Source organism: Vigna unguiculata, chromosome 3 (assembly GCF_004118075.2).
Source record: "Vigna unguiculata cultivar IT97K-499-35 chromosome 3, ASM411807v1, whole genome shotgun sequence".
Taxonomy (NCBI): domain Eukaryota; kingdom Viridiplantae; phylum Streptophyta; class Magnoliopsida; order Fabales; family Fabaceae; genus Vigna; species Vigna unguiculata.
In genome coordinates, this window is record NC_040281.1 from 11,493,165 (window position 1) to 11,558,092 (window position 64,928).

Consider the following 64,928-nt stretch of genomic DNA (forward strand, 5'->3'; position numbering starts at 1 on the left):
AATCTTCTATTATTTAATATAGTTTATATTTAAAATAAGGCTTAAATAGTCATTTGGTCCTAGTTTTGGTCAATTTTTTTTTACTTTGGTTCTACTTTTGAAATTGTTTTCAATTTGGTCCTATCTTTCGTTAAATGTTTTCAATTAACTTCTTTTCCTTAACTCTGTCTAAATTGTTAACAGAACAGTGGTTAGCGTGATTCTTTTGTGTGACGCGGATTGTTGTTCAGTGACATGTCTGTTTCCACTATATGCATAAACTAGATGTTATAATTGAAAGTTAGGGTTTGTGTGATTTTGAATTGTGGTTGTCTTCCATCCATCTTCAGCTGAAAAGGAATGTCTCGTGGAGCATTTTCCTCTTCTTGCAATAGTTGGGTTCACCAAACTTGCAATTCATGCCATGGTGGTTCTAGGGTTTCAGGCTCACCCCCAATTTGCGATTGCGAAGACATTGCAGTGGTGTGCACAACTAGAACTACAAAGAACTTGGGTAAACAATTTTGGGGTTGTGCGAACTTTAAGGTTTGTTTCTTAGTGTTTCACTTTCAGTGTTTCACTTTCATCTTGTTTTTCTGTTTTGTAGAGACTTGGTGAAGATGTGTTGGGCTGTAACTTTTTCAAATGGTGTTACGAGAGGGTGTTGATGAGCAAGATGCCATTATCGTTAGGCAAAGGCAGAAGATCGCTTATATGGAAAATTCATTGAGTGTTTGGAAGAAACGAATGCAATTGTCATTAGCTGTGATAGGTTTTCTAGTTGTAATGAATGTAGTGGTTTTGATGGGTTGTAATTGTCATTGGCTAGCTTGAATAATTGCATCGCTTATATGAATGAATGATATTCTTTTTTGTATAATTACATCTTCTCAACTGTTTAAAGTTGTTATTTATGTTTTGTGTAATTTTAATGAAATGAAGAACGAACAATTTGAAAATGAAGAAGGCGGACTAAATTCTGAAAATTGCAAAGTTGTTGCATTTCTAATTAAGGCTTTTAAGCCTTCCATCAAAATATCACAGTGTTCAAAATCCAGAAATTGAAATTCATAACACATCCTTATTTCCCAATTAGCACATTCATTTCCTCCAAAAAAAAGTATAACTACAAAATAAAATATTCCCCTCCCTCCAAAATACATTCAGTAGTCTCATCATGGACGTGGTGGCCTTCGTATTTGATTTTTGGCATCATCTTTCTAATGCCATAAGATGGTTGGCTAGGCTGTTGTACCGCAATGTTTGGTGGTGGTGGTGTTGCTGGTGGAGTGGGTTCTGCAGGTGGAGTGATATATGTCAATATGCTCGTCTGGATTTTGGGTCCTATCATATCTATCAATTGTCATCCCTTTCCAATTGCTTGGTAAAGGCACCTCAATGATCTCATCTATAAAGGATGTCTCCTTATGGGCTAGTGAAGGTTGTATTAGCAATGTTGTTTATCTTGGGTGGTGATCCTTTTGTGCTTTCTTGCACCATTTGGGGAGATCTCAGGACACTAGTGTAAGATCCGCGAAATTTAATTAATTAAATAATTAATTAATTAATAAATGCGGGATGGTAGTGCATTTATGACATTAAATTATGTTATGTATGACATGGAAAAGTATTAGCTTAAGTGGTTGAGAGTACTTTAATTATGTGAGAGGACTTGGGTTCAAGTCCTATGTATGCCAAGTGTGTGTGTTTTTGTTATTATTGTTTTAATGATATGTTGGGCCACATTTTTGTATGAGATAATGCTTGAATTGTGTATGTTAGCAAGAAACATAAGTTGGCCTGGTGGTTTAACTTTGGCTTGGCATTAGGAAGGTCATAGGTTCAAACCTTGGTGAGTCAAATTTAACTCTTTTTGCTTAAACTTTAGTTGTGGGCTGAATATGAAAAGGTGGAGAAACCTAGCAATAAAACCCAAATTTAATCATATTCTCGTTTTTTTCATTAACCAATTAGTGTAAGACCTATAAAAGGCAAAATTTGAGGAGAATAGGGTTTTGGAAGTCTGTTTTCTGAGAGCCTCAAAGGGAGAGCGAAAATTGGGAGTGAATTAGAGAGGAGAAAACTGAAGTGGTGATAAGGTTAGCCAATTGAGATCAAAGGAACCTCCCGAATTCAAGTGTAAGCAAGGAAATTTCAGGTTAGGGGAGCTGAACCCGAAATTGTATGCCTTTGACTATATTGCATGGTTTTTATGACTACATGCTATGGATTCTGCCTTGTATCTGTGATGAATTTGGGGGTTTGGGTGAATTGGTATTGTTTGATTGAATTCTGGTCTAAAAGCATGAAAATAATGGGGTTATACACTGCCTATTCTGTGATTGTGCAAAAAATGGGGTTGTTGGGGCATATTTTTGTGTTCCATTATGCTAATATGTCTATCAAAGTTATGTTGAATGAATTGGTATGGTTGGGTTGTGTTTTGGGTCGTTGGTGCAATGTGTTTGTGCGTGAATCAGTGTCAGACCCTGCAATTCTCGCTCAGGCGAGCTAGGTTCGCCTAGGTGAGACATGTAGGGACGCGTATCCTCTATTTTGCTCATGCATCTCGCCCAGGTGGTGTGAATTGGTCGTGGGCGACAGGTCATCTCGCTTGGGCGAGTATACCTCGCCCAAGCGAGAATTCGTGGGTGTTTTGGGTGGTTTGATTGGACATCTCGCGTAGGCGGGATCGATTTTGTATTGAGTGGAATGGCGTCTCGCTCAGGCGAGCACCTCTCGCCTAAGCGAGATCTCGAGGGAAGGTTTGTGGTTGTTGTTGAACTCGTCGCCTAGATGAAGTATATTAAATTTGGGCGAGTGGGAGTCTCGCCCAAGCGAGAATGATCTCGCTTAAGCGAGACTTCATATGATGCAGAGGTGATGTGGGCTCGTCCAAGCTAGTGGGTCTTGCTTAAGCGAGATAGGCTGGACAAGTTAAACAAAGGAGTTTAGTTTAAATGAGCGAGGGTGTCGGGAAACTTTCAAAGCATGTATTATTGCTATATTAATGGGATGAGGTGGAAATTGTAAAGCATGGTCTAAAAGGCTTCAAAGAATATTTCGATGGTGGGCTTGCTGGTGTTCCAAGGGTTGTGGCCCGGAACGTATCTTTGAGTTGTGACTCAGGATAGGGGTTAAGCACGTGGCATTCTATGGGTTGTGGCCCGGAATGACTTCCCTTGAGTTATGGCTCGGGATAGCGGATGCACACGAGGAACCTTGAGTTGTGGCTCGGGTTGGCGAGTGTGCCAGTGTGAGTGTGTTGGTTGTGGCCAGTACGGATGGGTCCAGATGGATTGCCCTCCTTAGTGGTCGCTGACGAGTTTGGTAGTCCTAGGACGTTACGAACTATGTTCGTACTTGGGAACTCCACCTGGCGTTACGGTGTGTGATCCGTAGCATGGTTTTCGCACGTGCTCTATCAGTTGTGGCCGATAGGTGTGGCAGCAAGGCACCTTGAGATACTTAATAGAAGATGTAGAACCCTGCTAACATGGTTGTGGCCATGTGAAAGAACTGGAACGAGATTCCCTGATGTACTTAATATACATGGTGGTGGCCATGTGGAGGGAAGGTAACGAGTCTTCCACTAGGTGCATCGGTGTACATGGTGGTGGCCATGTGATGGAAATGGAGTAAGGTTCTGTGGGAAAAGAAAGAATATTTTATATGGTTGTGGCCATGCAGTATAAAGAAAGAGTTTGTGTTATTGTTATATTATTTGTATTGGTTATACATGTATATGTATGTTTGGTATGTTTTTGTGTGTTTCAACTGTTAGCTCACCCTATCTGCTTGTGGTTGGCGATGATCGTGTACGCGGTACACGTGAGCAGGTGATGATGCAAGTGGAGCTGGTGAGGTTTAGCTGCGGAGAGAGGATGACCATGTGATCTTTTTCTTAATGTTTTCTTTACTTTATTTGAAATGGATTGTAAAGACTCATGGAATATTTTGATTACACTTGCAGTTTTGTATTTATGGACTTCTTAGTAAAATAATAAAGATTTAAATTTCCCGTGTTTTTGGAAAATGAAGTATTATTAAATGTAATGTACTTATTTACTTTATTTTATTTTATTAAATTTGTAATATCCAGACGGGATGTTACAACTAGTCCTTGATGTCTCCGTGTACGGGCAATTGGTACTCTCTTGCCCGACTTCCTCCAACTTCATTTTCATGTTAGCATTTTCTTCTTTCAATGCGGTCATTTCTTTGCGTTCTTCCTTTTCATTTCAGTTAACTCCTTTTGTAGTTCTCTATACAACCATTTCTCATCAACTGTTTGCTGGTATCTCTTCCTCACATGGTTTCCCATTGTTAGTCATGTTGCGAGTAAACACTAAGTGTTTACAGAAATTCACCTTGGCTCCATAGTGGGTGCTAGAATGTTCTTATAAGAACTAAGATGTACTTGAAATCTTCTAAGGTGTCTACCACACTCCTTCTTGGCAATTCGACATGCCTTTGGGTCTTTTTGCCTTTGAGTTCTTTTCCGATCTAATCATTGAGGTCCTTGACCGAGGAGCCTACAAATATATTTTGATGCTCAAGTCAGTGATATGTCACAGGTAATAAATGTTGTAATAATTAGAATCTACTAACATACCTCATGAACAATAATTATTTATAGTATTGTGTGGGCCCTTTCTTTCTTGGACCTAAGATCCATAGGCTTATCCCATTTTAGAATTTCTTGACCTGATTAGTTATCCTTAATAATTTTTATTTAGTATATGGTTATATTTAAAATAATGTTTATTATTCAACAACTAGAATCAACCTTCCTGACAATATATATCACCTAAACAATCAATATCAAGATCTCGATTAAAGTTATAAACATGTCATCATGATCATAGAGCAACAAAGAGTCATTAAGAGCAACCTTGAGTCACATATATTGTCCCAAAGTTCACATACAACTTAAGAGTTAAACATTTTAAAGGGATAAAACAAGAATTTACTTTGTTAAAGTCTTTGATAAGAAGGTTTCTTCCTCAACTGGAATAATTCTAATTTTATGATTTCTGATGATTGAAATATTAGGATCATAATTGAAAAGAGATGACAGAAAATCTAAAATAGGTTAGAGAAATGATAATTTATAAGAATGATTTTTTTCTGTTAAGAATCTATTTATATAATGTTCTATTCATTTAAAATTATGGTTACTTTTAAATCTTTTTATAGGTTCTCACGTCATATTATACCATAAAACAAATTATGGTCCATTTTAAAATACAAGTTAATAACGAACAATATTTTTTATTTTTTAACCTACCCCAAATGATCGGATTGGACTCAACTATCCATTTTGAAAACACATTCATTTTTGTTTTAAAACTAGAAAATCAATATGCATTTTTTTTAAATCTTTAATTTCTAATATTTTTACTTTATCAAAAATATAAATATAGATCTTTATTAAAAGGATGATGTAAATGTTATTTAGGAATGTATAAGGAGTACAAAAACTGTCTCCTATTTTTTTTATATCTTTCGAGAGTACAAAAATACAAAATTATATATCTTACATCTTTAATGATAAATTAAAATTTTTTATTTCTTTAAATATCAGGATTAAAGAAAACAAAATTATAAAATCACCAAAACTGAGCATGCTGTGTCATGTTTTCATAAACTCAGTTTTTATCTCTTTGTCATCTTATACCAACGATAATAAAACAATCTCTTCATTAGTTATTTATTTGGTTTATTTATAAGTAAATTTATTAAATCTATTTCTTTAAATTTATGAATGTATAATGATTTTTTTATTATTTTTCAAAATTGAATGAATCTTCCTAAGTTAACCAATTTTATTTTACGGATTCTTAAATTTATTTCTTTTAAAAATTTCAAATTTCAAATTTGCTTACAAATCTTATTTTATGAATATAATTTATACATTTGTTTCTTAGTTTAAAAATATTATTTTTACACATGAATTCAATATCTATACATAAATAATTGTCAAGAAATTAATTGACTTTTTATTTTATAGATCAAAATTTTTAGATAACTTTCTTAAAAAGAAAGATAAATTAATAATCTTTATATCCAATTTATTATAATTTTTAAATAAAATTTATGAATACCTTATATGAAACATTAAAGTTGTGGACATGTGAGAGACACATATGGGAACAAAAGTGTAGCAATCAGTCATTTATTGACAATTAAGATAACTTTGGATCCCAACTCTCCTTGTCCAACTACTGATATGCACAATCAATTTCATGTGCCCATAGGATAGATAATGTTATAACGTGTATTTATTTATATATTTAACGCGGATAAAATATCAATATTAGTTTATTCAAAGTTAAATTGTTATAAATGAATATGTTGTAATGTATGTATTTAAAAACAGTTTTATTATGAATTTTAATATTAAAATACATATATTCGATATGACACGTATCAGATACGATCATACACTTATCTTAAAAATAATATGACACAATATATAATATATACATATTGAAAATATACAACTTTTTTAAAAAAAATGATAATTATATAATTATTTTTATTGAATCAAAATTAAAATAAAATGTATTAAACATTTTTAACATAAAATTTTATAAATTATTGTGTTATAAAAGTAATTGATTTACATATTATATATGTATCTCAGATACGAATATGTACTTGACACTAATACTTGAAATATATTGAAGTATAAATGCATCTTAATATTTATATCTTCTATGTCATCTTTCTCTATATATATATATAATAAATTTAACCATTTTTTTAAAATTTAATTATTAAATTAAATAAATAAAAAATCATCTAAGAATCTAAGAAATAAATAAAAAAACTATAATGCAATTGTAAAAATTATTCATATTTATTTTTATAATCATAATTTTATTATGTTATAGAAAAAGTGAATACATGTGTGTTTCACTAATGTGTGTTTCACGAGTATAAATAAAATAGATTTATCTTTTTGCGGTCTACATTTGTTTTCAAGTTTGTTTTTTAAATTTGTTTTCTTTTTTAAATTAAAATAATTATTTTATTAATTTTTATCTTTTTAAGTAAATTTAAGTGTTTTTTAAATTTAAACTATTTTTTTTATTTGAGCATTTTTTTAAATTTAACTATTTTTTTATTTAAAAGCCATCTCCAAAATAAATAAAAATTATTTATAGTAATAATAGTAATAATAATTTTTTTATATTTTTTATTGTATAAAAAAGTGAACACTAATATAGACATAATATAAAACAGATTCATAAAAAAATAGTAATAAAAAAAGTGAAACAAACATGAAAAATCTACCTAATACGAAAAGGAAAAATTATGTTATTAGTTAATATAAAGAATTCACTTTGAAAATATGATTACAAAATACTTACTCTCATTTATAAATATTTTTCTTTATAGAACACATCAATTATTCTTTACATGGTTTTTCATGACCTTAATTTTCTATAAAATATCTGTCAGGTTTTACAGAGGGGGTTTCACTGGAGAGAACAACACCAATGAGATCTGAGCTTAACCACATAAGACAATGACACCCAATGGGTTTATGGGCCTTGATCCTTATATAGTGCTCTACTTTCTCCCCCTCCAGCGGAAGCTGCCCAACCACGAGTACTCCTTTTCTGCCCTTTTCTGTACCGCCGTTATTCTTAACGGGACACGTTTTACCTGGAACCCTTACCTGGGACCTTTGCCAGGAAGACTATCGATACTAGGACCATACTGCACTCGTCTGAGCCGATATTAACCATCGACTCTGATACCACTTGTCAGGTTTTATAGAGGGGGTTTCACTAGGGAGAATAACACCAATGAGATCTGAGCTTAACCACATAAGACATTGACACCACTCTCAACCCAAAACCTTAAGGCAATGGGTTTATGGGTCTTTATTCTTATATAGTGCTCTACTTTCTCATTTCTGGTCAATGTGGGACTTAGACTCACACTTGGATTCTTAACAATCTTCTCCTCAAGGGTGAGTCCCTTCAACCACATTGGTACACTCCCCCTCCAGTGGAAGCTGCCCAACCATGAGTACTTTTTTTCTGTCTTTTTCTGTACCGCTGTTCTTCTTAACGCGACACGCTTACCTGGAACCCTTACCTGGGATTCTTGCCAGGAAGACTTTCGATACTAGGACCATACTGCACTCGTCTGAGCCGATGGTTAATATCGGCTCAGACGAGTGCAGTATGGTCCTAGTATCAAAAGTCTTCCTGGCAAGAGTCCCAGGTAAGGGTTCCAGGTAAGCGTGTCCCGTTAAGAAGAACGGCGGTACAGAAAAGGGCAGAAAAAGAGTACTCGTGGTTGGGCAGCCTCCACTGGAGGGGGAGTGTCCTGTGGTTGAAGGGACTCACCCTTGAGGGGGAGATTGTTAAGAATCCAAGTGTGAGTCTAAGTCCCACATTGACCAAAATTGAGAAAGTAGAGCACTATATAAGAATCAAGACCCATAAACCCATTGTCTTAAGGTTTTGGGTTGAAAGTGATGTCAATGTCTTATGTGGTTAAGCTCAGATCTCATTGGTGTTATTCTCCCTAGTGAAACCCCCTCTGTAAAACTTGACAATATCAAACCTAAGACTATCCTTAGAGAGGATGTCTTCAGTACAATTAAGAAAATCTCTTTGAAATTTATGGTTTTCTTCTTGTTACAACCCTTTAGTGTAATTTTGAACTTTCTTTCTCCTTGTTTGAATTTTAACTTGTATACTCACTTTTTCTTTAACGAACATCTTTTTTGGATAACTCCATAAACTCATACATTTGATTGTCATGCAACTAGGTCATCTTCTCATCCATAACTTAAATCCAATCTTCTTTATCTATTATCTTTGTAGTCTAATCAAAGTTTGTAATTCATTATCAGCAACGAATGTAACATATTATATATTAAGTGTCTACTAAAGGACATTTTTCTCTTGAACATAGTCTCGATACCGATTGTACCTAATATTTTTTATTAATAAGTGCTATTATTTATCTATTCTTTTAAGATTCATTTAAGACTTTGACAATTCAAAATTTATTTGAGCAATAACAAATTAACTTTGAGGATTCTTTCCTCTTAAAATTGTGCTTGCAAGATGATTTAACACGTCAACATTGCTTGTGCCTTTCTTACTCTCTCAATACTCATATTAAAAGTAAATGGTTAAAATTATTTCATAGTGTACCATTAAATGTGTCATAAAATTAGATAATGTAATTGAAACCTACCAAAATAATTAGCTTCATTTTTCTTTCTTTTTTTTAAATCGGGTATAATTTATTTAACAAAATAACTTTAATACCCTTTTTGATTTTGTATATCATGTTAGCTTCCTTATCTTAGAAACTTCTTCATCTCAAAGTTGTTAAATGTAATTTTCTTTCACCATATATTTATCACAATCTTCTATTTTACCACAAAAATAAATATTATGACTATAATTAGAGATAATAATAAATTACATTGTAATTAATATTTTATATTAATTAATATCAATTTTTATTAAGGGTGACAATGTAGGATGAATCGATCCACAATTAAAAACATAGGATGAATTACAATTTTGAACCTATTGATCCACACAAATTTGACTCGCATAATCCGTAGTCCGTGCGGGTCTGGGATGGGACAAACTAGTTTGTTAACCTGTAAGCTAAAAAAAATTCAAAATATAAATTTTATTTTCCTAAACTTAAACGCATCACAACATATCCTCCTCCTGTTTTATTACTTAGGTGTGTTTGGAGATGAAGGTGGTAGGTGAGTTAGAAGAATAATAAAAAGTGAGGAGGTGGTGTATCAGAGAAACAGTGGTAGAGGAGAACTGTGGAGAAGAAGAAAATTGGAGGAGGTGGAAGACAAAACATGCCACATCATTAAAATCAAAATGAGTAAATTTGTCCACTCTATTTTTAATGATTCAAGTTAATTAAAAAAAGATTAAACTGAATAAAATTAAGAAAAATTAGAACTTGATGAAAAGCACACATAAAAGATGAAGTGAGGGAGAACTGAGTATATTAAAAGTGTTGGGAAGATCTCAGAAAAAATAATAGGTTTAAACTAAACGTGGAAGCAAAATCCAGATCAAATCTTTCATAAATAAATAATATGTAAAATAATAAAAGACATAAAATAGAGAAGAGAGAAACCAAAAAATATCAAAACTTTTAACATGTAAAACTTCAATATGGAGAAAAAATCCACGGGACCTTGTACAGTAAAAACTTCCACTAATAAAAATTAATGGATACAGCACAAGTTCTCTAGGAGATTCCAATGATTAATAGAGCACTATTCTCTTCATTAACAAGGTGAATAACAAACCCCAATAAATACTTTAAATAAACAATATAATGAACCTCAATATATGAGTAGAGAAATAAAACATTTTCTCTAAGGTAGTTTCTTTGCACAAACTTGCACATGATAAGATAAATTGGTTGATATTTTCATCTTCACTCTCTCTTTTCTCTAAGAGGCACTCACAACTTCTTTCTCTCTGTCTCACTCTATTTTTCTCTCATCTCAAATCTGATTCAAGAATTGCATATTTAAATTGCATAATTGGACGGGAGCAATAAAAAAATATCTCCTTTTATTTTTCTTAATTAAACCAGTGTGGACCCAATAAATTAGTAAGTCACTTGACAAAAAGTATGTTGTAAAAAAGTTAAGATAAACAAAGAAATGATACTTTGATAAAAAAAAAATTGACAAACTTTGACTAACAATATTTTTGATAAAAAAAAAAAACTTAAAACTTTATTACTTTATTTTCTTAACTTCCATTAAAAAATAAAAAATTACTCTATCTAATAACTTTGTCAATAAAATTATTTTTCAAAAAATTATTTTTCAGATGAATAATATCTTACAGACAAGATTGGAAAACATAACTCGATCCTTGAATACTATAATAATAGTAAATGGAGTGACCACTAACACCTAATGTACGGAATAGAAAGTGCGTGGGGCGAAATCTATGTTGGAAGGATGCACTTCTCATATTTTACACTTTTTACGAAAGCAAGATCCTAGTGGACCACTTACATTTGCTTTTCTAGGCTATTCAGTTACTCAACCACTCTCCCATTGCAACTTCCATCAAATCTTGTTTCATATTATATATACTGTTCTACCCAAATATTCAGAAAGCTTAATTTTTAATTAATTAATATGTGTTGTTTATAGTAATGGTCTAGAGAGATATCTAACGATATAGAAATAATTAAAATATCTCTTAAATACCTTTTGAGTTCTCATTTTTGTAGTGTTTATTGTGGATGATTCTTATTTTGACAAAATATTTAAAATGGTATTCATTTGACCGAATGTTTAAAATAGTCCTGCAATTCATGTTTTATTTGGTCCTTTTTTGTTACGTCGTTTAAATCATTAATGGAACATTGTACATGTGGCTCCGTTAATGATTTAAATGATGTCATAGGAAAGGATTAAATAAAACACGAATTGCGAGAATGAAGATCATTTTAAACATTCTGTCAAAGTGAGGATCATTCGCAACAAACACTACGAGAATGAGGACCAAAAATGTATTTAAGCCTTAAAATATCTATTTTACCTTAAATGGCTCTCGAGTTTAATATCAAAACTTACTTTATATATTTATATATATATATATATATATATATATATATATTTAATTTTGTCATAAAAGTTTCTACATAACAGTAATAATGAAAGAATTGCACAACTAATTTGATTACGATTCATTAGATTTTTAAAATTTACATTTAATACTTAAATGAATTGTCGGGTTTAGTGAAGTTGAAATGAAATCTAATTAAACAAAAATTTGAATTAATTTGATTTGAATTCGTAAAGAAAGTTTAGTTAGAGTTCGTCAACAAATGAGTATGCTTTACTTTGAATAAATAAGCAGCATCTACAATTTTATTTCATTTTAACAACACCTTTGACTTTGAAGTTAGCTGAATTCCACCAACATTATGGTCAAATTGTATGGGTGTGATTCTGTTCAGACAATTTTTCATTCAAAAACCCACATGTTACTACAAATTAATACGTTTATTTAGATAGTATATGCTTTTTTAATTTAAATAAGATCTAAAAGTATAAATTTAAAATATTTAAGAAAAGCCAAAATATTAGAAAACATGTACAACTATTGTATTGGGCTCCCAACTAGGTGTTGAAAGAGTTCAAATTAGTTAAGTTCATGTTGTCCCACTTAACCTAAATGAAGATGATCTTATAGATCAAAAGAATGCGTAAAAGTCGCAAACTTGGAAGAAATAAAAGAGAGAGAAATTGTTTTTATATTCATTGAACTATCTCAATAAAATTACGATTTCTAAATACTTAACAATAGATTTGTCACATATGGTTCTTTATTTTTATCGTTGGGATTTAGAGGTCTCTGTTAAAGAAACCAGTCTCACACAGTTGCTCTATTGTAGGTTTCTCTTTCTTTGTTCTTCATATTTGAGAGAATTATTGTTTTGAAGTATGGGCTAATTGTAGGCCCTTATGTATGATTTTGATTTGACTCTCTTATAGCCATATTTAATCTTAGTGGAACTCTGAGACGGAAGATCATAATGACATAGGGGAGCCACAGCTCCCCCATTATTTTTTTAATTATATATATATATATATATATATATATATATATATATATTTAAAATTAGATTTATATATTACTATATTATTTATATTCAGTTTTAGAATTTTTTTATCTTTTTATTTATATATATTATTTATTTATATATCTTTATTGTTTAAAAAGTAAAAATAAAATAAAACTAAATTTGATGGATAATAATTAATAAAAGAGATGAAAGTTTTGTCTCTGGTCATAATATTCTTTCTGAGTAAGTTATTAAGAAAATGCGAGAGTAGAAAAAAGGATAAAGCGATAAATCGTATGAAATAGAGAATGCATTATGACGCTATCTCTCTTGAATCAAGATGAATATTTTATGATTTATGTATCTTAGATGTTTGATTCTTCTAATGTTTCTTCCAAATTAAGTTTTTCCCAAATTAATGAAACTAATTATGATTTTAGAGATTTTTTTGATGAAATTGACATTAATCTTAATTATATTTTTTTCCTCAAATTAGTATAATCCTAAATTATGAAATCTAGAGATTTTTTACTTTCCGTTGCATAATGAATGAATTGAATAACCTTGAATTTGGAATAGAAATTACAATATTCATGTTCCATGAATTCAATGAATTAGAAATATTAGAATTTTGGAAGTGTATACGTAAATTACTGTGTGAAAATACTTTTAAGTATAAGAAATGAAATTTTTTTATATTTAATTATAAAAAATAATTTATATATTAAATAATCTAATTTGACACCCCTAAATTTGTAATTCAAGTTTCGTCAGTGGTGGAACTTAATTGTGGTACGATCCTGTCCAGGAAAGAATATAGCCAATTATGAATTTGATTCCTCAAGAGACACAAATAGAAATAAATCATAGAAGAACACGAAATTAAGCAAAGATGAAGATGCTACAATCTAGCAAATTGATAAGTCAATGAAAATTCGCCATAAATATTGTGATTTTTTATAAGAACCAAAGTTGGAGATGCCATAATCTAACAAATTGATAAGTCAAGAAAAATTCACTACAAAAAATTCAATCTTTGATAAGAACGAGATTTCTAATCCAAGAACCAAGAGAATCCTCTTTCAATGAAAAACCAATTTTTCTATAATGACCATCCAAGGTGTCTACATATGTATTTGATGCACCTATAAATAGGCACAAATGTTTAAGCCACCTAAGAAACCGTAAAAGGAAGCCCAAAGACATCAGACCCAAAAATAACTTGAAAATTTAAAAACAAAAATGAATTGTTTAAAAATTTAAAAGAAAATTAAAAATAATTTTAATTGCCTAAAACTATTTATAGTTATGCTCCAAGCCATGATTTTCATGTCTTTTGAATTCCAATCTTCATGGAGCATCATGAGCCTCGAAGAGATTTGTTCTTCCAAGTGTTTGCTCCTTGACCTTGTCATAGGTCCTTTGAATTTCCATGAATCTTCCTCAAGTTCTTCTTTTATAGGATCAAGGGATAATCCTATATCAAATTGACTAACTTATGTCAGTAAGCTTTTACTTCTTATATTGAGAGAGCTTTTCCACATTAAAAATACCAATGTTCTCTTTTGTTATTATTGTCATTTTCTATTTTTGATACCCCTCATAGATTCTTGCAAGTTTTGAGAAATTATTTTTGTTGCATACTTTGGTATTTTTAGTTATTATGTTGTTGTTTCCCAACAAAGTGACATCAGAGCTCTTGGTTCAGAGTTATATTTACTTACTTAAATGATGGAGGAAAATACAAATATGGTTGCTTTAAACATAAATTATCCTTTATGAAAGGGTAAGATGAAAAATTTGTTTATAAAGAAATTGCATCTTCTTGTTTTTGCTACACAAAAGTTGAATTTTATGCTGATGAAGAATGAAACTTTAAGCACCAATGGGTGTCTGGATTTATTTGATAATATGTAGAAGACAATGTTTATAATCGCATTGCTAACGAGATATATACTTCTAAGTTAGGCAATAATAAATTTTATACATTGAATTGCTAGATGAATTTGAGGTATAAGGAGAGTTCTTCCATTTCATGTCACTTAAATGAGTTTCAAGGACTCCTAAATCATTTGTCAGGAAGGCGTATCCACTTTGTTGATGAAGTTTTGAAATTATGAATACTTTACTAGAGTCTTGAGAGATATTTGATCGTAATGACTTTGTGCTTTTGGATTGACTCTCTTGTACTCATATTTAATCGTAATAACTTTGGTTATTGACTTATGCCCCTAAATATTTACTTCTCATATTGAAAGGCTTTTTTTTTTTCATATTGAAAAAGTTTTTTTTTTTTATATTGAAAATATTGATGTTCTCTTTTATGATTATTACTTAATACTTTTGGTTGTTATATTGTTGTTCGCCATCAATAACTAATATAAAAACATATAAAATCCTTATTTTATTTTAGAATAAAGTATTATTATTATTATTATTTAAAACATATGTTATATGTGTTCATTTTTTATAATAACAAAAATAATAATAATTTTATTATTATTATAATTAGGATTAAATATATTTTTGGTTCCTTAACTTGAAGTAAAAATTGGAATTAGTCCGTCTTTGAAACTTTGTCCCAATTTAGTCCCCCAACTTTAGAAAATTTAGTCATTTTAACCAAATTTTGTTAAGTTTATCTAAGGTTTCAAACATATTTCATGATAGCATTTGTGTTGTTTACACAGTTTGATACTTGTTCTCTTCAACGTTAGCTAAGAAACTATCATGAAACGCATTTGGAACGTCAAATAAACTTAACAAAATTTGGTTAAAATGACCAAATTCATGTAGTTCTAAAGTTAAGCGACTAAATTGGGTTAAAGTTTTGAAGAAGAATTAATTTCAATTTTCACTGAAAGTTAAGGGACAAAAATTATATTTAACCCTTATAATTATAAAAGTAAATTTAAATAAATTTTACAGTTTTACTATATGTAATGTTTATTCTTTTTGTAGATATTTTTTTATTATAATAGTTATTCTTTTTGTAGATAATTTTTTTATTATAAAAGTTATTTTAGTTTTAAAAAAAGTTATAAAAATGTCAAATTGAAAGAAAGAGTTAAATTTGAAAAATAATACGGAGAAAATCTTTTTATATAATAGTATGAATTATTATTATTATAAGACTTGTAAATAAAAGGAGGTATTCTTTCTATTTTCTTACTAGCGTAAACACAGGCACTATCGCGCATGTGTGTACGCATTTTTAAATATGCATGATATTATATTAGTAATAGATGATATTGTAATGTTATTAAGTTAATAAACAAAATAAAATTATATTTATCAAAAATAAAATGAAATGTATGGGGAAAATATGAGAAAATAATTGTTGATAAATAGGAAAAAGAAAAGAAAGAGATAAGTAAATAGTTTTATAAAAATTTGTAAAAGTAACCGTTAGTTTTTAAAAATTTAATAAATAATTACATTGTAAAGGTAAATTAGAATTATGAGATGTGGACCCAAAAGAGGGAATCTTCTTTATATATAATTATTGATATTATAGAGTGTAGTTATATATGTAAGATTTCTATTAAGCTTAGTTTATGAAGAGTTTAGGAGAGTATTTTTATGATTTTTGGCAATTAAAATTTTGAAATGGACACAAAAGTGTATATTTATAAAATAAAACTTATTTTACCATTTAAATATGTAGCTAGTAAAAACAGTTAAACAATCTAAGAATGATTGAAGAAAAAATGGCATTCTAAAATCTCATATCTCATCACAGAATATATGAATTTTTTGCAATGACAAAAGGACAAAAAGCATTTAAAAGCAAAGGAACAAAATGAGTGGTGCTTAGTAAAATCTATCGTCTACTCTATTCTACAATACATTTTTCTATTAGAATCTGTGCTTCTGTCAATGGTGAATAATTTTTTGACAACAACTATACAAAATAAATGATCTTGATTCTAAATGAACTTCTGTAACTTTAAATTAAATAACATTTTTTTAAGTTTAGTTTACAGAGTATAATCAAAGTTAAAGGAATAAGAGACTGTAAATGTTGAAATAAACAAATTATATATTAAAAATAATGAAATAAATAATAAAGAGAGAGTAGAATAAAGTTAAATAATATATAAATGAAAGATTACAATAAATTTAAAGTAAAATCATATTTTCAAATTTTATATCTATAACTATATATAAATATATGGTGTCCTTTTTTGTTTTTCCAATTTTTATTTATTTATTTGTAATAAATAAATAAATAATTTAAACTTTTTCGTTATTATATTTGTAGTAAATCTTCATTTTTATTATTTTTACATCAAGAAAATGTTAAATTAATAAAATAATTTTACTAATAAAAAAAATCATTAATAAAATATAATTTATTAAAGATAAATTTTAGAATTTCAATTATTAACCAGAATATATATACATAATGAATTCATTCATTGATAATTTATATCCGTCAAATAGATGTTAAAGTTTTTTTTTTGAATTTTAATTATGTGATGATAAAATTTGTTAATAAATTTATCACTGATTGAATTTTCAAAAAATCGGTCAATAATTGATTTTTTTTAAATTCATTGAAAATCAATTTAAAAATCTGTAAATAATTTAAATATTTTAAATTTATCGATTAATATATTTCATTTAAATCTTTCTGTAAAAAGTTATAAACTATTATATATATATATATATATATATATATATATATGTATATATATATATATATATATATATATATTTTATTTTTTATTTTTTTTTCATTTTTCCAATTTACCTGTAGTTATGCAGTGTAGATCAAATTGTAACATTTATACATATATTGCGTTTCTTCTCCAATAAATCTTAAGTATTGAGAAACATCTAAGTATGAAGTTCTTTAGGAAGAATCTTGTATTGCCTTTGTCAGAAAGTGCCCCTTTAGGTTACTTCATTCATCATCCTTCTTCTGTAATCTTCAAAAATATAATTTTTATTATTCCCTTAACTTTTCAAATATCTTGAGAATCCTCAATGTTTCATATTAACATTGAAATTTTAAGTTTAGAGGTTTCAAAAATGGTTTGTCAAAGTTTGAAATATGCAATTTTAGAAATAGGTTAGTGATTGAGAGAAGTGAAATGAGAGAAAAGTAGCTTCTAAGAAAAGCAAGAAATAAAAGAAATAAAAAGATGTGTAAACAAACAGGAAATGAATGATTTGATGCTGGGGTGGTCCATATCATACAAAATTTCTACGCACTAACAAAGCATCAAACTACTTTCATACATCAAAGGAAATCGTTTAAGTTTTTCACAAAGGATTTTTGAAGAAGAATGAAATAAAAATTATTATTTTTTATAAATTAAAATTAGTTTATGTTGTAAAAATTTCTCATTATTTATTCAAAACTTAATTTTGGCTTATGAAAAAAATAAATTTTTGTTTTAAAATCTTTGTAGAGCTTATTAGACCGTTTCGAACTGTGGCGGAGCCACGATGGGAGCAAGGAGGGCCACCACCCCCAAACTTTTTTAATTTTTTTAAAATTATATACATTTTAAAATATTAAAATTATATTTTTTTTAATTTTTTTAAATTATGTATATTCTTAAATTTTTTAAAATTATAATTATCATTTAAATTAGATAATAGTACACTAAAAATTAATAAAAATTAAATTAGATATTTTTTTTATTTCTTTGATAAAGGATAATATTTAATGTTAATAAATAGTACAATATAAAATTGAATATAATAAAATAAAATTGTTAAGATAATTTTTATTTTTTCTTCACATTTTTTTAAAATTTTTTTTATGTGTTGTACTCATCTCTCATCCTGATTTCTTTTGTTATTGAATAAAAAAAAAGTTAACCAGAAACTCATTATTTTTATCCTCATTTTTTTCATATCTTCTCTCATTCTTAAAATAAAGTATCTTGTCTCACTTGGTAGTGCAATAATTGTTTAATATTTAGCCCTGCTTTTTTTTTTTCTCATTACACTTTTGTATATTCATTTTTTATGAATATAGAAGAGTAAGTAATGTATTATGTAATTTTTTATAGAAATTTTTAATTGTAACTCGATTATCATACTTTTTATTTAGTAATTATGTCTCTCAATTTTTGATTATATTATAATAATAAATAAAATTGTCTTAAACTTGTTTTATAAATAGGTATATTGATAAAAAATAAAAGAATAAATTCATTTTTTAAAAATGATAAAAAAGAAGGGAAGATGAGAACAAGACAATAAGGTTGCTCATCGCATAAGTATAACAATGATGAAATTTTGTAATGACTTTTGAATTGATATGTGCACATTAGTAAAATGGAAAATGAATATTTTACATATAATATAATTATTTACATTGATCAATAAATAGCTGAAAAATTTAGTTATGATTAAATTACTTGATAAGTTCAAAAATATAAAAAAACAAATGACAATTATTTAGATATGTATATTTTTATTATAATTATAACTATATTAAATTATGTATTAATTTTAAAATGAATGAGTGAAAAAAATATTAAATATATAAATTTTAAATATATTATTTTAACTTTTCCCATAAATCTTATTCGAGATCAACTGGTTATGAATAATATTGTGCGCATGGTGAAAATTGAAAGTGGCCTGAAAACCAAACACCTGATAAAGAAATTAGTATGAATAAAAGCGTTGGCGTAATCAACGTTAAGCATTGTAAGCATCGTAAAGGATAGAGAGCTCACAAGTGTCTTACAAAATTCCTTATGATCAGTTTCATTTATTAATACAAAAAATATACTATTCTAATATGAGTTTTATAAATATACGTTGCTTAAAATTATTCTTTTATATAAATAACTCTTTTCAATTTTAAAGAAACTTATATTCATGAAATATATATTCAAATATGTTCTTGGTTATAAAAGAGATTATGATAAAAGATTCTAACTAAAGATGTTACAAATTAGATTTAAGTAAAATCAATAGTTTGAGATCTGATCTAATCCTTAAGTTTTAATTTTTTTCTTCTATAAAATAGGAATGACAATGGAATTAGGACGAGTTTTGTTATCTCGTACCTATCTCTAGAGAATAAATTTATCCCATTCATCCATGTATTCAAATTAATCTGGTATCAAATTTTTGTCTCATCTCCATCAAGGTAACAAGTATATACTTGTACTCGTATTCGCCTTTTTACGATTTCAAATATCAATTAATTAATTTTTATAAAAATAATAAAAAATTACGGTAAAGAAAATATAATAATATCAAATATTTAATATTAGAAGGAAGATTGTTTCTTCAATATCAAATATTTAAGAAATTATAATTGTATACATTTCATATTAAAATATCAGATAAAATTTCAAGAGAACTAAAACATTTATTAAATTTGCAACAGTTAAGGAAACCTAGTTGATAATATTTAAAATATTTTTAAGAAAATATAAAAGGAAAACAAATATTCAAATTAAAAAATATTTTCAATATATGTTTATTTCAATTTTTAAATTTTAATTAAATCTTTTTTCTATACACTAATAAAAGTTATAATACATCACTTAATAAAAATCACACAAAGAATAAGATTAAACTAATAATATAAGAATTTTAACTTAGATCTTTCACTCTTCAATATATGTTGGATAAAGATAAAAAAGATTCGTGCCAATTACATTAAATAATTATATTATAGTAAATAAAATTTATTATACAATTATAGTAATAAAATTACACGTATGATAATGAGTTAGAAAATAAAAATAATTATATAAAAAATATCAAAATAGTATTCTACATGATAAAAAGGAACAACAAATAAAAATATTAAAAAAAATATCAAATGTGTGTTTTAGAAACAATTTGAGAGACTATTGAATGAAATCGCACAAAAAAATGAAATAAATGTATAATAAAGGGTATGATAAGATGAAAATACCTTAGAGATTTAAAAAAAAATTCAAATATCAACTTAGCCTATGGTTAAGAAATAACGAAAATTATTTTAGCAAAACAAAAGAGTTTTTCAAAAGAAACAAAAATTAATAATAATATAATAACATATTATGAGTATTTTAATAATTTAAAGGTTTAATTACTCGGATGATATCCACTTTAGTACAGGTGTGTCAATCTGGTACCCGCTTTTAAAAAAGTGTCAATTGCATCCCAACTTTTGAAAAAGTGTTTCAATTAGGTCCCTTTCAGACGGAGTTGACTAACGTCGTTAGTCAACGTGCCATGTGTCAGTCTGTGTATTTTTTTTTAAATTTTTTTTTTAAATTTTTTGAAAATAAAAATAAAAATGCCATGTGTCAGGTCCCTGTGTGTGACACGTGGCATTGTCAGTGGCACGTGGCATTGTAATGTCACGTGTCAGTGTCACTATCAGGTGTCATTGTGTTGATTTCGATTTAGTCCCTATATATGTCTTTTTGTTTCAATTTGGTACCCACTCATATATATCTGATTCAATTTGGTCCCAATTTTTTTAATAAGTAAAATATTTTTGTAATCCATTTTTTTAAGATTAAAACTAATTAAGTATAAATATTTTTACAAAATTAAGTACTAATATTTATATTGTTTCTCTCAATTTTAGACCAAATTTATTATTTGTATAAAATGTTTTACTAATATTTTTTATTAAAAATGATTTTTTAACATATTACTTTATTAATTACTTTTTTATTAAGTACTCATGTTTTGTTAATTATTATTTTTTAACCCAAAATAGAACAATATTGTCTCTTACTAATTTTAAACAAAAATTTCTATTTGTCTGAATGTTATACTAATTTTTTTTATTAAAAATGAATTAATAAAATGACTTTTACCACTAAATTTTAATATAAATATCAAATACTTAATTTTTGTAAAATTTTTATACTTAATTACTTTTAATTTTCTAAAAAATAGATTTTAATTATTAAAAAAAATTAGGTCAAGATTAAATCAAATACACATAAGTAGGTACTAAATTAAAACAAAAAGACATATATGGGTACTAAATCGAAATCAACACAATGACATCTGATAATGACACTGACACGTGGCATTGCAATGCCACGTGTCACACATAAGGACCTGACACGTAGCATTTTTATTTTTATTTTTTTTCAAAAAACTAAAAAGAAATAAAAAATAATCAAAAAAAAAACCACAGTTCGACACATGGCACGTTGACTAACGACGTTAGTCAACTCTGTTTGAAAGGGACCTAATTGAAGCACTTTTTCAAAAGTTGAGATGTAATTGACACTTTTTTAAAAGCGGGTACCAGATTGACACACTTGTATCAAAGGGAGTATCATCTGAGTAATTAAACCTAATTTAAATGAGACATGAATATGGCGGAAATGAGTAATATGGTGGGTATGAGGACGAGGACGGGGCGGATATGTATATCCCCATATTCAATTGAAAAAATCGGGTATTCTCCGTACCCAATCAATACAGAGATTTCCTATCAAAACGGAAACAGGTTCGGACAATATTCACGGAACGAGTTAATTGTCATCCCTACTAAAAGTAATGGTATATCAATCACACATGTCTCAAAATTATTTTTCAAAAGATAAGAACTTGTACAAGATAATATGAAATATTCACATTAAATTAATTATTCGCATATGGTCCATTTAGTTAATCAATTTTGTGGGATTACTTATGTCAAAACTCATGCAACAATTATAAAAATTGATTAACTAAATTGATTATATTTATGAAAATAATTAATTTAACGTGCATATTTCATATTATCTTCCATATTTGGGAAACTGTCAACATTCTCCTACTTGGTCTATTTATCTCATTATCAATCAATATAAAAAACTAAATACAAGGATCAGTCCTCCAAAAATGAGTATTGTCTCCAATGTATCACAATATATCAAGTTTCTTATCATAGACTCTTAACTATAATCAATAAATCATATGTTTATTTTGGGTCAAACGAAATTTCTTAAAAAAAAAGAATATGTGCACAATAAAATGAAAAAAAAATGAATAAGAGTTTTATCAAAATAAATTAATTATTGTCACAACATGGAACCAAGTCCCATTTGTGCTAAATGATTCTTAAAATTCTCTTTAATGATGTCTTTAGTCAAAAAATTGACAATCATCAACTGAGTGCTTACGTGTTCAATAACCACCTAACACGTTTTCTTATTGCTAGATATTTACTATCAATATGCTTACTTTAAAATCGAGTTATCTTATTCTTAGTCATAAATACCACGACAGAATTATCATAATATAACTATAAACATTGAACTATTATTCTTAGCTAATAGAAACATGCATTAACTATAAAAAGTGTAATAATATAACTATAAACATCGACCAATTATTCTTAGCCAATAGAAACCTGCATTAACTATAAAAAGTGTAATTTGTAATTTAACGGTAAACACCATCACATCCTTTACAAAAATTAACAACTCTCCAATTTCAATCAAGTAAAATCATATTTAATTATAAATTGAGTTAAAAATAAATTAATTTAATCTAGCTCATTTTTTATAATCTAAAAACTCAATCCATAAAGATTAATAAACTTAAAAATATTTTATTCTTCCTTTTCTTTTTATATATAACTTTTGTATTACCATAATTAAAATCAATTAACTCAACTCATTTTTTATAACAATATAATTAAATAATTTGTCTATTTCTATTAGTCATAATTTGACAACTTACCTAATTTAATATTTAAACTATTCAAATATTATTGAATAATATTTTAATATTTTAAAAAATAAATTTATTAATATACAAAATTAAATATAGTAAATGATTATAATAAAAAAATAATAAAAAATAATAAATGATTGATATTGAAAATTATATACTAATTCACTTTTAAATCAATTCGAAATTGTTTAATCTACAAATTAAGTGTATTAATTTAATTTTATCATTATTTAAAAAAACTGTATTTTTTCCAACCCGACTCGAGTTGGTTTACAAGTTCAAAATCATTCTGACATTTCTGTATAGTTGGACGGTTTTTAAGGTGCCTTAGGGTGACATCCTTCATAATGGCTGAAAGAAGTCTAGCATTTTGAACGAGTAAAGAAACCACAACTATTCAAGATTTCAGATTGGGATTCTAATCAACCTTTGGTTTTCAAAGTCTACAGCTGCCGCTGCTACACTAAATCAAGGTACCATGAAAACGGAATAAATAAAGTGTGCCGAGGGCGTTAGCAGTTTTACATGTGAATGCAAATCTCCAATCTAAGAGCAAACACTAGCAATAGAAAATCACAGTTGTGAACTAATTAATTTTATGCAAAAAATTCGATATCGTTATTCAAGCAGCCGTGTTCGGACTCCAAAAGTGCTACAAATCAAGAGCCTTCTAGAAAAAAATGGCTTTCAACATTAGATACAAAGTAACCTTGTATTCATGCAATTATGTGATGATTAATGGGAAGAAACAAAAGCAACCACGCTTTAAATATCTCACTTCTTGACTTCTTCGTACTCCGCCTCGGGAGCCTGGTCACCACCCTGTGAACCTCCGGTGGAGGAGGAACCACCACTGGAACCACCTGACATGTGCTGTCCAATCTTGGAGACAGCTTTGTTCGCTGCATCAAGCTTTGCCTTAATTTCATCGGCATTTTCCCCTGCCATTGCCGTTCTCAAATCTGATACTGCATCTTCAATCTCTTTGGCCACTTCACTTGGAATCTTCTCTCTATATTCACCTAAACTCTTCTCAATGCTGTAGATGGTTGTATCTGCACTGTTTCTAATGTCAATGAGAGCCTTCCTTTCTTGGTCCTTCTGAGCATGCAACTCTGCTTCCTTGACCATCTTATCGATCTCATCTTCTGAGAGTCCTCCAGATGATCGGATGGTGATTTGCTGTTCTTTCCCAGTGGATTTGTCTTTGGCAGAGACGGTAACAATCCCGTTGGCGTCAATGTCAAATGTGACTTCAATCTGAGGCATACCTCTTGGGGCTGGAGGAATGCCAACAAGCTCAAATTCTCCGAGCGATTTGTTGTCTGAAGCCATTTCTCGCTCACCTTGTAGAACTTTGATACCAACCTGAGTCTGATTGTCAGCTGCTGTTGAAAACACCTAAAACAATAATCGCATACGTCATAAGTAGACAAATCAAATAGCAACAAAATCAAATAGCTCAACATCTAAAATTACTAAATTGGGTAAAATAAGTTTAGTATTTAAGCTCTTTAATTTGCAAATCTTTACTTAAGCCCTTTAATTACGCATATAATTGCCTGATTTCAATGTTAAATACGAAAGACTGACCAAGGGGACTGGAAAGTAGAAAACAGTAGTCTAAGACAATGTTTAAGGATTACCTGGCTTTTTTTCGTCGGAATTGTGGTGTTACGGTTGATCAACCTGGTAAATATACCACCCAAAGTCTCAATACCCAGAGAAAGTGGAGTCACATCGAGGAGTAATAGTTCTTTAACATCTCCGCGTAAGATACCACCTTGAATAGCCGCTCCCATGGCAACTGCCTCATCAGGATTCACTCCTTTGCTAGGACTCTTTCCAAAGATATTTGAAACCACCTCCTGGACTTTAGGCACACGGGTCATCCCTCCAACAAGAAGAACCTCATCAACATCCTTGATAGATACGTTAGCATCCTTCAAGCAGCTCTTACACGGTGCCTTTGTCCTTTCAATCAAGTGGTTTACTAAAGCCTCAAACTTAGATCTAGTCAGTGTGATATTCAAATGCTTTGCACCAGATGCATCGGCAGTGATGAAAGGAAGATTGATTTCTGTTTGAGATGTTGAAGAAAGTTCTATTTTTGCTTTCTCAGCAGCTTCCCGAAGCCTCTGCAAGGCAAGCCTGTCCTTTGAAAGGTCAATACTCTCAGATTTTTTGAATTCGTTCACTAGAAAGTCCAATAAAGCATTATCAAAATCCTCTCCTCCCAAGAAGGTGTCACCATTTGTTGCTTTCACCTGGACACAAAAAATGTTATCAATAAGAATTTTCTAAAATTGTTCCTAATGGCAGGTTAAGAAAGGCACAGAATAACAAGTTTTAATACCTCAAAAACACCATTAGAAATCTCTAAGATGGACACATCAAAAGTTCCACCTCCAAGATCAAAAACTGCAATGAGACCCTCCTTGTTGTTCATCCCATATGAAAGTGCAGCAGCAGTGGGCTCGTTGATGATTCTCTGGACATCAAGACCAGCAATTCTTCCAGCATCTTTTGTTGCCTGCCTTTGGGCATCATTGAAGTAAGCTGGTACAGTAATTACAGCTTTTGAAACTGACTTCCCAAGATATGATTCAGCAGTTTCCTTCATCTTGGTGAGAACAAAAGCACCAATTTGGCTGGGAGAGTACTGCTGACCATTGGCTTCAACCCAAGCATCTCCATTGGGTGCCTTAACAATCTTGAATGGTACCATCTTCATCTCCTTCTGAGTTTGAGGATCATCAAACCGCCTACCAATCATTCGCTTGGTTCCAAAAAGAGTGTTTGTAGGGTTAGTCACAGCCTGACGCTTGGCAGGTGTACCAACAAGAAGCTCCCCTTTCTGGTTAAAGGCAACCACTGATGGTGTTGTTCGAGCTCCTTCAGAATTCTCAATGACTTTAGGATTCTGAAAATGTCATAACTGTTAGCTCGCACAGGCATTACCACTGAAAACATGTCAAAACAAATTAAGAGAGAAAACCTTACCTTTCCCTCCATAACAGCAACACATGAATTGGTAGTACCCAGATCAATTCCAATGACATCATTACCAGCAGGCTTTGAACTGCGGTGAGGATGAAGTTTTAAAATGAATAAAGTCGAGACATGTACAATATCTGTCTCTATATATAAGTATGAAAACTAAAAAAACAGAACGACAAACTGCACCTGAATGGTCGATACAAACTAGCCCACTTGTGACCTACATACGATGTCTTCGTGCCACTCGTCAACTGTGCACAAACATACGACAGAAATTAAAATTACCTTCTGAATAATGTTCACCATGTGTATCATTAACACAAGTCCAACCATCATTATTCTACAAATGACGACATAATATCAACTATCGTTCATAAGTTTACTGTGTAGGTTTTAAATATACAAGCAGTTCTAAATTTGTCAATTATGGTTTAAAAAAATATAGATACAACAACGCAACAGCATCCATAAGGGATAAAGCAACAATGAAGTCAGTACCACAGAAAAACACAGAAAATCTAGCAAAATTTCGAGCCAATACATAAGGCAACAATATCAAAGTAAAATCTGCTTCTAGCTTCTATAAAAATGGAATATCACGCAAGTCGGGTTCTCAAAACCTTTACAAAACCGTTAATTTCCAAGATCTAGCAATACGTAACATAGAAGAGTTAAATTTTCATCTTTTATTTCACACAAGCAGAATATAAGGAAGCTCGTCTGAAAGATCTTAAGAATCAATCAGTAAAAAATATAAACAAGACCTAGAGTTTCTAAGCAGCTAAGTGAAGAATAAAATAAGCCAGAGACTGAGTTGCTACATTTGTAACACAATTCAGCATACATCACAGAAAAATGAGAAGTGAAATTAATCGCGTAGAAAGAGTGAACTTGGAGATGCTAAAAAGGCAGCCGCGATGTACCGATCGAAAGGCGGAAATAGAGGAAGTGGGAAAGTCTCGGCGGCGGAGAGAACGGAGCAAGGCGGTGGCGGCGGCCATGGCAAATTAGAAAGAAAGAAACAAGGGATGAGGAATTGGGGGTTAGAGAGGGGAGGGTTTGGCTTTAAATTAGGGTTTAGGGTTTTGTGCTGACGAAAGTAGTGTGGTCATAACGAGAGGTGGAAATGGGGGCATCGTATACGTATATACATTTCGTGTACTTCAAGATATACAAAAGTGATTTTTTTTTTTACATGTATACATATTTTTTTTTACATGTGAATATAAATTTAGGGAATTAACCCAACACGTATTTGTAATACATTTTCTCGATTTTTAATTATTTATTACGGTCTATTACTTAATATTTATAAAATGATGAGTAAGTTCATTTCTTAATTTAATAAATTTCAAATACAAATAGATAACCATGTTGCTTGTATTTCTTAAATTTCGTTAAATGTCGTGAAATTACTTTTTATAATTTTAATTTTAATATGAAAAAACCTAGTCTGAAGTAAAATAATACTGAAATATATAAACAATTTCTTCATAAGAGTTTAATAATAAAATTAGAATAGATTTCATTTCATTAACTTGAAAGCTTCTTATCTAAAAACTATTATTAAAATAATTAAATTCTATTTAGAAAAATAGTGTAATCTAAAAACCTTTTAATTAACTTTATATGGTATATTTCATTTCATTACATTTGCTAATAAATTATAAATGTTATGCAGTCAAAATTCTTTTTATTAATTGAATCTGGCAGATAGATTTTTTTTTGTTGTAATTATTGGAATTTATTTTTGGTTTAAAAAATATTAAAGTGGTGCCAATGCTTTGTATATGGGTTGGATTCATGTCTCATTGGTGTTGAATCGTCTTAGTAAATCTATCGATAGATCTAATAAGTGGTATCAGAGTCGATGGTTAAAACCGGTTCAGACGAGTGCAATATGGTCCTTGTATCGAAAGTCTTCCTGCCAAAGGTTTCAGGTAAGCATGTCCCGTTAAGAAGAACAATGGTACAAAAGATACAGTAAAAGAGTACTCGTGTTGGTAAAGCTTTCGCTGGAGGGAGAGTGTACCAATGTGGTAGAAGAGACTCACCCTTGAACGAGAAATTGTTAAAAATCCAAATGTGAGTCTAAGTCACCGATTGAGTAAAAAATGAGAAAGTTGAGCATTATATAAGGATAAATACCCATAAACTTATTATCTTAAGGTTTTGGGTTGAAAGTAATATAAATGGTTTATTGCACCCTAAAAGAAATTTTTGTTGTGTTTTATATGCATAAGCTAAGATAGTGAATATACTAAGATGGGTTGAAACAAAACGTTCTATCAAATAATAACCTTTAGAACGAAGACCTTAATAGGATATATAATTTTCACTCTCACTCAGTAATAGAAACATATTCAACCATATTAAACTTTTGTTTTCAAAGTTTTGGTATTGCAGATAAAGCCAGTTCGTGAATGAAAAATTATTCTGGTTCCCTCTGTGACAAACCCAACATTACAAGGGAAGGTTCTGAGCAATGAGTATTTCTTCCTGCACCCCATTAATTTTCTGAATTATACAATCCAGACGTGAAAAATTACTTTGAAATTGTGTAACCAAAGAAACATTACTTTTCTTAAAAAAAAAAACTTAGATCGTACAGTCTGAAAGTCATTATTATGTAATCCAAAAGCTAAATGACTTTCAAATTATGAAGTCTAAACTATTTTTTTCATAACCCTCTTCAATTTTTAGAAATAATTTTTCACTTCCAAATTACACAATCCAACGAAGTTATTTTTAACCTTCAAAAAGTCAAAAACAGAAAACTTTTTACATGGAAGAAGTTATGGCGGTCCAGTAAGAAGCTGCTGCCCAAATATGGCTAAAGAGGGAAAATGATAAAATTTGCAATATTAATCAGAAACTTCAGCTAAATGCTGTGAAGTTGATATCTGGTGGTCGAAGAAACAATGCCAGCAGCAGTATTGGAATCTCAGACTAACAAGAAATTGTCAGGAATTTTTCTTTCTAATTGGCTGAACTTGAATATCATCATCTACAGTTTTTGTCCTAGAATAGAATGCTTCCATGCTCTACATTCTTTTCTCTCAGTCTCGCCATATGCAGCAACAATGTCAGAAAAGTCTATGAACCTGTTCTGATACCATTTGGAGAATGCAAGTGCCATTACCTCACCATTTTCTTCATGAATAAATCCCCTTAATCAAATGATTATCTTTGCATGCAATTTCAGGAACAGAAAGCTTGTATACACTGTCACAAGTGTTACAAAAGATTAAGCCAACATTTGAAATTCAAACCCATGAATGATCAAGATGAATTCCCTGTAATCCATTGGTTGTACTCATCCATCCTTATCATGAAGGAGCTGGAACTTGGGGAACCACCTCCGCCATACGCCTTCAGGTTCCAAGAGTAGAAAACTCGTTAATGTATGACAAAGTGTTTAACTATAAAAAGGTAAGACAGAAATGTGTGAAACAAAGAAGACACACCTTTGCAACCTCAGAGGTATCAGTGGCAGTATCAGTGCTACGCAAACACATTTTGAGATTATTCCTTTGCATGAATATCACAGCCCCTATTGGCCTGTCAATGATGAATAAAACCTAATTGATAAGATTATATAATTCCAATGTTTTTTGGAATTTTTACTTAACCACTTGTACATATAATTACTATTTGAATCCCCATGCTAAGAAAATATTTCAATAGTTAGAGTGACGCCTTAAACTAAACTTTTCTTTCTCTCAGAAAACCACATGGAAGATCATTCTACTACAAGATAATAACATAAAATTAAACATAGATTTGATAAACCTTTCTCTTCAATAAATTACCTCACCTAAGACCACTAGCAGCACTTTTTACACTAAGAAGCTTGCCAATTTCATCACTTAAGTTGGAATTCTCATCTGCCCGAACTCCCTACACAGCAATCATGGCAACAAAACCTGATTATAAATCTCAGCTGCCAAACTGGGGTGGGGGTTACCACATCAAATGTTGCCATTATAATCAATTAATTGGAAAGTACTAGTTATAAATTGAGCATTAAAAAGAAAAGAGACAAAGTTCACCGCACAAATTTGACTTTCATTCATAATTAACTAAGTTTAAAACAACAGAAACTTAAAGAAATAAAAATTTTGGCATTTTAGTAACAGAAACTAAGATGATCGTATACCGAAATATTACCAGGCACTCTCCATAAAATCCTCTACCCAGTCGAACCCTGAACACCTTTTCCAGCAATTTGCTTGCAGCATTTTGACGAGCTGAACGATATGAATATCCTTTAGCAATTAAATCTTCAGCACTTAATTCCAGCAACTGCAATGAGGATTTTTCCAAAGAACAGAACAAATTCAGCAAAGGCAGGATAACTAAAGAGAAATTGACAATAACTTACACGAAGAATGGTAAAGATTCTTTTACTTTTTGAAATATTACACAACAAGGCTTATAAAGCAAGGAAGCAACATAGTAGATGGTGCTACGACACCTGATATCAGTGTATGGCACTGTAACAAGTGTAATAGAAAATTCTGAATTTGTATTAGTCATATCAAGCTCACTTGAGACAATCAATTAACTTATCAAAATGTATTTTTCCATTTCCAAGGTTGACAGAAAACATGGAAATGCATGTTTGACAATCTGTATCATACAGAATAATAGTTGTAAAATTGCTATGGAAGAGATCCATTTTAATTAGCCTGGTCAAGCTATTTGACATGGCCTAAGTAAACTATATACTCTTTAGGAATAAGAATATACTATGGATTGATACACTTGTTTCTTAATCCATTTAATCTGAGTTAAACTCTAAATTTTCCATCAACAGTAACAAGAAGAAGAAAACGCAGAAACCATCTTAAAAGAAGAACAATCATGCCTGCTTATACATGTATGGATTAGAAATGCAGCTAAACCTGGACCGCCATTCACTCAGTCCAATATTAAACATCCTAATGTCAGGCAAGCTCCATCGGCGAAGATCTCCATCCTCAATATAATTAAGAATCAGCTCTACTCGGCCTTTGTCTTTTGAGTCCACCAAACATGGAGCCTGGTCCTAAAGGAAATTCAGGCATCTTTCAAATTTTCAGTCATGGTTGCAGAGATTCTGGAAACTAAAGCACATACAAGAACTTACATTTTTACTTCCATCAGGAATATTAACATCCAAATGTTTGCCAGCAAAGTACTCATAAACAGCCCTAGAGCTACTCTTCTCAAGGTTTACATTAATCATAATATTCTCAGGGAAAAAATTGGCAGGTGGAATATGTCTAAAAACTGATTTCCGATGATCAAACCCAATAATCCTAGATAGATAAAAAACAATTAAATTAATACGCAATAAAAACAAGAGAAACTACACAGAATCTTTACAATACTAGCATTAAAACAATACCAAGGGAAATTAACCTACTTGCATTTTGATTTACGGGAAAGGTCGAAGAGGAACTCCTTTGGAGGAATAAAGTCAAGTAGATAACATGTCTCAAGGCCATTAGTGCACAAATCTTCAACCCTGTTGTCACAAAGATGGAAGTTCATGAATGGATCATTCAAAAACCAAAACTTTGCAGCACCCCATCTCATGGTTTCAAGCTCGAAGTGATGTAAAGCACAGAAAGTAGAACTTCAACTGCTCCACAACAGGAAACTCAAAACCCCATTACAAAAAGAAAGGAAATTTATGGAGTGGAAGAAGAAAGGAACCTGAAAGCCAGAGGGGGAACCGCAGAGAAGGGCAATACGAGGAATGGGAGATTGTGGCGAGTGTGGAATAGGTGAGCAAAGAGGGCGGAGAATGCCCCAGAAAAGGAAGGGTAATTGTAGAGAACTATGTTGGGAACTCTGTCTTCTGAAGCTTTAGCTATGGCTTCCAACGCTGCGTCTGAACGCAGGCTCCTACTGCCTCTCCCACCCAACCCAGTAACAGAGAAAAGGAAGCTCCTCCTTCCCCCATTTCCAAACCACCATTTCATCTGAATGGTTCTTTTAGTTTCTCCTTTGAATCGTTGGAAGTTTTAACACCGTGTTTTGTTTCCTAGAGAAATTAAGGGGATTAAATTTTTTACACTGTAGCACACTGAACCTATATTATCATAGAGCATAATCAAGGTTAAATGTTTCTCGAATTTTCTATCTGGATGTTTTTTAAATTAGTCATTAAAATTTGTAAATAAATAGAATTTTTCTAAAAGTAACTTTTTATATTTTACATTTCTCATTCCTTTCGGACATCTGTTCTTACGTATAATCATCAAAAGAAAATTTAATCTTTAAATATATATGCAGTATTATATTTTAATAATAACACATAGACTACTTTATTTTATTTAATTTTACCTGATATGTTATTCAGTTGGTTTCTAACATTTTTTAAAACACTATGAGAAGAGATTGTTTGATATAATATTTGTTAATAAAATTTACAGTTTAGCATGGATTATCACAAAAACTTGGCAGGTCAATTAATATTTTCTGTCTCTTAACCTACACATTACCTTCATCTAACAATTATCTTTCCGGTTTCCAATTTTTTTTTCAAGGAAATGACATTTTAACGACCCATGTGTCTTACAACTTTTTACGACCTTCCGTGGCATGCTACATGGATTTTTTTTTTTTTGATTTTGCAAAAGTATTTTAAACTTTTTTTGCTTTTGTGAGAAATCAATCGGTAACGTGGGTACTCTGGCAAACAATGATACTAAACAAACGAGGGGCTTCTCCCTGCATCTCCAATAATCTTTCCAATAATCTTTCTTGTATTTTCAAAACCAAATTTTTTTTAATATTTGTCTATGGTAAAAATTAAGAGTTACTATCTCTTTTACCGCATTTGCACCCAAAACCATACACCCTCATCTTGCACCCCCAAAACGCACCCCAATAAAGCACTAAGAATCAGATTTCATGCACCCCCAGAAGAACCTTTGACCTAGGTGTTGTGCTGCGCGTCTCTTCTCCCACGCTCTTCTCCCACACCGCCTCCACACACTCTTCATCCCTCTTCTCCCACATTTTGTTCTTCTCCCATTCTCCCACAGAGCTTCTGCAGGCTCCTTTTCTCCTTTTTCCTTTCTTTCGTGCAACTCCGCAGACCCCATCTTTTGCTCTTCTCCGTTTTGTTTTTTTTTCACCGAAACGGATTGTGAAATCCGTTTCGCAGAAAGCTGAAACGGAATACAGAATCCGTTTCCTTTTTTTTTCACTGCAACAGATTCCGTCTCGAAGGAGGTTGAAACGAAACCTAGAATCCGTTTTGGTGTTTTTTTGCTTTTTCACCGAAACGAATGAGGTATTGGGTGTGAGAGAGATTGAGGGTAAGGGAGCCATCTGCGGCACACGAGATTTCAAAACCAGGGCTCCCACAATAAGGTTGTTGCGTTATGTAAAAGGGAAAACTTATAGATTGGTGGTTGTTGGGGCAGGTTTTAGGTGCACATGCAGTGAATTTAGGGTCGACTTGAGAGGAAGTGATTTGGGCAAGGAGGTAGAAGATGATGTAGGAATTGGTGATGCGAAAATAGAGGGGTTTCAGGATAAAAAATTGGGTGTTTGGGTTCATCATCTTTGAAGGGTTATTTTTTGTTTGTAGGTGAGGATGAAGGAAATATGAACAGGGAGGAAAAGGAGTGTACATTCTCTTCCCGTTAACTTTTAATTAATAATCTCAACAAATGATATTTCTTCATTGATTAGAAACGGTGCCTTCCAACAGGCAAGTCGTACAAGTTGACAAGATTATTCTGAAACAACGGTGTTTTTAGCTATTCAAAATTGGTTGTGACATATAATATTCAGGTTGGGAGCATCTTTGGTTTCAAAAAAAGGAAATTTTTTTTTGTGAAACGGATTACAGAATCCGTTTCACATTTTTATGAAACAGAATTCGTATTCCGTTTCACAAATATTTCAAATTTTTCGTGAAACGGAATACGAATTCTGTTTCAGAAAAATGTGAAACGGAATTCATATTCCGTTTCACAAATATTTCAAATTTTAATGAATGCACAGTAATGAGATAATGAGACGGAGAAAAAACAGGAGAAGAAATAGTATGAATGGGGTGCAAAAGAGGTGGCACGAAGTAAATGAAATTTATACCCACTTACCCACTTTTCACCTGTATATTAATGAATAATATAACAGTAAATTTTGGAGGTACATAAAAAGCCTTGGAGGTGCAGGAAGAAGCGCCCAACAAACGATGAACAAATCCAACTTAGGCATACTAACAGCAGCTTCTTCCCGCACCTCCTTTTTTTCTTAATGCACACTCCTTCTTCTACTATGCTAGGCCATGTTCCCCATCGCCAAATCCATTGCCACCGCCAGATCACACCCTCACACACCTCTAGGCACTATACACAAAACCCATTTTGATCCCTGATCACGCACAACACAGTGGCACCAGTTTTCACTGAATCATATTTTAAATCACTTATTTTAATTTAACACAACTATTATAGCATAACAACAACTCTTGTTTTTGTTTAGTTGAGTTACCCAAACAAGTACTTCAACTTTAATTATTAAGTTGTATTTCACAATAATAAATTATTAAACTTTTTCACTTATTATTCAATCAATTAAAATGAACTAAAAACATATTATCAATAAGACAATTTGAAAACATCATTACTCTTCCACTTGTTCCACCGCAACTTCATTCTTGGATTTAGTTTTTTCATAATACTTCCACAAAATTTTAATCGCATTTCAAAAATTTACAAATTTTGAAATATCATTTTCTTCATTTTAATTACAACTGAGTTTTGTGAGAAAAAATTATAGAAGATGTAGGAAGCAATTTCCTGAATTTCGTTTCATGATTCACGACATACAATATAGATTTACTTTTCCACATATATTATACATTATAGATTTTATTGTTTGTAATTTCATGATTCATGATAGACAATTCACATTTAGAAATAAGAAGATCGAAAATATTCATCTCGATATGTGTCCGATCGATATCTAATAAGTCACAGGCTTTACGTGCACTGCACATAAAGATAAAACTTTTAAACTTACAACATGTTTAGTACAGTTTATATTTAGAGAATTATAGCTTATTTTCTAAAACATTTCTTACATTTTTTAGAAAAAGCAACTAATTATTACTCTAAAACTTACTACATCAGTTAAATTTTTTACATCATCAGTTTGAGGGAATACCCCATAATCATTGCTTCCTCTTGTAATTCACTGTGTTGAGGCTGAAGCTGGCTTTGCTGCTAACTGATAGGTTCAAGTGTATCATATCCATTGCTGATAGCATGTGGCCTTTTCTTTTTCCATATCCCTTGCTTCAATAACCTAGGTAGGATCCAAACCATCATTTAAGTTTCCCTATAATAAACTTGAAGCTTCAAAAAATTAAACCTACTGAGATATATTTTCATTAATTTTGTTAATATTTTTTGTATGAAAATAACATGAAAAGAAAATGTGATGCATATTCTAACTCTACATGAGAGTTAAAAATTGTGAAGCACCAATCCGTGGCATTGTATATTAACACTTTAGAGTATGAATGACAGATAGAAAATGCTTGGTTGATGATTTTACCTTTCGTAGTTCTACATTATTTTCATGGATAAGGTTTATCTTCTTATGAAGTTCTTCATTTTGTTGATGAATGACCATTCCCTGCAAAACATAATGGTGTCAATGGAGATCGGTCTGAAAATTTCAAATTTGTAGAAACACCTATTAAAAGAACGAAACTTAATGCTCGGAACCTTTTTTTGCAATTCTTTGATCTCATCTTTAAGCATTTGATCCTGCAGGTGAAATAAATGATTGTGTATGAGTCATGTATGCATATGACAATTGTATATATCATGTAACTTGGATTTTCCTTTGACAACCACAGTGTTATGGAAAAAGAAAAGGAGTTTGGTTTTACTAAAAGAAAATGAATGGACTTTGAACCATAATACCTTTTTTATTTGAATATTACTCAAACCAGTTTGGAGTTTATTTTCCAGTTCCTTTAGCTGATTCATATTCAAATCAGAAAGTTCTTCACCCATCAGTTGCCTGCATATTTATAGAAAATGAAGTATGAATTGTTTGGCAATTCGAGAGGCCAAACGGCAACATTGTGTGTGAGAAGTAAGTTGCTATCATTCAAAGATAGTTGTTGTAGCATTACAAGTGTGCAAACTCATATATAATCAAAGGGATTCTATTTCACAGAACAATAAGATGAAGTGTATTTAACTAAAATATGAACTTTCAATATATATTTGAATTATGTTGAATTAGAGTGATATACAAAGGATGATCATCACAAAGGTAAGCTAATCAATCATGAGATTACAAAATTGGAATCCTTGCTTGTGATTTTTATGTCTGCGTGTTTTTGTGTTGCATGCATTGAAGGGTAGAAATCCCGTGATATGATTCAGTACATTCATAAGAGATCCATTGTTTGAAAGCTGATATCAAATAGATATTTTTTTTCTTCTTGAAATACCTTGAAAATTACATAAAAGAACATATGAATTGATTATATTAAAGTTTCAAACATTTAGAGAAGACAATATAGATGTGTAGATACCTTAGCCAATGTTGGGATTGTAAGTAAATAGGATTTTACTTGATTATTTGGCCTCATTAGTTTAGATTTTTTTGAAATAGGTTTAACCTCCTAGATTTTAGATTAGGTTGATTTGTTCCTCGGAAGATGCTTGTTGATTTTTGCACGGATTTGATTGGGTCCCCGCATGTTTGTATTTTTGTTTTCCTTTTAGCATTTGCTTAGGTGTCACATGATTAATAACTTTAAAGTAGTAGCTTAAGTGAGATGTCATTCTTCCATAGTAATGTCTTATCTCTAGCTAATGTGATACTTTCAACATCTCCTTCATGTCGAGGTATATACATCTCAAACATGAAACTAAACATTAATGGGTGGTCCGATAGTAGGTGGAACAACATGCCTAACAAACAATAGATATATATATCTCGAGCATGAAACTAAACATTAATGGGTGGTCTGATAGCGGGTGAAATAGTATGTCTAACAAATAACAAACTTCCCGATAGCGGGTGACACAATAGACTGAACAAATAACAAATCTCGCTAGGATAGACTTTAACCAGGTTCTGATACCATATTAAGAAGTGAACTTTAAACTTAAATCAACCCCACAAAACCAACTTGTAAGATAAAATTTACACCCAATTATATATTTTGAAATCGTCTTTTCTATATGGGTGTTCCAATATATATTTGACATTCATACATAAATGGCTTCACAGTTTAAGAACATCAAGATATAAAATTAATTAATAGTTGTTAAACATTATAGATTATTCCTATTGGTTTTGTACCATTCTAGATCATATTAGTTTATTATCATGTTCAAAATCAATATATAAACTATAAATGATGATCTTTAATAAGAATAAAATGGATCTCTCTCCCGTAGAATATTCAAGAGTTATAATACAAAAAAGTTAAATTATATTAGTTGGTGTTGACTCATCATTTTATTGGTAATATTGTTTTTTACTTGAATATTAATTGTGATATTGTGCTTATGTTGGCTGATTAAAGATCTCGCGGGTTAGTACAAAAGTGTTTTAAAGTTGGTTTGAGTCTCAAGAAATTTTGTAATTGTGTGGTATTTCTATGAAAATGCTTGTATATATATATACAAGTTATTTAATGAAATCTGAAATTGAAAAACTAGACGTTATTTTCAAGAATGAGTACCTAATATTGTTGATATATATTTACTCCAGCTTTTCAAATTGAGTGTGATGTCCTCAAATAAAGTGAAAGTTGTTTTTTTTTTTCAATTAATGGGTGGTCCATGTACCTAGTAGAAATTATTGAAAGGCTTGTAGTGGCATTATAGGTATAAAAGTGGGGATTATATGTTTTTATTTATTAATTTAGACTATATATATGAAGGGGTTTGTGTATTGAATAAGGATTATAGTAACTCTTTATTTTATACCTTGTCTAATATATTTTCACGTCACTGGCTTACAAAAAGAAAACACAGCGTTGTATAATTTTGCTAGTTTATTATAATTATCTGTTAGTAGTTAATTACTCATAAAAAAGTAAGAATATTACTTTCTAGTTTCCATATTAATTAATGACAATTATTGAAGCATTGGTTTTAATATTTTACCTGTTGCTTTCTTGCAAATGTTGTAGTTGTTCCCTTAAGCTTGCTGCTTCTCTCTGCCAAAACTAGCAAAAAGCAGTAATAATATATCAAAAGTTTATTTTGTAAAAAAAGAAATAATAATGCATAATAACACTGTTTGGGTATGTTTATAGCACAGTGAGTGAGTTAAATGGAAATGTTGGCAATAGAGTTTGGAAAGAAGGGTAAAATGGTTTTGAATTTTGCAGGAAGACTAAAAGGGGAAACCAAGAGGAAAAAATGAAATTAATATACTTTGTAGGGCTTGGAGATATATAATAATGCAGGATGTGTGTTACCTTGACAGATGAAGTAGGATCCATTAGCCAACCAAGGTTCTCGTTGTGGCTGTTAAAGCGATCAATGATTGATTTCATGCTGTCATAAATGTACAAACCAATATATATTAACCAAATAATTTTACGTGCATCAAAGGACTTTTACACCATCAAAATCTCTAAAATATAGGACTCTGGCAAAATCCCACAATAGCTCCATACCAACAACACCAGCAGCATGAAAACGTGTAATATGATGTTAGCACCTTACCAATGCTGTCAAAAATGAATAACACCATATTATTGTTGGAAATCTAAGTGTAAGTTTAAGTTTTATATTGGGTAAAAATGAGAAAGTGGAATACCGTATAAAGATGAAAACTCATAAACCCAATCTTAAGATGTTGGATTGAGAGTGGTGTTAATGTCTTATGTGATTGAACTCAGATCTTATTGGTATTGTATCTCCAAGTAAAACCCCCTCTATAAACCTAACAATTACTACAACCAAGATTCTATACCAAGCTTCCAAAAGTTCTATAACCAATGCATAACAAACGCATGCGAGTGAGTGGTAGATCTATACCTCCATATCCTTTTTTTGCAAGTAAAAACTATTATTTATCGGTTGCAAAAGTGAATAGGAGCTCAGTTTATGGCATATAGTGATAAATGGAAGGAATCCAATTCTATTACAACCGAGATGTAGCTTAACTGAGAAGTCATAAAGAAGAAGTCAAACACATAGCTATAAACAGGAGAAGAAGGTGAATTTGTCGAACTTTTTATGTTGGTTATACAAAATCAAACTGACCAATTTATGAAGAAAATCTGGTGTGCCCTCCAAAAAACTAAACAAAATTCTATTAGAAAATAGGGACTTTTGCCATAATATTAATTATAAAGCTCTTGATTGTTTTACGAGATGCGAGATCTTTGAGAATTCGACAGAGTGGTGATACTTTAAAACCACAAACTCATTTAACATTTTAAAATAATAATATTTTAATTATATTTATATTATTTTTTAATTTAAAATTATAATATATATTATTATATTATTAAAAAAGTGTCAAATAAATGTATTTTTAAGGAGAATATTAAACAAATCTTTTCTAATTCAATAACATAATGCTTTTGTGATACACACAAAAGGCGAAGCCCGAAACTCCAATAACTAATATTTCATAAACATTAACCTCTTAATGCTATAAATTATGGGGGATAACAAATGGTTGAATATTTGGCTTGAATGTAAACAATATATACTACATAGAATAGTATAGAATTATTGCGCAATAGTTGTTAAGAATAAACAAATAGATTGGGAATCGAAACCTTTTAGATCCTTATATGTATGATAGATAAACAAAAATTTTAAACAAATGATTAAGAGATGCTGGGACAGGTATGACATAAATGGAAGCAGTCTGTTTATTCTCAAAGAGAAGTTAAAAAATTTGAAACAAGATCTGAAAGTTTCAAATAAAGAGGTTTTTGGGACTTAAACATTAATTGAAAAGTAATCATATCTGATATAAGTGATTTAGATAAAAAGGATGAGAAGGGAGACCTTGATGAACAAAGTAAGATAAAGAGAAAATATTCGTTTGTAGAATTACAAACAATAAACCTTAGACAGGAAGCAATCTTGAAACAAAAATCTAGATATAACTGGCTAGGTTCAGGGAATATAAACACAATTTTCCATACGATAACTAGATGGAGGTCTATGCAGAATATGATTAAGGGACTCAAAGTTCATAATGAGTGGTGTGAGGATCCAGAAATAGTTAAGAAAGGGGTCAAAGAGTGTTTTCAAAAACGATTATCAGAAAATGTTGGCAAGATAATAATGTGGCATTTCCAACCATTACTGAACATGATAATATGGTGCTCACAAGAAACTTTTCCGAAGAGGAAATTTAGGTGGTAGTGTTGGATTGCGAAAGTAGCATATGACGTGGACCTGAACGGTTTCAATTTTAGTTTTACAAAATTTTCCTGGAGAATCATTACATTAAAGATGATGTGGTTAAAGCACTAAAAGATTTTCATACATGGAGGAAATGGCTAAGGGGAAGCAATGCATCTTTCATTACCCTTATACCTAAAGTAGAAAAATCCTCAAGAATTAAGTAAATATAGGCCTATATCGTTAGTAGGTACAATATACAATATAATATCTAAAATTCTATCCAACAGATTGAAGAAAGTGCTACATAAGGTTATTGATAAAAAAACAACTCACATTTACTAAGGGTATAAAATTATTGGACATTGTGGTAGTTGCTAATGAAGCAGTGGATGAGACTAAAAAGAAAGGAAAACTGGGGATTTCTTTATTACATGATGGAAAGATTAGGTTTTTTTGTCCAAAATTGATTCAATGGATAAAGACATCTTTAGAATCTAACAATTTTGGTTTTAGTTAATGGTAGCCCAACAAAGGAATTTAAACCGGCTAAAGGACTAAGACAAGGTCATCCATTAGCTTTATTCTTATTTTTTATTGTGGCAGAAGGTTTAGTGGGGTTGGTTAGACAAGCAACAGGTAAAAACTTTTTGCAAGGATAAAGGTAGGAAATAATGAAATAGATGTCAACATGCTACAGCTTGTTGATGATATAATGATTATCTATCAGGTAGAAACTCAAAATATTTTGACTATTATGATCATTCTTTGATTTTTCAAACTTGTATCGGGGCTAAAGGTCAACTTCTGTAAAACTATGTTGAGGGTAATATGTGTAGACCATCCCACAATAAAAAGATTCTCGATAATGTTGAACTATAGTAAAAAGATCATTCCATTTACATACTTAGGTTTGCTTGTAGGGGGAATCATAGGAACAACCAATTTTGAAAGGGTATGATGCAAAAGATAAGAAACAAATTAGGCAAGTGGAGAGGAAAAAAATCATCCTTTGCCGGTAGAGTAACTCTTATCAAATAAGAAATTACAACACCATCATTATTGCATCTATTCGTGTTTAAGATGCCAACAAACATAAGGAATGAAATAAAAAGAGTGCAACGAGAATTCATATGGTGTTGGGGACATAGCTGTAGGAATATTGCATGAATAAAATGGGATAACATATGCAAACCTAAAGAATAGGGTGGCTTAGGAGTTATTGATATATAAATGTTCAATATAGCCTTATTAGAAAAATAGACATGAAGATTGGAAAAACAAAAATATGGTATCTGGAAAGATATTTTAGAATCAAATGAGTCTTGGAGAAACCTAAATAAAAATATTAAAAATAAATGCGAATCCTGGTGGTGGAGAGATTTGAGAAAAGTATATGGAAAGGGTAAAAAAGAAATCTGGTTTGATAATATCTCTTGGAGAAAGGGAAGAGGAAATATTTTTTTTTTCTGGAAAGATAATTACCTAGGTAGGGGTATTGCTAGAAAAGTTTTCAAGAATGTATGCCAATTCTCTTAATAAAGAGGCTACCTTAGGGGATATTAGTTTGTGGAATGGTGGCTCTTAGGAATGGAAACTACAATGGCGAAGGCAATGGTTTGAATGAGAGAAATCTCAGGTAAATAAATTGCTACGAGTTGGGCGAATGTACTTTAGATAAGAACAACGAAGATGAATGGGTTTAGAAGGACAATGACACTAATGAGTACACAATGAAATCGACATAAAACATTATTAGAAACAAAAATATGGATGAAGATGCAGACTTATATGGTCAACTGTGGAAAATTAAAGCCTTACTAACTACATTACACTTTGCAATGAAAATAATGATAAACAAAGTCGCAATATGTGATAATCTAATCAAAAGAGGGGTGAATGTGATAAGGAATGCATGTGTTACGTGCGAGAGTGGTGAAGAAAGTGTACAAAACTTATTTTTTAGTTGTGGAGTTGCAAGGGACATTTGGAAAATGTGTGATAAATGAGCTGGCATTGTTATAGTACATTTCATCAATTTAGTTTCACAAGGTTAGGTAGAAAGGGTAATACAATATAGAAATGTATGTGGGTTGCAATAGAATGGACTATTTGGATACATAGGAATAACATCATCTTTAGAAGTAAGGTGAAAGATGTTGAATAGATCTTTAATCTAGCTCAAGTTAAGGCATGGACTTGGATTACTAATAAAGTTCCTAATGCATGTTTCTCTTCCTCGGACTAGTGTTTATGCCCGATTATACACATAAAAAGTTGTAGGTCTTTAATTAGTCATGTGGGTATAGGGATACACAGGTCTGAAAGCATTGTAGTGGCTTAGTCTAGTTGGAACACATGCAATTGGAAGGGAAACTAAATAATCATATACACATACAACAAGCCTTGATGTATGTCCATTTTGTCATTTATTTCGGATTTTATATTGGTCATTACTTGAAATGGAGCCATACAACCAACATAGGCGTGTAGTTCCTACAAATTAATAAAGGAGCAATGGTCTCAATTTTACTTGGAATACATCTGAATTATAAAAGTCAAATTAGATGGGTATATTTATATGATAGTAATGCTCTTTGGTCGGGATTTTAATTGTATGAAGGTTGTTAAAAATTGGAATATGTCGTTGTATAATAGGTAAGAGTGACATATTTGTGGCATATATTTTGTTGGCGTTTAATTGAGTTCATGTGTATAAAACTTGGATGAAGAGTAGGGTAGGATGGAAAGTAGCAATCCCAATACAAAATCTTGCAATGTTTTCACCAGTCCAGGGAGTTAAAAATACTTTATCTATGTACTAATCATTCTCGGATGCATAGTCCATATCTCTTTTATGGTGTTGTAGAAGCTACTTTTCTTACAATTCTAGCTTTGGAAACTTCTCATGACACCTTCAAAGGCATTTTGAATGGTGCCATAAGAAAAATACATAAAGTCCCACATCAAGAAAAATATAAAGAATCTCATATCATTTTCTACAATATGGAAAAGTGGATCACCCTTAAAAATCACATGGTCTACCTATCATAATCCTTGCCAAGTTTTTAGAACTTAGAAAACACGGAGTGTTTGAAGAACCTATGCTCAATGTTGTTTTTTGTTGGTTTTGGATGTGTGTATATCTCTTAGGTTGGTTCACCTAGTTTTCTACTTGTTATTGTACTTTTTTTTTTCTTTTTTTGTTTTGAGTATAATAAGGGCTGTGAATGTAAAATATCCTTCCCAGCAAATGACATGTGGAGTGTCTCTCATGTGATAAATGAAGTTTTATAGGGAACTAAAATATAATATGCACGTACATTTTATTAGAAATGATATCATACCTTCACATTCATATAGTACATGGATTAAACACAATTTGTTGTAACAATTTAGGAAAAACATAACTAATCTAAAAATAAATCACTTACAATAGTGATCTAGTTGATTAAGAAGACGGGTGTAAGAAACAAAGGAGAAAATGTATAATAAACAAAGGGAACAATTAGGCTTGAAGATTAAATTATAACTTAAAGGATATCTTTTTGATGTTATTATGGAAGAAACTCGAAAAATAAGTTTTCACATTGTCTCCATGAGAAGAAAACAACCATACTAAAAAAAGTTTTGTTCGTTCAAGTTAACAGTTAGATCTAAGGTTTGCAATCAATTTTGAATTTTTGAAAATATTTATACCAATACAAAATTTCATAAATATTCAAATGAACCCCTAGCAAAAGTTATTGAAAGGAGAAGTTAGGCATCTTTAGCCAAAATCAAAATTTGTGGGGAGGAGCACAAGAGCAGGAGAACAACTCTTTGTAGATTTTGAGATTTACAATGAATTCTTTTTTCTTGGCTTAAGGAAGTTTCACTCATTGACATCATTTTAGTATATATATATATATATATATATATATATATATATATATATATATATATATATATATATATATATATATATATATATATATATATATATATATATGGATGGATGTGGATTAAAGAGATGTTTATAGATGAAGGAGATCATTGTGGATGAAGATGACATGAACGTGAGTGAAATGAGATGAGTGTGCATAAAGAAAATGAGTGAAGGTAAAGAAGTCAATTGTGGATGAAATATATGAATGTGAACATATTTATATAAAGAGGGAGAGAGTATTGTAAGTAAGGAGAAATGTCATCTTTAAATTTAAATATCTAGATTAAAAATAACATATTATTCGTATTCGTTGTTATGAAGACACACATATTCATAGAATATAAATTCATGTCAACTTATATGATACTTAAATAAATATTAAAGATATATAATATTAGTGCACTAATACAAAAATGACATATGATATCGGTTATTAAGACATATTACATCGGTTTAGAAACCAATGTTATCAAAGGTGATGTAATAAGTAGAACACATATAACATTGATTGACCAACCGATATAATAAGTCAAACACACATATATTTTATTAAAAAAATCAAGGTGTTTCGAAACAAGCTAGGGTTCAACATGAGTTAGCGGTGGCGATTAGGCTTTAACAGTAAATAGTGGCGACGACTAAGGTTCAACGTGAAGTAGCGGCTAATAAGTGTTGCCAAAAAAAAAGATGATGAAGATCAATCTTCAAAAGTAAATTTTGATGATGATAAAAGCAAGTCCAAGAACTTAAAGTGATGACAAAAGATATTGGAAGACTTGAATTTTATTTATGTATGTGATTAAGATTTTGTAATAAGTCATATATTAGTGAATAAATTGTGTGTAAGACTTAGCTTAGAGAGTCACAAAGTTGTATGCACAAAAATCACTCAGGAAAGATTTACTTTTCATAAAAGCTTTGAGATAATCGATTAACACTAATAATAATCAATTATCCAAATGAAATCGAGATTTTTATAAAAGACTATGTGATAATCAATTATTCACTACTGGTAATCGATTATAATAACGAGAAAATCTTTTTAGAAAAGCTTATATGATAACTGATTATCACTTGAAATAATTGATCATTAACACGACAATTGTGACTTGACTCTTCAAGTTTTTGACCTAATTTTCAAATGAGAAAGTCTATATATGTCTGGTGAAACCTATTTCGAAAATAAACGTTTCATTCAGAGGTTTAGAGTTGTGACTGCTAGAGAAACTCATGTTTGTCAAAAGGGTCTTTGAAAAACCTCTTAGTGGGTATAGTGATAACTTTCACCAAGTGGGTTCTTGAGTGATTGAGTGTTGCTATCCTTTGTGTGAATCAAAGGAGGTAGTCATTCCTTGAGTGATCCAAGAAAGGTGTCTTTCATTTCTTGTGTCTTTAAAAGAGGTATTCTCTAAACCTTAAACTCTTTCTTCTATGATTATAAGTTTGATTTATTTTAGTGTTTGAGTTAATCCCTCTTTAGAGAGATTAACAACTACACGTAGTTTTTTTGATTTGAACCAGTATATAATAATTGTGTATGAATTTTCTATTTTTTACTCTCTTTATTTTACTGAAGTTATTAAAATAAGAGTAAAAAAATTAATTGAATGAAAAACTTTTAAGGGAAAATTTGAAGCACAATTTGTATTAAGAAAATAATTCACCTCTCTCTTGGATTTTGTCCAAAGACAAATATTTCACTGTGCGATTCTAACACTACAACTTAGTGTGAAGAACCTGCAACGGTGAAACAAGTGTGATGAGGGAGGATAAATCTAAAACCAATGCCGGCGGATGGAGACTTCTTAACAGCGGCATAAGATGGTGTTTCTTGCATGCTACAACGACGATACCGATGGTGAGAGAGAAACTCTTATAGGGAGATAATGGAGACCCAAAACCCACAATTGTGCAAAATTTCGAATGGAGAGAGGAAAATGGTGAAGGGTTGTGCCTCCTTCGCACTACAGCAACGACACCTCCTTTGCATGGTAGCGATGATACCTCTTTTGCATAACGACGACAATACCTCCTTCGCACCGTCGTTGCGGTGCGGTATATAGGCTTTTCTTAGCGTTGAAAGGCTACGCCATTGAAACTAGCAGGAAGAGAGGAAAGCAACAAAGTTTCTCAATGATAGTAACGACTTCATTCTTGTAGAATGCAACAACTACGACGAGTGAGAGCTAGGGTGAGAATGGAAAGCCAAAACGCAGGACTTAGCGAATGTTCTTATGAAGAGAGGAAAATGCAACAATGAAGGTTCTGGAAAAGAGAATAGAAAGGAAATGGAGAGAACCGTGAGAACGGAGAGGAGAACACGAGGACATGAAAGAGCACGAAAAGCTCTGGAAACAAAAGGGAAGACAGTGTGAATGCATTAAAAGGTACACTACATCGATTCTACTAAACAACCGATATAGTTTCACATTTTTCTATAAAAGAAATAAAACATTGATATGTTTTTTTAGGAACTATTATATCGATTGGACCTAACAACCGATGTAATATGATTTTCAATATTTACGAAATTGCCACCATTTTATCACGTCGTTTCTTCAGGAACCGATGCAATATCCTGTTGTGATATTTTTGTTCTGCATTAGTGATGTCGCTTTGATCGAACATATATAACATAGGTAAATAGTTGAATTTCTGGTCTGATTTTTACATAGGTACTCAGGAACTACAAGATCAAAATTGAGAACTACGTGGAAAGAATTACATAAACATAACAAAACGAAGACAACATAATCTCAAACTAAAAACTCCATATGAGAAAACAGATTTCATATAGTATTGGCAAGGAAAACACATCAGACCTTACCAACATGCCATCAAAGATGCAAAACATATATACAAGGTAGGGGTACCAAGGTTTGTAAAAAGAAAGGAAAACATTCAACAAATAATCAGATTTTTTAAGGGGTTGTAGTAGGTTTGTTTATTTATTATTCCTTATTTGTCAATCATATGAGATTTTTGGATATATGGCAAACAAACATCATGATGTCGGGTTTTTGATAAAAAAAAATATTGAATATATGATGTAAATGAGAAATAACTTAGGTATATACTATGTAAATGAATCAGAGCACCTTAAGGTTCTAGTATAAGTATACAATTTTTAGTTGATAAAAAAATTTACACTAACTTAAATAAATAATAAAAAATAAAATTAGTGTCAACTTAATTGATATTAATTCAAATAAATATAAATACTAAAATTAAATATGATTAGTATAAACTAGATCAATGCTAATCTTATTTATTATTTTAGTTATCAATACTAGTTTAACACTTATATAAATATTTTTATTTATTAAAAAATGATAAACCAACTGTATCAACACCTAAATCATTTAAATATAATTTTATTTTTTAAAATTTTCGTAAAATTAATTTTTTCCATCACATTAAAGTTAGTTAAGTGGACTCTACTAATGTCGCAATTTGATTATCATTAATATTTGGAAGCAAATTTGTTGTTTTCTTATATTGAATAAAATGTTGTTAATAAATATAACTATTAATTGCATGAAAAATAAAAAATGAAAAATGAACAAGTTTATTGCATGCATTCTTAGTTTAGGTGATATAAATTTGGTAAGAAAAATATGTAAATGTTGATAATCTTGAATGTGATCAACCAAAGGTGTAAGAAGGATATAAGTTTTCATTATTGAAGAAAAGTCTCACGGAAAAGTGTTGGCAATTGAGAATTTTCATCTTCATATTGAAGTATTTTAATGTCTAAAATGAAGCCTGTTTTAGGTAATGAATTCATGATGTCTAGTTTTAGCTGACTTATAATTTGTTGTTTTTTCTGTAAAATTAGAAATTTCATAGTTTTTCTATTTTATTTTGTTATAAAACTATAAAATATGCAAATTTTGAATGTAAAATTATAATATCAAAATATCAATTTTCTTCCTTTCATTGTTTATAATAGTATAATTTGAGGTGCTCTATGTACCCAAATCTAATATAATTTTTCATGCAGATATAAAAATAACTAAAACGTTAGAATCTTTATAAATGTCACTATCTTACTCTACCATACTCATTATCAAAGTAACAATCATTGCAGAAATAATCCTTTTTTGTGTGTATGTTTATAATTTGAAGCAATTTATTGAATCACAACTAATAATGAATTTGTCGGAAGACCTTAAATATATTTTTAATTTAAAAAATTGACAATTTTTTATTCTTAATTACAAAGTTTTATTTACTTTTAATTTTTATATTAATGAAAAATAATATTGTTTCAGTCTCTTATCAAATAATAAGTACATAATTTTATATGCCTTTAGTTTTGACAAGACAATCAAAACACACTTTTTTTTTTTAATGTCATGACAAAAAGTAACTAAACTTTACTCTAGATATGACATGACAATCATTTTACATAAAAATCATATATAGATATGACAATAGTCTTAAATTACATATTTATTTACTATAGATCTCTTATCCTAACATTTGATACTGTATTTGCACATTTTTGTTAATTCTTTTTTAGTCTGCTATATATGACATATCTTTCACCTTACAAATCTGTGAAGTTTCTAAAATTTTCAATGAAAATCATATCAGTTTTCACAAGTCTATCCTAATTTAACAAGGTTTATAGAGTGCTATAACTCTTTAGTAGATGTTTATAGCCATTTAATTTCGTATTCGACTATCAACAAAATATATTATATTTACCATACACAATCATAATTACTCTATAACATATTTGTTCATAAACTGTTTTTTTGTCATATATTGTTTTAATGTATATTTGATAGAGTAATTATTATATTTGATAGAATAGTCCTATATTTTGAAATAAACAATTTTGTAGAGAAAAATTTCAAATGCTTATAACATTAAAAGGATATGAAACATTAAAAGGATATGAAGACATAAAAATCGTACAATTAAAAAATAATTTACATAATTAAATTATGTAAATTTGTTGGACGAGACTACACAAACCGATTCAGTTTATATTTTTTATCTTTTTGATATCTTTTGTTATTTTTTGATATCTTTGTTATCTTTTGATATTTTTTGTTATTTTTTTTATTTCTTTGATATCTTCTAATAATTTTTTTTATCTTTTGTAATCTTTTCAGTTTTTATTTTCTTAAGTTGGTTGTCGGACCTTTACTATTAGGCATATCTCTAGAGTCTTAGAAAAGTCTATTTATTCGCATTTTCAGAATATTTGTACTCACTTCAGTCATTAATGAAATTGTTTCTTTAAGAGAGGATTCTCTTGATTCTTGGATTAGAATGTCATATTCTTATCAGAGACTAACATTTTTGTGACAAATCCTCCTTGACGTATCAATCTTGATTGTGGCGTCTTGACTTATCAATCTTTTGATTATGGCGTCTACCCTTGATTTTTATCTAAGAGGGACCAATTTTCCTTTACTTATCAATCTGTTAGATTTTGACGCATTTCATATCAATCTTATTTTGTGTTCTTTATTCTAATTATATTGATTATTTTTACAGAAGAAATGTAAAGTAAAAAAATATCATCATCTTTCTTGTTAGGATCATATCATAATGTGTATTAAAATACTACATAATTGAAGTTGTGTTATCCTTTCACGGTTTCTGTTTATATCACGTACATTGAAGTCATGCCACTTAAGCACGACTTCAATTAAGATTTTAAAAAAAATTACAATGCACTAACACTACTACAGAATGCGCCTTCCAAGATGGTTGAAACAACTTTCCAACCATGGGTTTTGAACTGTGTAGATGTCATCGTCGTTAAAAGTCCGACAAAAACGACGATGGTTAAAATAACCTCCATAATAAGTTTCAAATGAAGATGGTTGTTGTTGAACTGTTGTTAAAAGTCATCCAAAGAATAGAAAAAAGAATATGTATTGCATATCATGACGAGATTAACAAAGGCAAACCTACTAGAGTAGAGCATAAAAGCATCTCCATCTGAGTGTTAACAAAGGCACATAAGTTTTTCATGGGTTCACCATTTGCTTGCATGTGAAACCATAAAGATAAATTAGAAACAAGTAAAAAAATCCTTCGATAAATATGAAGTACCAATGATAGGTGAAGAGAAGACTCGTGATGAGGGATTTTGAGGCGTGGTGCAGAGAGCTTTGCGGAGGAGCCTCACAATGTGGGTTTTATAGCACGCTGCGATGGAGAGTTGCATTGTGATTTGAAACCAACAGCGCTTTGCAACTAGCAGAGGTTCACGACTAGCGAAGGCTCGCAAAGGTTCACCATTGGCGATAGCACTGACTATGAAAATGTAGGAGGAAGATAAAATGAAACTATAGAGGGAAGAGAAAATGAAACTATAGAGGGAAGAGAAATGAAGGTGTATGGGGAAGAGAAAACACTCAAATTATAGTCGCATAGGAGAAAGAAGCGCACCTCTTTTTTATGAAAGTACTACATATTCGACAATAGTTCTCTATGAAACCATCGTCGCTTCTCCATCCCTAGAAAATTTTAATGACGATTCTTTATATAACTGTCATGATTTCTCACTTGTCCCACTTTTAACGATGATTATCTGTATAATCGTCATCATTTCCACTTTTAACAACGATTGTTTAGCCAACCATTGTTAAAAAGTTCAAAGAAAATGTAATTTTGTCCCCACACGTTTCTTTACTATGATGATTTGTTAAATGTCATCAAAAGGATGTCGTGACAAAAATATTTTTGCACTAGTGTAAAGTCTTGTCATGCAAGCACGACTTCACTTTAGTGAGTCAAAAATCGTGTCAAGTAACACAACTTGTTCACAATGAATTCATGTCATCTTGACACGACTTTCTTATTTTTCGTAATTTTCATAGTGAACCTAGTGTTTTATCATATTTTTGCCTAACGATTTATTTCATATCACATCTAAAGGCTCAAAATGTGTGTTGAAAATCCTTATTTTTAAACTACAAGAAATAAAAGAATAAACATATAGTCTTCAAGTCAACTTATAGGAATAATGGACATGGAATATGGTTCAGGGTATCAACATTTAGATATGTATATATTTTTCTTTTGTAAGGAATAGTTTATAAGGGACTTAGAAAGTATCGTGTTAACGTATTCTTTTTTCAACTATTTAAAATAACAAGATTAAAAACTTTGGAAGAGCTATAAAAAAAGGTGGCAATATACATTTTCATTGACTAATAATGAATGGTAATCTCAAACAGAAAAAAAAAAGGGTAAATAATGCCAGTAAGTCCATTAATGGTTTGTAATAATACCCCAAAATTTTAATTTTTTTATTGAATCCCGGGTCACATTTTATTAGGGTTTCGTCAAGGTTAAGTACAAGATCCTAATTGCAATGTTCCAAACAATCAAGACATTTGGCCATTAGTTTTGATTATTTAGTAAGAACTTATTTAAAAATATTTAGTTTTGTATTTAATCACACACCCTAACAAAAAATGTAATCACTAACACTGTCTAAGAATGATAATAAGTTTTAGGAATTATAAACTTCTGAACTATATATATGGATATTAAAATTTAACAAAAAGTTTAATTTGACAAAAAAGAAGGAAAATAACGAAAATATACACTTTTTTTTTCAAAGTATTATATAATTCATTAATTAATATTGTCGATATAAGCTACGTACATGAAATCTAAAAACAGTTCACCATATGAAAAGAATTTGCGAGATATACTCCTATTGTGATTATATAGAAAGGTTATTAGGTGAGAGAGTGAGATGCTTTAAATATTATTATTATTATTATTATTATTATTATTATTATTATTTATTATTATTATTATTATATTCGATGTTAGACTCATATATAATATACTATTCAATGTAACCAAAGTAAAAAAAAAAATCCATATTAACCTCAAAATGAGTTAAAAAGGGGTTTCCATTTAGCATGAATTTATCTATTTTTAAAGACTTAAAAAGACTAATAACTTATGGGAAAGAGCATCATACATTAAATACCATAATATTAAACTTCACATTCAATTAAATATGTTTGAATCATAATGCACTTCATTATAAAGCTAAAGTGAAACGAAATGATATTAAGCTCAACATGAGTTAAAGGGACTGACACTATCAACTAAAAAACCATACAAGTTTCCAGGCACATTTGAATTGATTTCCTAAATAAACTCATGAACCTTATTAGCACTGTAAGGATCAATCTATAACATTATTTATTTTCTAAAAATGAAGAAATTTAATTTTTTAATAAGAAGACTGGAACATTGTAAATGACATAAACATGAATCTGGATTATTTATATTTTACTACTGCAACTTGAGGAGAACCAAAACCAAGATAGGGCTGACCCAGATACAGAAAAATGAAGGTTAAGTAATGATTGAGACAATCAACAATTAATACTGTGGACTGTTTAAGTGACCTGACAAAAGTACAGGTTTTAAGATTTCTCAGGATTATGCATTTTTCACCATGATCACTATACTGCATATATAAAATCTTGATTCCATTTCTTCACTATGCTATACATAGCTCTGATGTTCACAGATCAACAGTGTCAAATACGGGTAGAACTAGTTAACAAAATGTTAAAAGCAAAAAAATAACTTAAAAATATAATTTCCTATCAAGTAAATGATGAAGATCAATTTCCCTTAACTAAACTGTCAAAACTGAGTTCCTTGAAGACACAGACAACATATGTATATGTCTTAGTATCAACTTTAAATATAGAAGATAAGATATATCAAATATGAAACTAATAAAGAACATATAGAATAAGTACGCTATATAAACTTGTATTGATGATTGTGAAGTATATCTATTACTGCTAGATAATATTTCAGAGGAAAGTTCTGCATATACAAACAAACGGTTACCAATTCGACTTCATGTTTGATATATGTATATTTACTTTAGATTCCACTGTTTTTAGTATTTCTTGATCTACGTTACATTAAAAATATATATAGGTAAGTGTATGTATAATTTACTGGTAAATTAATTGAATGCTGAAAAAATGTCTCAAAACAAATGTAGACAAGAATTCATATCTTGTCGGAGAGATGAGATATATGAAGAATGCAGAAGATCGTTCTTGTTGGTTTGAAATTCAGGTAAACAGATGCATGAATTACTGCACAAAGTAACTCATTTAGCTAGAACAACATTTTTCTTTCTTGAAGATTTCACGGTTAAAAATATGACGAGAACTCACTAGGTTTGATGTGTTAATATTGATATATAAATATATAAAATTATAAACACTGCTTGAAGTGTACTATCATCAAAGAAAAGGTTTTCTTTTCTGCAACCCCATGTTCAAGTTCCGATAACAGATTCCCAGATATATCATATTATTACCAGATTTCATTCGTTTCAGATACTTCAGTTTCAGATGAATGAAATTGAAACCACAGAAACCAGATTAAACTGAACATGTATCTTTATATTCGATTAACCTTTCACCAAAAAATCATATATGTGTATCTGCAAGTTCTTCCCTTCCCCCTCTTCCCCACGAGAAAGAGAAAAAGGGATAAATAAAAAGAATATGAAGCATTGATTCAGAGATATAGATGTTAAAGAAAGCGAAAGAGAAAAGAAATTGAGATTAATTACCTGGTGTTTGAATACTCATAAAGTTTGCCCGTGCAGGAAAACACAATGACTCCAACTTCTGCATCACAGAGAATAGACAGTTCTCTAGTTTTCTTCACTAACCCATTTCTTCTCTTACAGAAAGTTACTTGCCGGTTCGTCAAATTTTCGATTTTTTGAATGGGAATTTTTCCTCTCCCCATCTACTAGGGTTCCCACCTCCACCAAAATTTCTTATCTTCTTTTGGCGTAGCAAGTTAACGATATATATCTCAGATATTGAATTCTGATGCCCAAAGTCGTCTTTCACTGAAACAAATTTGAGTAAAATTAATCAAGAAACATACATAAGGAAAACATGTGTAAATATATAAAAGGCATGATAAATGCAGAGCAGGCTCAAAAATAACAAAAGTAGAAACTTACTAGGAAATTATGCGTGTGAAAATAACGGTTGAGGAAGAATCGAAGAAGAAGAAGATGAAAAAAAAAAAGAAAGTGTTTTCTCTGTATTTTTTTTTTCTTTTTTAAGAAAAGACAGTGTTTTACTGCAAGCAGTCCTATCAACACTAGGATTTACCCTATTAGGGGTTAAATTTTGCTTTTCATTTTGAAAGAGTGTATATAAAAAATAAAATATTATAAATATATATATATATATATATATATATATATATATATATATATATATATATATATATATATATATATATATAGCATGGTAAATGATTATTACACTGTTAGGTAATGAAAAATTACTATCAAAGCCTCGATATTGAACTTTAAATTGTTAAGTAGGTGCATACAGCACAGAGATTTAAAACAATAAAAAAATAATATAAAACTGTTAATCATTACTTTTTTAAGTTACGTTAAATACATAAAGAAATTAATGTATTAAGAATTCTTACAGTGTATTTTTATATTTTGAACAAACAAAAAATATAAAGTTTTATGTTTCTGTAACAAAAAAAGAGCTTATAAGTTTCTGGTAAAAAACAAGAGAGTATCCTAGTTAATTTTGATAAAAAAATGCAAATAAAAGAGATTTTTAAAAAATATTTTTATTTATTGAAGTAATTTAATCATTTTTATAATTTTCAAATTTATTCTGATAAACTACTTGTAAATTTTATCAAAGTAATTTTTATCTCGTTGAGATATTTATTAGAAATATATTTTGATGAATTTTAAATTTTGTTTAATAAACTTCTTATGGAAATTATAGAAAAAAAATATTATTTAACTTATTTACTATAAACTTAATTATAATATTTTCCTTTTAATATAAATATATTACACTACAAGAAAATTTATTATTCGTGACCAATTTTAATGACAAAAAGTAATTAGTCACTATATTAACTAATTTAGATATCAATTTATAAATTAAAAATTATTGATAACTAAAATAATCTCTAAATTGATCACGGTAGTGAATTGGTCACTAATATTAGCTATGAAGATCATAACTATAAAATAATTAGTTTTTAAATTTGTAACTAAATTGATCACTAGTGGAACAAATTTAGAAACTAATTTTTTAGTAACTAAAGTCTTGGTAGCTAATATTAGTAACCAAAGTCTTGGTAACTAATATTAGTAACCAATTTAAAGACCAATTCATCATAGTGACAAATTTATAGACCAATTTATAAACTATTTTAATTACTAATTTTTAGTTTAAAAATTGATATCTAATTTTTTTACTATATGACTAGTTATTTTTTATTCCTATAATTGATTACAAGATATTCTCTAGTAATGTTAAAAGAATGAAATTAACTAAGATTCATTTATTGTTAATCATTTTCACACCACCACGATACATACAATAACATATGAAGCATTTTTTAAAATAACTATTTTAAAAGTTGTATTTGATATGATTTGTGATTAACTTATAATCTAACACCAGTGTAGAGAAGGGTTTCAGCCGCAGTTATTTTGACTATTTGACTTCAATTTAACACCTAAGACATATCCTGCCAAAGTAAAGAAGGGTGTCGTTTATGCCTTGTTCAATACCGAGGCATAATCAAGCTTTACTACATTGGTTCTATAGGCACCGAGACGTAATAATCATTAAAAATTAAATCCGAAATGAACTTTTTATTCAGATTTGGTTCATTGGTTCACAACCAAGGTAGAAATTAAAGACCTATTGTCTGAATTATAGAACAACTGAGGCCTAATAAGCATTTAAAAAAAATCTGAATAATCTTTTACCTTGACTTTGGTTACAATCGAGACTCGTTTTTTTAAATGCAGAATCTATTTTATTGATATCTCACACAGTAAACTTACAAAATATATATATATATATATATATATATATATATAATGAATTAAATTAAATATTTATTTAGAATTTAATTTTTATGTATTATTAAAACAATAAATAAATTTTTTATGTATTTATTATATATATATATATATATATATATATATGTATATATATATATATATATAATAAAACAATAAATTTTACCATTTAAAACTATTTTCATATTCTTCCTTGCTAAGTAATTCTAAATTATGTTTATTCTTCGTCAATTTCTCCGCTCACCTACCAAAACATCATAAAAATTATTTTTCTAACAATAAAGGGGATTCCTTTTTTTGTGTTCACATTTTATAATACCCGTTTTACCCTTGGTTATTTTAAAAATTAATTATTTTATAAATAATTTACTTTTAATCATTTTTTTACAAATCTCTTTTGTCTTAAATCATCATTTAAATTTTCTTTTTACATATCTTTTTTTTATAATTTTATATTTAACAACTATTTTAAAAATTATATATTTGTTATTGATCTTAAAAAATGTGAATACAAAAGCACGATAGTACCTGTGTTCGCTAATATTTTATTAAAATAAATAAAGAGAAGAATACAAGCTGAGAAATAACATTATGAATTCTCCCAATTTCAGAATAAATTCTGCTCTAAATATCTTAAATAGAAAATATCAATTTATTTTTTTATTAAAATTTATTTTCATTTCCAAAACCAAATAAGAAATAAATTATTTTTACTCTCTGTAATCGTTAAATAATTTGATAATTAGTAATAAATCTAAGAAGTAATTTTCGTACGTGCATTAAATATATGTATGTATGCAGTAATTTGTGCCGTGAATATGCTACATCGGTATCCGTACGGATGATATTTGACTGTACAATAGTGGATACTCCCAAACCGTGGGCGGTTACTTTTCGTTATTCTGGTTTTCGGTTTTTGGTTTTGGCGTGGGAGGGAATTGGGAATGCTGTTAATTTTTGGGTGTACCAAAAAATGCTACAATTGTTTTCATAATTTTGCGTTTCTATTTTTTCATTATATTCATTTTTGGGTGTACCAAAAAATTTTTGCGTTTCTATTTTCATTATTCACTAGTTGATGGGTTATATATATATATATATATATATATATATATATATATATATATATATATGATTATAGAAAGATTATGATTATCATATATGATATTTCTAACGATTCTAATACTACTGTTGAGTTATGTTTCATATGGGTTATTGTTATAGAGAGATTATGATTATATATATATATATATATATATATATATATATATGACATTGTTTTTATACATATAAGGCATTTGATATCACTTTTATTCCAAAATCTTAAGATAATGGTGTTATGGGTTTTTGTTATTATATAGTATTTAACTTTGTCTATTCTATCCAATGTGTGACTTTTGACTCACACTTGAATTATTCCCAACACTAATCAGGACTCTTAATAAACTTGATTTAGGTATTACTAGCAAAAATAATGATATTCATGTTTTTACTAAGGTTTTACCATGATTATGTCAATATGTTTGATATAATAGCTAATTTTGAAGGTAATTAAAAGATGAGAAGAAGTGAGGACTGAAAAATTTTCTCAAAGTCTAAAAGTACTATGGAGTTATAAATGATGATAATACTACAATATTTTTTTTTGGTATTTCGATGAATTTTTATTTATGAAAACAAATTTATTTGTATTGACAAATTTTAGAATTTAAATTACAAAGAAATATTTTTATCAGTAATAAATGTGTTGGTTATAAAGTAACAAAGCAAAACACAATAAAAGAAACAACGCAAGAAAGTGCTCTCTTATTTCATTGAATTGCTCAAGGGTATTACATAGTTATACATTGAAAAACAGAAAAATAAAAAAATTAAGCATATTATTTCTAATTAACTTCCTTCCACTAACAAGAGACTTCTTTAAGAAACTAAAAGAATTCCATAGAACTAGAGATATTATTTTGCTACAAAACTACTAAATTATTGACTAAATGCTAAAAATTCCCCCCTTAGACTAAATGCTAAAAGCATTTAGTTTATGTTAATCTCAACACAAACTCCTATCAAAGCTCGAAACTTCTGAAAAATATCCAATTTGGGAGGTTTTGTCATTACATCTACTAGCTGTTGGATGGTGTTGTAATCAACCAGTTCCACTGCACCAGTTTAAGAATAGTTTATGCCATATTGTTGAGCAATACCCTTGACCACAAGACACACCTTATACTTATCCACTTCTTGCTTTTCATTCAATTTGGTCTTATACATCCATTTTACTCCAACCTTTTTTGCTCCATCAAGCAATTCAATCAACTTCCAAGTCCCATTCTTTTCTATTGCTTCCATTTTGACATCCATTGTTGTTCACCAATTCTCACGTTTTACTGCATCTTCATAACAAATAGGACCAATAGTAGCAACAAACATAACAAAATGCATTTCATCTTCATCAGACAATCCTTCTCTTGTCTCAATCTTTCAACCATGATGGTGGCCTTCTATCTCATTCTCCATCTAAAGAAGAACTTGTTTAACTACCAGAAATATGTTCCTCTGATGTTGTTGTTTCAGTATCCAATTCTTCTATTTCATTAACTTCCTCCCTTTCATCATCACCCCATTTCAGATCACAAGCAATACCCTCTTGATATTTTGCATCCCATGCCCATCTTTCATTCTCTTCAAAAACTACTTCTCTACTAATTATAATCATTTTGGAAATTGAATCATAAAGCCGATAAGATTTCACTTCTTCACTAACTCCAAGTATGACACAAAGTAGAATTTTATCATTAAGCTTAGTTCTTGTTTTATCATAAAAGGTTTTGAATTCCTGTGATGAAAATGTTATAATCGCGCAACGGAATGTTCGTGTTGGATAACACCCAATAGAGGGTGAATTGGTTTGTTAATAAAAATTGTGCTTTTAAAAGATTTCCCTTTTAATATCAAAGTTCAATTAATCTTTTCTTTTATTTTAATAATCACAATAAAACAAGGAGAGCAGGGTAGAAAAAATTGCACAATGTATTTTATACTTGTTTAGATCAAAAGACTCTAGTCCAATTGTTAATCTCTCTAAATAGGGATTAACTAAACACTAAAAATAAACTAAAATTATAAATATCAATAAAAGCAGTTTAGGATTGAAAACACCTTTCTTTATGTCACGAGAGATGAATGACACCTCCCTTGAAATCCACAAAGAATGAACACCTCCATTGAAGGATGAAGACACCTTCAATGAATCACACAAAAGATGAAGAAACACCTTTTTTGAATCCACAAGAAATGAACACCTCCTTTGAATAACACAAAGGATATAATAGGGTATGTGAGGCCCGAGTGAGGTGCTCTTAGTGTAAATCTTATGTGTAGATGCTGCTGCAATTGCATTGTAATATTCTATGAGTAGTTGAACTCCCTTGTGTCCAGGTTTGATGTAATCAATTTTGATTCTATTCACTTATACTCCTTGGGTATTTATCTTTGCTTTCATTCAATTATTTACGGTTTAATTTATGCTTAATGATGACTTGATCACTCATCTATTTAACTAGTTTAGATTTTGAGTTGAGAAACCGGTCTCAAACCGTGGTCCAATCAAATCATCATACGTGTACTAGATGCTCCATGGCATACTAGAGTGGATGCTGGAGGAAAGAGTCTTGCACATTAAAGCAAAGACTCATTCTACCAGAAGTTGCTGAATCATAGTGGATTTGAAGTCCTTAGGTTCTAATGTATCACGGATGAACCTAGATTTACATAGAAAGAGTACTCCTAGGACATTGAATGATTTGCAAATTAAGTAAACAAGATGCTAACGATGTAGTAGAAGACGATGAGACGAAATCAATTTATAGCCTCTACTCCACTCAATCTATCTAATAACTACTATCTATTTTTACTTGCACTCTCTATCACAAACATAAAACCCAAAAATCAAACTACCAATATACTTGTTAAATCAATGTGGATATGACACTTGTTGATACTACTATGTACCAGTACACTTGTTGGGAAAATGTTGTTGTAAAACAATCATCATCGTTCTACCCATACTAAGTTTTTCAAAGCATTTCCATAAAGAGTTTTCAAGTACTCAGATTTCTCTAACTTCTATTCTTTGTAAAGGGAACTCTCATCGTCATTTATAGAAGTCACTTTCGAAATTAGGTTAACAATATGAAAAGTTAAGTCACAACTGCATTTGATAATCGATTATCACAATGATTTTTTTCAAAAATATTTTTTTACTAAGATAATCGAATATTCCAGTGAGTTTTGCAAATAAATAAAACTCTCTTAGTGTTCTGCTACTGGGGTTTTGCCTTTTGACTCTTGACCTAATAATTTAATTATTTTAAATAAGATACACATATTATAAAACTTCAACAACTAAACTCTTAAGTCTTCAATGTATCTCTTAAATCCAAGCATTTTTTAAGTCTTCAACATTTCTCCATGAATCATCAATAAGTCTTCTACACTTCTCCATAAGTTATCATCATCAAAACTCTTTATTTAAGTAAGATGTCCATCTTCTTCTTTTGTCAACAGTAAATTCTCCACCATAATATGTGTGTAAACCTTTAACAGAAAAAGTTATTTCTTTTTCCACACGAGTCTTAAAATTTTTGAAAATAACGAGGGCTTCAAAATTTTCAATTAAAAAATAGATGCATGTTTTTCTACTAAAATCATCAGTAAAGGTAAACATATACCTCTTTTTTCTTGTTGGAGATTGGATTGATTGACCCACATATATCAGAATAAAAGGTTGAAGAACTAGTTGAAGAATTTGTGACGCTCCTTAACTAATTTTCTTTGGAAAGGACCTCTCTGCTGCTTCTTTTTCTACAAGAATCTTAAAATTTTTGAAAACAACAAGGGCTTCGAATTTTTCAATTAAAAATTAGACCTATGTTTTTTTACTAAAATCATCAATAAAGGTAAGCATATACCTCTTTTCGTTTTTGGAGATAAGATTGATTACCCACATATATAAGCATGAACTAGTTGAAGAATTTGTGACGCTCTCTAAATACGTTTCTTTGGAAAAGGATCTCTCTGCTGCTTTCCATGAGACAATATTTGCATAACTTCAAAGGAGAGTTAATCTTTGGTAGCCTATTCACTATTCTTTTATGTTCCAGAATTTGTAAACCTTTGAAGCTTAAGTGCACATACTACAATGTCAAAGTTGTACAAAGCCCTTCGTAATTGTGTTAAAACAAGTTGATGTTATCGGCTAGCATACAACATTAAACATGTACATTCGATTTGAAGATTTTTTTTATCTCCATAATCAAACCCCCTTCAGGATGATAGACTTTGCACTACTCATGTTGAAATGGAAATGACAACCTTTCGCTGCTAAATACTTACTAGGTTCGTTTTCAATTGTTGTAAATAATACACTATTGTGATAATTAACAAAATTTCTTTCACTCGACCTTAATTGCCTTTTCCAATCATAGCCAAATTAGAACCATTGCCTAGCTTTACATTATCCTTGTAATTGTCATCTAAATCTATGAAGTAATCCTTCTTTCCACACATTGTCAAGAAACCAAGTGTCCCTCTTCATGGTTGAAACTCCTTTCGCATATGCCATCAAGAATATATTGTCTTGCGTTTCTACATAATTTGAATCATTCCTTTGGCACCCATTGAAAATGTCCCAACTTATGACAATTGAAACGTTTCACTGTAGATCTGTCAATAGACGACATGCCTTGTCCCTTCTACATCCAATAAAAAGCTTCTTGTGCCGCATCCGTGTCGACCAGATTGATCTCCAGATGATATTTTCAGGGTTTGTGTTTCTTCAAACAGAGAATCCTTGTTGATATGCAATTCATCCACGAGTAGGATGCTTTGTAATTCATCAAGAGTTAAAGTCCTCGTGTCTTTAGACTCCTCAATTGTTCACACCACATTATTAAGCTTACAAGTCATGGATCACAATATCTTAGAGACCACTTTAGCATCTCCTTGACCTCACCATTTGTTTTCATTTTGTTAGCAATGGCAAGAGTTCACTGAAAATACTCATTGACTAAGTCACCTTCTTTCATCTCAAGCTGCTTAAATTCCCTTCGAAGAGCCTGCAACTACGCATTCTTAACTCTTGTTGTACCTTGGAGTTTTTATTCATCAAATCCCAAATACTTTTGGTTGTGTCTTTGTTGAGAATTGTTTCAAGAATTGAACTATTTAAATCCTAAAACAGAGAATTCTTTGCTTTCAAATCCTTTAGCTTATAATCTTCTAAGAGATTTCTCTGACCTTCTATTAAAACAATACCTTCTGTTGTTACAGAAATCCCATCCTCCTCGAATCTACAATACTCTTTTGATCGTAGAAAATTTTCCATCAACATTGTCCAATGATCATTGTGTCCATCAGATTTAGGAATTGATTGTTGGATAACTAAACTTTATCAGGTTGTTGATAAATTACTAACGAATTTCACAATTTGTGTATAGAACTTATTGATGAACATTTTACTGACGAATTTTATAAAATATATCTAGAGATATATGATGATGAGTTAATTATATGTTGTGCTATAATAAAATTATAATAATATATGCTTTGAACTATTTGTGATCAGTGATAGAACTTGGACAAAAAATTCAGGGTTGTTAAATTAGATTTTTTATATAAAAATTACTTCTTAAGTTTAGTTAATGTAGATGCATTTTTTTTTCATCTTTATCACAAGCCTTCCTCTTTAAAAGAGAATCAATTCTTTCACTGTTTATCATAATTTTTCTAATATAATTTGTTCACTTCCAACCTATTTATAAAAGGATAAATTTATCATCTCCCAGTGCTACATAGGAGACAAATTTATTACATGCAAAAGGAAAATTGATTGCTTAAAAAAAGGTAAAAATGAACTTACTTATAAGAAAAAATTGATCGGTGCAAAATGTTCCTTAACTCTTCAATTTCATTGTGGTGTAATTTAAATTTTGAAAACGGTGTGAAAATTCAAATAAGAGGAGAAGGTAAGAAAGAGATGAGTCAAAGAAAGTTGTGATTCTAGTTATTAGAATCAATATCAGAGATATTATGTTAATAATATTATTCCAATATCCCTGATATTTTATCCGTGTGTGTGCAACCATCATTATCAATCATTTCCTATATATATATCCTATATTATTATTGTATTCAATGATAACTTTATTACATTGAGTATGATCGTACTTGTATTGTATTGTATTTATATAAATAGAACACCTGCAATACGATACGAGAAAGAGAGAAATGAAAAAAAGAAGAAAAAGAGTTGTGAAATTCTTTTCTAAAATTAATATAAATAATATAATATTGTATAAATATAATTTTAAAATATAAAATTAATTTTATTATACATATACAAAAAAATAAGTTAAAAAACTTTGATGATACATGTTAGTTATGCTCAATTTGTTTTGAGGTGATATGGATTGAAAAAACATTGTGTTTAATGTGTATTGTGTGAGAAGGTCTATCTATATATTCACTTAGGAATACAATATTAATTTTTTATTTTTGATTTATTTGAAATATTCTTTTTAATTCTATAACACTTTTATTATTGATAATTTGTAAAGTTATTTTTTGTGCCTAAAAATATTTTTTAGCTAGTATATCTATTTTAAAATCCCTGTGGTATCTTTCTATATTAGCGTATATTTAGATACATGCGTACTTTTAGTAAGACATTAATGAATAAATTTTTAAATCCATTTTTTAATTATTAGTTTTAAGAAAAATATATGTTCCCCTCATAAAGAAAAGAAGTAAGGGAGTTTAATCTGAAAGATAAATTTGTAAATATTTCACATATTAATTACAATAAGATACAGAATAATTCTATTGATTGTTTTTCATCATCAATAACAGGAGACCGTCGGATATTTCTTACTTCTCCATGTTATAAATATAAACAAATAGTGTTTAAATATTTTATAATATTATATTTTTTTGTTAAATTATATTTTTGATCTTCATTTTCGTTTAAAAATGTAAATTTGATTTCTCTATACTTTATAAGTATCAATTAAATTTCCAATTTTCTTAAATGATATTAAAAATGTTCTTTCTCTTAAATTGAGGTGAACACTCTTTGGAGATATTGAGATGGATTTGTGTAAGGGATATGTGTCACTTAAATTGAAATGCATTGGAATATTTTATAATTTTTGAGAGATGTATGTACTAGTAATATGGGTGTTTGGCTTGAATTCCTAAATTGTGAAAGCATTCATATTCTTCTCCTTCTTCTTCGTGCTGAGCGTAGATAAGACATGAATCTATGACATTCTTCTTCATCTTTGACTTCCAATGTTAGAGAAAGTAGAACTCTAACACATCTTGTTGCAATGGAGGTAAGTGTACAAATATAATTGTAATACCACTTGCTATTATGGGGGAGAAATCTATGTTGAGAATTGTGAGTATTAAA

At 29.8% G+C, this 64,928-nt stretch overlaps 3 protein-coding genes across 6 annotated transcripts; all 3 read right to left on the reverse strand.

The window, feature by feature from the left end:
* Positions 1-23,643: 23,643 nt before the first annotated feature.
* Positions 23,644-27,384, reverse strand: LOC114178085 (heat shock 70 kDa protein, mitochondrial-like). The gene is made up of 6 exons (XM_028063783.1): positions 27,183-27,384; positions 26,446-26,510; positions 26,263-26,341; positions 25,616-26,182; positions 24,906-25,526; positions 23,644-24,660 (listed from the first exon to the last, which is right to left on the reverse strand). The coding sequence occupies exons 1-6, from the start codon at positions 27,258-27,260 to the stop codon at positions 24,034-24,036; spliced, it is 2,037 nt and encodes a 678-aa protein (XP_027919584.1). The 5' UTR covers positions 27,261-27,384; the 3' UTR covers positions 23,644-24,033.
* Positions 27,385-29,093: 1,709 nt separating this feature from the next.
* On the reverse strand, positions 29,094-32,280 carry LOC114176606. Of its 3 annotated transcripts, none has more exons than XM_028061690.1 (8): positions 31,963-32,280; positions 31,670-31,771; positions 31,391-31,562; positions 31,130-31,303; positions 30,430-30,564; positions 30,077-30,159; positions 29,727-29,820; positions 29,094-29,631 (listed from the first exon to the last, which is right to left on the reverse strand). In XM_028061690.1, the coding sequence occupies exons 1-8, from the start codon at positions 32,229-32,231 to the stop codon at positions 29,542-29,544; spliced, it is 1,119 nt and encodes a 372-aa protein (XP_027917491.1). In that variant the 5' UTR covers positions 32,232-32,280; the 3' UTR covers positions 29,094-29,541. The 3 variants fall into 3 exon arrangements, with proteins under 3 accessions (XP_027917491.1, XP_027917490.1, XP_027917492.1); XM_028061689.1 differs by having other exon boundaries at positions 31,130-31,309; positions 31,963-32,279; XM_028061691.1 differs by lacking the exon at positions 29,094-29,631 and having other exon boundaries at positions 30,072-30,159; positions 31,130-31,309.
* A 2,902-nt stretch (positions 32,281-35,182) lies between these two features.
* Positions 35,183-54,469, reverse strand: LOC114179469 (MADS-box transcription factor 23-like). 2 transcript variants are annotated; one of them, XM_028065819.1, is made up of 7 exons: positions 54,158-54,469; positions 38,732-38,810; positions 38,415-38,467; positions 36,204-36,303; positions 36,003-36,044; positions 35,830-35,910; positions 35,183-35,577 (listed from the first exon to the last, which is right to left on the reverse strand). In XM_028065819.1, exons 1-7 carry the CDS (start codon positions 54,337-54,339, stop codon positions 35,518-35,520), a joined length of 597 nt encoding a protein of 198 aa, XP_027921620.1. In that variant the 5' UTR covers positions 54,340-54,469; the 3' UTR covers positions 35,183-35,517. The 2 variants fall into 2 exon arrangements, with proteins under 2 accessions (XP_027921620.1, XP_027921619.1); XM_028065818.1 differs by having other exon boundaries at positions 35,355-35,577; positions 38,415-38,476; positions 54,158-54,467.
* Between the last annotated feature and the right edge of the window lie 10,459 nt (positions 54,470-64,928).

Excerpts from the sequence above, each read along its gene's own strand:
- LOC114178085 (XM_028063783.1), bottom strand. The coding sequence starts at position 27,260 with ATGGCCGCCGCCACCGCCTTGCTCCGTTCTCTCCGCCGCCGAGACTTT. Across the intron at positions 26,511-27,182 it reads CTATTTCCGCCTTTCGATCG|TTGACGAGTGGCACGAAGAC; the intron begins GTACATCGCGGC and ends GTTTGTGCACAG. Across the intron at positions 24,661-24,905 it reads TTCCGACGAAAAAAAGCCAG|GTGTTTTCAACAGCAGCTGA; the intron begins GTAATCCTTAAA and ends TTATTGTTTTAG.
- LOC114179469 (XM_028065818.1), bottom strand. The coding sequence starts at position 54,339 with ATGGGGAGAGGAAAAATTCCCATTCAAAAAATCGAAAATTTGACGAAC. Across the intron at positions 38,811-54,157 it reads TATGAGTATTCAAACACCAG|CATGAAATCAATCATTGATC; the intron begins GTAATTAATCTC and ends CATTTATGACAG. Across the intron at positions 38,477-38,731 it reads ATCCTACTTCATCTGTCAAG|TTTTGGCAGAGAGAAGCAGC; the intron begins GTAACACACATC and ends GCTTTTTGCTAG.
- LOC114176606 (XM_028061689.1), bottom strand. The coding sequence starts at position 32,231 with ATGAAATGGTGGTTTGGAAATGGGGGAAGGAGGAGCTTCCTTTTCTCT. Across the intron at positions 31,563-31,669 it reads TCCCGTAAATCAAAATGCAA|GATTATTGGGTTTGATCATC; the intron begins GTAGGTTAATTT and ends TTATCTATCTAG. Across the intron at positions 30,160-30,429 it reads GATTTTATGGAGAGTGCCTG|GGAGTTCGGGCAGATGAGAA; the intron begins GTAATATTTCGG and ends ATTGCTGTGTAG.